General features: G+C 32.7%; 6 protein-coding genes across 7 annotated transcripts; 4 read left to right on the top strand and 2 right to left on the bottom strand.

Moving 5' to 3' along the window:
* Positions 1 to 7,118: 7,118 nt before the first annotated feature.
* On the bottom strand, positions 7,119 to 8,731 carry LOC100259300 (protein TOO MANY MOUTHS). Its single transcript, XM_002265291.4, has one exon. It carries the CDS (start codon positions 8,685 to 8,687, stop codon positions 7,215 to 7,217), a length of 1,473 nt encoding a protein of 490 aa, XP_002265327.1. The 5' UTR covers positions 8,688 to 8,731; the 3' UTR covers positions 7,119 to 7,214.
* Positions 8,732 to 23,236: 14,505 nt separating this feature from the next.
* Positions 23,237 to 40,477, top strand: LOC100247343 (topless-related protein 4). The gene is made up of 26 exons (XM_002265742.5): positions 23,237 to 23,623; positions 23,798 to 23,935; positions 24,775 to 24,954; positions 25,099 to 25,212; positions 27,403 to 27,561; positions 27,665 to 27,842; positions 27,943 to 28,078; positions 29,399 to 29,517; positions 29,837 to 30,005; positions 30,147 to 30,256; positions 30,354 to 30,423; positions 30,644 to 30,717; positions 30,858 to 30,953; positions 31,032 to 31,127; positions 31,961 to 32,088; positions 32,205 to 32,439; positions 32,534 to 32,698; positions 32,771 to 32,863; positions 33,236 to 33,379; positions 37,438 to 37,548; positions 37,639 to 37,818; positions 37,949 to 38,077; positions 38,166 to 38,261; positions 39,108 to 39,296; positions 39,585 to 39,751; positions 39,842 to 40,477. Exons 2-26 carry the CDS (start codon positions 23,856 to 23,858, stop codon positions 40,038 to 40,040), a joined length of 3,417 nt encoding a protein of 1,138 aa, XP_002265778.1. The 5' UTR covers positions 23,237 to 23,623; positions 23,798 to 23,855; the 3' UTR covers positions 40,041 to 40,477.
* A 147-nt stretch (positions 40,478 to 40,624) lies between these two features.
* On the top strand, positions 40,625 to 43,424 carry LOC100254185 (SNF1-related protein kinase regulatory subunit gamma-like PV42a). Its single transcript, XM_002265333.4, has 3 exons — positions 40,625 to 41,571; positions 41,671 to 42,019; positions 42,968 to 43,424. Exons 1-3 carry the CDS (start codon positions 41,177 to 41,179, stop codon positions 43,307 to 43,309), a joined length of 1,086 nt encoding a protein of 361 aa, XP_002265369.1. The 5' UTR covers positions 40,625 to 41,176; the 3' UTR covers positions 43,310 to 43,424.
* Positions 43,425 to 54,799: 11,375 nt separating this feature from the next.
* LOC100242207 (phosphatidylcholine:diacylglycerol cholinephosphotransferase 1) lies at positions 54,800 to 56,886 on the top strand. Its single transcript, XM_002266043.5, has 3 exons — positions 54,800 to 55,550; positions 55,661 to 55,798; positions 56,228 to 56,886. The coding sequence occupies exons 1-3, from the start codon at positions 55,161 to 55,163 to the stop codon at positions 56,543 to 56,545; spliced, it is 846 nt and encodes a 281-aa protein (XP_002266079.2). The 5' UTR covers positions 54,800 to 55,160; the 3' UTR covers positions 56,546 to 56,886.
* A 936-nt stretch (positions 56,887 to 57,822) lies between these two features.
* On the bottom strand, positions 57,823 to 62,518 carry PIFI (chloroplast post-illumination chlorophyll fluorescence increase protein). Of its 2 annotated transcripts, none has more exons than XM_002266171.5 (9): positions 62,320 to 62,518; positions 61,901 to 62,052; positions 60,419 to 60,539; positions 60,175 to 60,259; positions 60,002 to 60,080; positions 59,658 to 59,771; positions 59,464 to 59,576; positions 58,305 to 58,415; positions 57,823 to 58,202 (listed from the first exon to the last, which is right to left on the bottom strand). In XM_002266171.5, the coding sequence occupies exons 2-9, from the start codon at positions 62,004 to 62,006 to the stop codon at positions 58,083 to 58,085; spliced, it is 849 nt and encodes a 282-aa protein (XP_002266207.1). In that variant the 5' UTR covers positions 62,007 to 62,052; positions 62,320 to 62,518; the 3' UTR covers positions 57,823 to 58,082. The 2 variants fall into 2 exon arrangements, with proteins under 2 accessions (XP_002266207.1, XP_059595529.1); XM_059739546.1 differs by having other exon boundaries at positions 62,220 to 62,328.
* Positions 62,519 to 62,648: 130 nt separating this feature from the next.
* LOC100249077 (palmitoyl-monogalactosyldiacylglycerol delta-7 desaturase, chloroplastic) lies at positions 62,649 to 64,917 on the top strand. The gene is made up of 5 exons (XM_002265374.5): positions 62,649 to 63,302; positions 63,403 to 63,543; positions 63,650 to 63,790; positions 64,388 to 64,494; positions 64,586 to 64,917. The coding sequence occupies exons 1-5, from the start codon at positions 62,757 to 62,759 to the stop codon at positions 64,797 to 64,799; spliced, it is 1,149 nt and encodes a 382-aa protein (XP_002265410.1). The 5' UTR covers positions 62,649 to 62,756; the 3' UTR covers positions 64,800 to 64,917.
* The last annotated feature ends 6,773 nt before the right edge of the window (positions 64,918 to 71,690 follow it).

Genomic DNA, 71,690 nt, shown 5'->3' with positions numbered 1-71,690 from the left:
TTTCATTCACATAAATTTCAATCTGCATTATAAAATGGTACCAATTGAATCTCTATACCAAAAATTTGGTACATCTAATCCTTGAGCTACCAGGACCCTTATCTTATTACCCATGGTCCATTAATTCCTTTAAGGATCTTTGGAAAGTGATTGGAGGTTGTTTCCTACTCTGAAACAAACTTTGGAACCCTAGGTACATTCTTAAGAAAATTTGATACATCCAATCCTTAAGCTAATGGCACGCCTAACTTCCTTCCCATGGTTCATTTATTTCTTTGGACAACCTTAGAAAGTGATTGGAGGTCGTTCCCCACTTCGAAACGGATTGGCCCTTTTGGTACATCCTTTACAAAATTTGGTACATTGTTAAAAAAAATTGGTACATCCAATCCTTGAGCTATCAAAACCTCTATCTTATTACCCATGGTTTGTTTATTCTTTTAGGGATCTTTGAGAAGTGATTTGAGATGGTTCCTTACTTCGAAACAGACTTTGGAACCTTTAGTACACCCTTCACAAAATTTGGCACATCCTTCATTAAATTTGGTACATTCGATCATATTACTTCTGGGACCTTCATCTGAACATGGATGATCAATGATTTCATTTTGGAACCCATAAGGAAGTGATTGGGGGCCGATCCCCACCTCGGAACGCAGTTTGGAACCCTTGGCACATCCTTCACAAAATTTGATACATCCTTCATTAAATTTGGTACATCCGATCCTATCACTTTCGGGACCCCCATCTGAACATGGATGGTCCATAATTTCATTTAGAAACCCATAAGGAAGTGATTGGGGGCCGATCCCCACCTTAAAATCACTTTGGAACCCTTGGTACATCCTTCACAAAATTTGGTACATCTTTCATTAAATTTGGTACATCTGATCCTATCCAGGACCCTCATCCAAACATGGATGGTCCACAATTTCATTTAGAAACCCATAAGAAAGTGATTGGGGGTCAAGCCCCATCTCGAAACGCACTTTGGAACCCTTGGTACATCTATCCCAAAATTTGGTACATCCTTTATTAAATTTAGTATATCCGATTTTATCGCTTCCGGGACCCCATCTGAATATGGATGGTCCATAATTTCATTTTGGAACCCATAAGAAAGTGTTTGGGGGCCGATCCCCACCTTGAAACGTACTTTGGAACCTTTGGTACATCATTCACAAAATTTGGTACGTCCTTCGCAAAATTTGGTACATGCTTTATTAAATTTGGTACATTTGATCCTATTACTTCCGGGTCCCCCATCTGGATATGGATGGTCCATGATTTCATTTTAGAACCCATAAGGATGTGATTAGGGGCCGATCCTCACCTTGGAACGCATTTTGGAACCCTTGGTACATTCTTCACAAAATTTGGTACATCATTCATTAAATTTGGTGCATCCTTCATTAAATTTGGTGCATCTGATCCTATTGTTTCCGGGACCCCCATATGAACATGGATGGTCCATGATTTCATTTTGGCACCTAAAAGGAAGTGATTGGGGGCCAATCCCTACCTTAGAACGTACTTTTGAACGCTTGGTACATCCTTCACAAAATTTGGTACATCTTTCATTAAATTTGGTACATCCGATCATATTGTTTCCAGGTCCCCCATCTGAACATGGATGACACATGATTTCATTTTGGAACCCATAATGAAGTGTTAGGGGTTGATCCCTACCTCAAAATGCACTTTGGAACCCTTGGTACATCTTTCATAATGTACCAAATTTTGTGAAGGATGTAAAAAAGTTTGTAAAGGATGTACCAATGTTGCCAAAGTCTATTATAAGGTGGGGAACGACCTTCAATAACTTCCTGAGGGCTTCCAAAGGAAGAAATAGACTATGGAAATGGAGATAAGTGTTCCAAAGTCCATTTCAGAGCAGGAAACGATCTCTAATCACCTCCCAAAGATCCCTAAAGGAATAAACGGACCATAGGTAATACGATAAAGATTTCAATAGCTCAAGTATGTACCAAATATTTTTAAGGATGTACCAAATTTTGTAAAGGATGTCCCAAGAGTGCCAAAGTTCGTTTCGATGTGGGGAATGACCTTCAATCACTATCTAAGGGTCCTCAAAAGATAATATGGACCATGAGAAGATAGATACGGGTCTTGATAGCCCGAGGATTGGATGTACCAAAATTTCTTAACAATGTACCAAATTTCCTTAAGGATGTACCTAGGGTTCCAAAGTTTGTTTCGGAGTAGGGAATGACCTTGAATTACTTCCTAAAGATCCCTGAAGAAATAAACGAACCACGGGTAATAATATAGAGGTCCTAGTAGCTCATGGATTGGATGTACAAAATTGTTTTAAGGATGTGCCAAAATTTATGAAATATGTACCAAATTTTATAAATGATGTACCAAATTGTCTTTAGGATGTACCGTGGGTTCCAATGTCCGCTTTAGGGTGGGGAATAACCTCTAATTCCTTCTCAAGGGTCCCCAAAGGAATATATGAACCATGAAAATGAAAATAGGGATCTTGGTTCCTCTAAGAATGGATATACCTAGGATCCTAAAGTTCTTTTTGGGGTGGGCAAAGACCTTCAATTACTTATAAAGGGTCCTAAAGGAATATATACACCATGATAAGTATGATAGTGTTTCTGGTTCTCCTAAGCATTAATTTACCTTTTTTTTATATTTAAGGATGTACCTTTTTTTTTATGAAATTAATGTAAAAGGTTAAATACAATTTTTTGTGAAAAATATACTTTCTTTTACATTTTATTTTAATTAAAAATTAAAGATTTTAACAAAAAAAAAAAAGGTTAGATCCACAATCAATTTAAAATCATAAGAAAAATGATAAAAGCACCATCACTTATTGTGATTTTGGTATGATAAATTTAAAATGAAAATTAAAAGAAAAATTATGTAAATAATAAAATAGTATTATAATGATATTTTTACTTTTACATGTGATAGAATTTAAAAAATAAATAAATCTTTTGTTTAGTATTAATATAAAAAATCTTATATCATAAACTTCTAAATAATAAAATGGAAATTTTAAATTTAAACCTTAATTTATAAAATTTATTATTATAATTAATATTTAAAATCATTATTATTTGTGGGATGATAATTTCATTTTTGTCCATTATATATATATTTTTTATTTAATTTGTTATATTAATTATTTATTACATGTTATCATTTTTAGTTTAATATGTCAAAAAAATAATTAAAATCAATAAATATAGACAAAAGAGTAAAAATAAATTAAAATTAAAGAAGTTTTATGAGAAAATGCGCGAGCATATTAAAAAATATATAAAGGAAAAAAAAATAAAAACTATAATAGGTGACAATGGATTACGGTGACAGGAGAGGAAAAAAAAAGTGGAAACATGACAAGTGGTAAGGGAGATATATTGATGTAAGAAAAATAATAAAAATAAATGACACATGTACTTGTTAACTAGTGGTATTAAATTGGTGTGTACTTTGTCTTTTACTTTTGAGGGTAATTGTGGAACAAATTTGAAAGCACTATTGGAGTGCATGAATAAACAATATTTTTTTTCCATTTTACACCAAAATTAAAAAGAAAAAAGTAAAGTTCCAAAATCTCATATTTTTTGTAGTTGGTGTATGATTAGATGATTTTCCCTAGAAAAAAATCCACCAACTAGAATTTGGTTTGTGTTGTCGCCTCGCGTATCCGATGGTCCACGTTGCTGCTATATGGATGGACACGTGATTCTCAACACACAAGGGGTTCTTGATTCAGTGATTGCACCTGCAAAAGGCATCCGGACAGGGTGTCCGGACGCACCCTCCGATGGTTTTGTTAGCCATGGTGAGAGAGAGATATATAAATCAGTTGGCCTTTTACTAGGTATCAAGAGGTTACCAGGGGATCATCCCTTTCTTCTTCATGTGAAGGCATATATATCCAGCTTCAGGGGTACTGTTCCTCTCATTTATGGTGAGGAGATATTTTCTGTTGTGATGATGACAATAGGTGTTAGTAGGAGCACTATCATCCTACGAATGGCTGTCAGAGACCATGGTAGGTGATGCGGCTGTCAGAGATCGTGGGAAGTGATTATGTAGAATGATCGTGGGAAGTGACTTGCTGTCACTTCCTCTTGTCTTCTCATTCTGCAGGTGATGGGATGTGGGCCATGGCTGCTTGTTGTGATTGCGTGTAAGACTCGCTTTACTTTAATTGATCATCCAGATGATCTATATCCGGATGGCTCATGCTGATTATCCGGATATGTTGTGGAGACTATCCGGATGTCTACGCTCTGCCAGCGTTTTTTGCTCTTCCCTGGATAGGAGAAGCTGAAACGTCGTTTGCCTTTCCTTGAGGTGATCCGGATAGGATAACTGTACCATGCATATCTTTAGGGGGATCCGGATGATGATGGTCCGGCTGATAACACGTGCCACGCGTCACCATGAGCTGCATGCCACGTGTTTCCCAAGGGGAGGGGTCCCTACAGTTTGCGCTTTCTCATTTTGTACTCAATTATCATTTCATCAATCTTCTAATGCTATAAATGATGCAATGGAAAAGAAAGAAAGGACACAAAACTTGCTACTAAACTTCAAAGAGTAACCTTAGAACCGGAGAACAAAGAAAACAAAGTATTATAATAGTATTTGTATCAAGATTAGCTAACTTGACACCAAAAGATAGGTAATAAAATTGAAAAAGTTTGTTGCCAAAAGATAGGTAACAAAATTGAAAATTTTCTCCAAAGAAAACACAACATCGAAGGACATAGAGAGATTTTCCATGCTCCCCATGTCAATATTGAAAGTTTACCTTGTCCTCAGTCTTAAAGCAATCTAGTTCTCATAACTCTCAATTGCATACTTGCATAAAATCTTAAGGCATTTCCACTACCACAAGTAAACTCATCCAAGCGTCCAAAGCCTTGACCTCACTTCAAACTTGGCCCAACCTATATAAAGAGAATACAACATGGATTAACTTGTAATTTCGGTTACACGCCCACAACACCCACAAGACCTGTTTCACAAAATGGGTATCAATCTCCATTATCTGTGGGAGTTTATCTGAGGTGGTCCAACACCTCTAACCAAGTCTTCCACATTCCCTACAGTCTAGGAACGTGACCCACAATTGTTTTGAAATTGTGGCAATGGCAACAACGTGGTTTTGATGGGAAGCCACGGTTCTAAATATATTATTTTGGTCCCCGAACTTGTTTCTTAATATTTTCTTCAGTACTACACCATCTTCCGTGAGATATTAGAGTTTGAAAGAGCTAAAACTTGCAGTAAAACAATGAGTATAATAAATCAAACACCAATGGTTGGAGGTAATAACTGATCCTAAATTTCTTTAGTTTTCGATTCATATGGTTTGTTTTCATCCACATTGGATTGTGTGTATGTTTTAACGTAACTTGGTTCTGATGTTGTAAACCCAAGACAAAATGTAGTTTAGTGAAAACAAAGAAAACAAAGAAGAATGAGAGACAGATAATGAGAGCAAATATGATGAGCATTGGTCCTTCAAGTTGGACTTTTGTATATTTGTGAATAATAAACATTAAATTTCATGCTTTTTTCAGATATGTTTTTCAGATCTGAAAATACTTTGTGTGGGCTATGTACATGTTTTTCAGATAGGAATACCTAGAGGTATTTCCTTGGCGGTGAGTCTAAGTGCATTTGACGGTCCTTAGCCACCATTTTCAATGGAAGGAGAATGCAAGGGAATGGGATGGTTTGTAAAAAAGTCAGGTAAAAGTCGAAGGAATCCTTCATATCCCTTATGTGAAGCCCAAAACAAAGGTCTATTGCTGTCATATGGCATCCCATTTTTTGTTTGCTTGGAATTGTTACTTTCATATGGAATTTGGATAATCTCTCTTAGAGCCCTTCAAACTTTGACTAGAAGAAACACATTGACATGGATATATGGCTAATTTACTGCAAGCAACACCATCACATGAAATGATCATGATTTGTGTTTCAATTTTATTGTCCACTAATGTCATAAAAAATGAATTACTAGTAATTTTCATGTTTATAAGAACAAGCTAATTCAGACATATATCACAGGAAGGCTATGGTTAGCCAAATGAATATAGTCCCTACAAGTTGGTTGAAATAGCAAACAGTCTCAAGTGGGCTTCCCAAGTTTGTTCTATTTTGAGCAGTAGGCCATGGCCAGTTGTAGCAAATGAATTTTCAATATTATGAAGACCACCAAAGTTTATATGTTTAAATAAATTATAATATATATATATATATATATATATAATAGTTAAAGATAGTTTTTCATAAATATAATTTTTTTATTCTCAACAACAATAATAGTACATTTTTCATATTGTCACGGTTATAAAGAAATCATAATAACTGAGGTAATTAGTACATATTTTGCCTCGCTTTTGTACAAAATAGTTCTCAACCTTCTCCAATTTATTCAAAATAATCTTAAATATTTATACTTATTAAAAAAAATTAAAAGCATTTTATTATTATTATATATGTTAAAAATAAGAAAATAAAAATTAAATTAAATTTATATATAATCAGGATGAGACCTGAAACTACCCAATTCATTTCGAGTTTTATTTTAAAGAAAAAAAATCTCAAATCCATTTGTAACCCGTTTATTTAAATTTTAAGCTCAGGCCATTAAGGGCAAGACCGGGCTGGATGGGAACCAAAAAACCCCACCCATTGCCACTGGTGATAGTAAGTTAGGCATGTGGTATGCGATGATTGATTACATGGACTTTGCAAAACAAGTGGCACCCGATTGTTGGTCCATGTAGACTCTACAGAAGAATCAATCCACGACCACCGACTTAAAATGTTGAAAGCATTGAATGATATACTAATTCGTATGAAGACCTCATTTTTGGATTATTGTCTAATAATAAATTACCCATCAATAACATCTACGTATTGTGCAGGCTTTAAAGCAATTCATTGGATGCTGCAGCACTGCTACCTCTGCCATTAATATGTACATATTACTGCTCCAACGGGCCCAACACTGAATCATAACAAGACAGCACCTCCTGTTCATGCAATTTCAAGTTTCAGTCCATTCTCCTCTGCAAAATTGAAAAATGAAATCAAGTGTCCAGATATTCCGTCCAACCAAACACTCCCAACTTATTTATTAACAGGTAAACATAACAATACTGTTGTTTGATGCTTTGCAGAGAATTTAATGAACTCTCTCTTCATCTCAGTAACGAGAGGATGCACATTGCATGTATGGTTAACTGAAGCAAACCAGCAACGAGTGAAGGCTCAGCGGCTGCAGCAGCAGATGAGACTTTAACCCTTCTTCCTACATCTCCATTGATGGCAGAATAATGCTGCACTGTTCTCGTCAACCCCGGCTTCGGGGTCTCGCAGTATCGGGTACCCGATTCGAGCACTTCATCGCCGAAGCCGTTGCTGGCATCAAAACAAAGGCCAGAGTTGTTGTAAAGCCTGAGCTTCTTCTTCATTCTCCAAACCATCTCCCTCCCAAATGGGACCGGTCCGATGAGCCGGTTATCATTGAGTCTTAGCTCACTTAGATTCTTTAAATCTCGAAAGTGAACCGGAATTGAACCGTTGAGCCAGTTCATGTCGAGGTGGACCACTCGTAGGTTGGGTAACCGGCCTAGTGACTCGGGAATTGGACCGTGGAGGTTCGTGTTTGAGAGAATGAGAATCATTAGATCTTTCATGCCGTCGAATGCATCAGTGGGAATTGGAGTGGAACCCATTGAGTTCCCTTTCAGGATCAATGCTTGGAGGGAATTCAAGCTCCGGAGAGACGTCGGAAGTGGACCGGAGAGGTGGTTGTAGCTCAAGTCCATGAGAATTAGGCTCTTCAGACCGTCGATGGAGTCGGGGATCGGACCGGAGAGATGATTGTGGCTGATGTCCATTTTGACGAGGGAATAGCAGGTACCAAGGCTAGTTGGGATTGAACCCACGAGGAGATTCTGGTTCAGGTCTAGCACATTCAGAACCGGGAAGGTTAAACCGGGGATTGAACCGGTTAATCTGTTCCCACTCAGGTCTAACGACCTCAGGCCGGAGATCCGGCCCAGAGAAACTGGTATTGAACCGCTGAGATTGTTCTTGTGAAGATCAAGGATCGTTAAACGGGTGAGATTGCCTAGCTCGCTGGGAATTGGGCCCACATGGCCGTTTTCCCTAAGGACCAGGGTTTGTAGAGTGGACCCTAACTGGCCCAAAAACGCAGGAATTGGCTGAGGATTGTAACTGAAACAACGGTAAAAGAACAAGGTCCTAATGTGAGGAAGCTTGGTGATGGAAGGTGAAATGGAGGAATGGAGCGGATCACACGTCGGAAAAGCTGTGTCATCGGAGAGCGCTCCAAACGAAAGCGACACGACGTGGTAGACGTTGTCCTTGTCCGGCATGCACTCAATGCCATGCCACCGGTCACGGCACACGTCTTGGATATCCGTGGCCCAAGGATTTCCGGTGCCCTTCATGATGTCGTAGACAGCCTCCTGCTCCCGGGCATCGGTTCGAGCTCCGTTGCCAGTCATGGAGAACCCAGTTTGCGGGCCGTCGACTAGGGCGGAGGGCGCACCGGAGTCCGACATGATCACGGTGAAGGGAGCAGCCAAAGGGAGACACAAGAGAGCGAAGAGTGCCATGGTTTGAAGCGAGAAAGAGAGGCCCATTTTGAGAATGAGAGAGCTGTGGAGGTCTGAAAAAGGCCTGAAGTTAAAGAGAAGAAGAGTGAAGTTTGGTGATGGATTGAAGTACAAGAATTAATGGGCCTCACGGGTTTGTGGAGGAATAGAAATAAATGGGTGGGAATTTGAGCATTTATGCGTTTCACGTGGATTTCCCCTGCTTTATGGCTTCATGGCCCAAGTCGAATTGAATCTTGTGGGCATACCTTAGTTCCTTAGTAATTGCATCAAAATTGAATGCACGGAATGTAATTGGTCCGGTTTTTAAAACATTGATAATTTTAGCTCTAGTACTAAGTAAGACGACCTAATATTTAAACCAACAATAGATTGATCAACATGGTGGGGTCTAGCTCCTAGGCATGACAACCTACTATGTCGATCAACAATGGACCAACATGACGGTTTACTCGTCATTGTTGTATGCCACTAGGGGCAACTTCACAACTTGTTGAAATATCTGCATGTATTTTATACGTACTAATTTTATGTCTCCTAAATCATTTAAAAAATAAATATGAAAAACACTATTTTTATAAATAAATTTATTTTAATTACTTTATTTTTATATTTTAGTTATTTGATTGTGAAAATGTAAAAATCATGATGACAATTTTCCTAATAAAATGAGTATTTTTTTTTTTATATTTTAATAGTAGTAATTAAATACAAGAGAAATCTAAAATCATAAATAAAATTATAAATATTTTTAATTTAAAAATATTTATATTTATTATCATTTCTTTTGTATTCTTAAATGCATCCCGTTATACGAATTATCACCATCGTAAATTTTGCCCTTTCTAAGATAGTATTTTAGTGCAACATGTGAACAATAGCGATCTACCTTCAAGGTACAATAACATATCACTTAAGACGATATTACACTCTAATCATGAACAAAATTTAGCTACTTAAGGGTATTAGTTAAAAACAATTGATTTTAGAACTAATTTTCTATCTTTTCTGCTTTTTCAAATACAATCAAAAGAATCAAGTGTTTCCCACTTATTTAGAAACGAATAGTGAATCAAGTGTTATGTAATATGATATATATATATATATATATATATATATTGAACTTAAATTTTACAAGTTTAAACTTTTAGGAAATTTGGTGGTTTAATATGATATCAGAGATTGACAAGTTTAAAGTTTTAGAAAAATTGTTAATTCAATAATAGGAATTTTTAATTATTATTATTTTTAAAGAAATATTCAATTCTTACATGGGATCAAAAGAATAACTAAAGGTCTGTTTGGTTCATGTTTTTAATAACTGTTTTCTGTTCTTGAAAACATAAAATATAAAAAACTTGTTTGGGAAATGGAGTGTGTTTTTATTTTTTGTGTTTTCCGTGTTCTCACTTTTTTTAGAACAATAAAAAGATGTTTTCAATGTTTTTTCACTATTAAAAAAATAGATTGTTTTTCATGTTTTCTCTTCCTTATTTTTGTGTTTTTTTAGCTGCTTTTTGTGTTTCCACAAAGGTGAGCTCTACCCAATCACCACGTCCCCACCCACAAACCTTTTTTTTTTTCTTAAATTATTGAAATTAATATACTTACACATGGTTACAAAGTTATCATTTGTTTAAGAAAATTAAAACTGGTGTAAAATTTTCAAAACAAAATAATTTTAAAAAAAAAATTAAATGAATTATGCATATGAAAATTAGTTATATTTATAATATCAAATTAATGAAAGAAAATATTTTATTAATTAAAAAATAACTTTCAAACATGTTTTTTGTTTTATTTTTTCTAAAAATTTTTTTATTAACTCAACCAAACATGTTTTTTTTTTTTTTTTGTTTCTAAAAATAAAAACTATTTTCCAGAATTCAATTCTCAAACATTTTTTTTTCTTGAAAACACAAAAAACTATTCTTAAAAATTGTTCTCAAAAACTGTTTTCTAGAATAGTTTTCAAAAACAATAACCAAACAGGCCCTAAGGTTTTGTTTGGGAAATGTTTTTAAAAGTAGTTTTGAAAAACAACTTTTGAAAATAGCTTTTAAAAACAATTTTAGTGTTTTTAGAAACATAATTGTATTTGGATACTAAATTCTAAAAAATAGTTTTTATTCTCAAAAATAGAAAAAAAAAATATTTGGTTGAATTAATAAAAACAATATTATAAAATAAGTAAAACAAAAAACTTGTTTGAAAATGGGTTTTAGAATTGAGTGTTTTTTTCTATTAACTTGATTTTATAAATATAAATAATTTTCAAATTTGCGCTTCAAAAAATTTAAAACAATTGTATCAATTTTTAAAATTATTTGCATCATTTTCAAATTTTTTTTAAATAATTATAAATTATGGAAATACATTCAAAAAGTATATTAGATGTCTTGATAGATATGTGTTGGTGGAGATAATCTTAAAGTGCGACACATTATTCAAAATTGTAGTCTTGATCATTGACTTAAAAGGTTTTGAGGTATATCAATTTCCATGTCTGAAGCCTAATATCAGGTGAAGAGTAAAATATGATAATTAAAAAGTTCAAAAACTTATAAAATTATTATTAAAAATTAAATATAATTAAATAAGTTTAAATCATTAAATTTATATCATATTAGTAAACCTACACCATGATACAATATTATTAAATCCACATTCGCAAGCACCACCAAGGCTTATCCATGAAGACTAGAAGGCTAGATGCAAGGAGGAGATGGTCGCACCCATTACTCATGCTAAAAGTAGAGAAAGAAAAGAGAAGGCAAGATGCATTGATTGTCAATCTCATCATCGATGAGAGGAATCAAATGTCTCTTACCACAATGATACTGTTGGAACTAGGGAATTGTATTCTCAATTAGTTGATCACTTGGATTTCTTTCTTCTTCATCTTTGAGTCTGGAAAGTTTTCCCTTTTGAGAGAATTTGTTATTTTACAAAGATTTTTCTTTGATTTTTCAAAGTTCTGCATTTTCTTTATTTAGATGTTTTGCTCTAATTTGAAGGCAATAAAAATGGCTTGAGACCTGTTGGTAATGTTTGTATTGGTGATGAAGACATCCATAATGTAGACAAAGAAGGGAGGTATTTAAGAACATAAAAAAAACACTCTTAATGAAAACAAGGAGGACAATTCTTTTTTTCTTTATTTTGTAATTATCTAAATAGTGTAAACATTAAATAGGAAAAATAATTTTAAGATGTTATCTGAAAATAAGGATTTTGAATATAAAAACATAAAAAATAGAACAACACTTCTTACAAAACATGTTTTCTAAATTTTTTTTTTTTAAAAAAAATATAAAACAATTTTAAGAAAGACTTACCAAATAGGTCTCAATCTTTCCTCATAATGTTTAAGAGATATTCATTTTTTTTCCTTCCTTTGAAATAAACTTTGACAAGTTATTAAAATTATGTCACAAGAACTTTCATTTCATTGATGTAACTTGTACTTTTCACTATACAAGAAAGCAATGGTGTGATATGAATTACAAATCTTTGATTTTGATTGATATTACGTGATATTAGGACATTTTTTACATTAAATCTCATAATTTTTGTTTTTGAGGTAAAAGACATAAGTGCTCAAGTTTATGAACGAAAATGATAATGGAGTCTAAGTCATAGGGACATAAAGGTTTTATTTTATTTTTATTTTTTTTGGGGCAAAGAAAAAGTTGCTTGGAAGTTTAGTCCAAATTCAAAATGAGTACAAATTATTCCTTCACAAGGCACTTATTTCTATTATGGGAACTTTTCTTTCATCTCCTAAATTATATATAATTTTCCAACTCAATTGAAATTGACATCGTTGATGTTAGTCAAGTTGGTGGTAGATGGTGGAATCCACCTCATGGATATGGGTCATATTCCTCTACAATTTTCAAGACGTGTTTGGTAGAAAATTGAAAAGAGGATGGGTTGTGTCAAAATAAAATAAAATAAATAAATAAATAATGGCTCTAGGAGCCTTGAAATGGTATTTGCGTTTTTATTACTTTGAAAGAAATGGAGAAAATGGGGTATATTGATACAAGGAATAGAAATCATAATCAAGGTGAATCATAAATTGACCATGAAAGTAATTTTTTTATTCTAATTTTTAAATAATTCAAACATTGTTATATATGAAAATTGAATTTATTAGTTTAATTTTTTTTTCTTTCCCTCTTCTACTTTTCTTTTTGAGTTCTCACTAAAATTTTATAAATTATGAATACGAGAGAAAAATAAATGAAACAAAGGTAAGAAGTGGTGGTCTGGTTAGATGATATATATAGTCACACATTTTTTAAAGCTACTATCGTCTTCTACACGTAATATTAATAAACGATCATTACATCAAGATACAATCCCACGCAATAGTATCGCCTCTATGGGCATATTCATACAAAAACTATGAAGAACCCGTCAACGATCTAGTCTTTTAAAAAATATGAAGATTGAAAACAATTTAATGTTTTTTACTAGAATTATGACTTTACCTGCTTAATTTCTCAATCACATATGCTATGTCAAGTGTAGTCTTATTTGTAATATATAATAGAGACCCTATTATTTGAGAGTGCTTGAATTGTGATATTGGTTATTTGATATTTTTCTTTAAATGTGTATTGCAATCCTAAGGTATACATGGATCCTTGTTTTTTTTTTTATCAAAATAGTTAAACTTTCTTATTATCTTTTCAATAAGACTTGATTGATCCAAAGTTATTCTCAATTGTTCTTGAAAATTTCATTCCTAATATTATATTTTTTTTCTCCTAGTATTCCATTTTACAATTCTTTAACAAGTAATCTTTTATATCATTCACTATTTCGAGATTTCTTCTAAAAATTAAAATACCAATACATTATTTTAGGTCCATTTTATAATATACACATTATCATGATCTTTGAACTTAAACCTATAATTTAATATGGTTTTATTAAAATTTTCATGCCACTATATGCTTAAGAGCTTGTTTAAGACCATATAATAATTTTACCAATTTAAATACTTTATGTTCTCATCTTTTATCTTCAAACCTTTAAGTTGTTACATGTATATTTTTTCCACTCAATCATTATTCAAAAGAGTAGTCTTAGCAGACATTTGATATTCTACTAAATTATGAATCAATAATAAGGTTATCAACTATTAGTTTTACTTTCATGAGGTGAAATCAGCTAACACCCATATATTTTTTTGAATAATTGATTTAAATTTACTATTTATAGCTTCTTTCCAAAACTAACCATTTATGAAAGTCATAACCTCTTGATTGGTTATTAAATCTCTTCCTATTAAGAAAGTATTAAAGTCATCTCCGAAGTTCTTTTTCATTCTTTCCTTTTTACTTCTTCTAAGTTCAATTTAACATTCCAATTCTAAGGTTAAAGGAGTCTTATCATTAAAAGAATACTTCAAATCGGATGGTTTATCCACTTGATTAGAAACTTTAGTTTTAAAAGAAGATACATCTTCAAAGTGACAACTCTAGTTTCTATCATTGTGTTAGGAACCTATTTGCATTATTGTCACGAGTATATCCTATGGAAATTATATCTATAGTTTTAGGTCCTATCTTTTTACTTTTGGGTTAAGTATAACTACTTTTGCTACACACCCTTACACTTTTAATATATCTATTCTAGGCACCTTATTTTTCAACGATTCATAATGATTTTTCTTATTATATTTTTCATAACGACTTTATTTAATATGTATAGCATGCTAATAATATTACTTCTTCCTACGAGTTTTCAAGAACATTTGAATATAAAAGTGTAGCATTTACCGGTCATTAAGGTGCATTTGAATACTTCTCCCTATGTAATAATTTTAATAATTTAGTATTTCTCTTTATAGGTTTATTACGTTTCCTCAGTTGTTTTGCTTATATACATATTTCACATTTTGTTTAAAATTTTTATTTGTTTTGTTTATATGATAGTTATTTCCTAGTGTTACACTTCCTCCACATGAATTTTGATATGATTTAAAACATGCACGATCAAAACATACATGGACATTAGCTCTAGAATCTAACCACCAATCTTTATTATGCTAGGTAAAATTAATCAAATGTCGATTAGAATTATACCTAATAGAAGGTTTACTTGAATTCTCACATCCATCAACCTATTTACTTAGGTTATTAGGCCTTATTTGTAATGGTTGTTAGGCTTCTATTCCTCAGGCTTTTATAATAGCAATTATGAGCTACATGATAAATCCTTTCTCACATAAAGCAAACCCTCTTTCCATTGCTTTTGTCCTTTGCATTATTGGGTCTATGGTTTGGTTGGTGACAATTGGTGATAGTTTTGATGATTACTATTTTTCCTACTATTTCGTTTAAAATTCTTTCTTCTAGAACAAAATTGATCCTTAAAGTTTGATTTATTCAAGATCTCCACTAGATTTACCTTACTTCATTTGATTTTCTAGCTTACATTTGACATATTATTTTTTTCAATCCTCAATAAATTAATTACTTGGGTTATTGTTAATTCTCCTTGTTTATGTATCAGAGATTGAGCAACGTTAGACTATGAAGGGGAAAGTTTATTTAATAGGTAATATACTTCGAAGCTCACACTAAAAGTTGTAACTTTTTTCTCTACATCTCTTACAAGCTCTTGAAACCCATAAATTTGATTGATAACAACATTTTCATCTACTATGATGGATTTATAAATTAAAAATTGTAAATCATTGTATACCTGCATTAACTATACTATATTGGGCTTCTAAAGCATTCTAAAGGTCTTTAGCACTAGTGGTAATGTGTCACACATGATAAAGGTAATCTTAGAGTGCACTAAAAACCCTATTATGACAATGATAGTCTATTTGTTTTGCTATAGGGCACGCTAACCTCCAACTAGTAAAGAGTTTTATCTTAACTATTAAATTAAGGTTTTTGGAATTTCTTTTGACCAATCGAGTATCAAGCAAAAATGACTTGTTTTACTAACACTAGCACCCCAACCCCTAAATGAGGCTATTGTACCCCCACCCCAAGTAGAGTTAGTGAGCTGTGAAATAGGTGATTATTGCGCATGATTTAGGGGCAGTTAACAAGTCAATTTAACTTCGAAAAAATAATTAAATAAATTTAAAAAGAATCCAATCAATGTCTCTTTTATAGACACATCCACAAAAAATACTAAAAAAACCTCGTCCATAATATATATATATATATATATTTTAAATAAAAGAGAGCTATTTTATGAAGTAAAAGGATGGCCCATGTCTAAATCTTAATACCTTGGAACAATCAATTCCAGGAAAGCTCATTAAATTCAATCCAGTGCTTGGAGAAGTAAAATTCAATAATTGTATTTCACTTTTACAATGCTAAAAAGATACAATATTATAGAGGTAACTTTTCCATGAAAAAGGAAGTCTGAAAACTTTATGCTTTCATACAAACATGGGCATATTGCTAATCTTGAATTGAATCGTCTTTAAGTCGTTTTCAAACGTGACGCGCAGGGTTGAAGCTTTTCTCATTGTGCATTTATATATATGTTTTAATTTATTTGAGGTGCTCCTACTTCACTTTTTGACTTTTGATGCAGATGCTACCATCCCTTTCCTATGATGAACTAGATGTTCTTTTCAGGATTTTGGAAAATAAAGAAACTAACATAATGAGCGGTTTGAAAGTGATTTCAAAACGAGTTGAGTGCATCAGTGTTTTTATTTATTTTTAATAGAAGTAATTTTTATAAAAACATTTTTAAGATAATGGGATGAGAGAACCATTACTTATGATATGTCTTGCCTAAATTGGTATATTTTTTTTGTTTTACCTCGTATCTTTTCCTCAGTCAAGCTTGAACAGATTAGCAGAATAAATACAAGTATTAACAGTATAATAAAAATGCGTTTCTCATCATTAATATGTTTGCTTTTTAAAAAATGTTTCATAAATTTTATTAAATATATTTTTTTTTAAAAAAACATTTTTTAAATTAAAAACACTTTCTAAAATATTATTAAACGGACTAATAAGTGTTCTTCTATTTAAAAATAAAAATGAAAATTAATAAACTTTTAAAAACTATTTTTTAAATTTTAGAAAATCATTTACAATGATTGATAGGTAAGCCCACAATTAAAAGTGCATTTGACAGATTTTACGAAGTGTTTTTAGTTTTTTTAACACTTGTAATATTTTATTTTTCAATTATTAAAGATGTCAAAAACGTTTTATAGAATCATTGTCAAATATACTCTAAAAATCTATCTGATATTAATCATAGGAAGTGTTTTTAGCTTAAAAAAAATTTTTTGAAAAAAAAAAAGATATTTGATAAAATTTATAAAACAGTTTAAAACTTTTGAAAAATCAATTATAATATTAAAAAATTACTTATGATTTTTCTAAAAACAACCTACAATGAAAATATTTCTACTAAAAACACTTTAAATAAAAACATTATCAAATACACTTTAATAGTCTATTTAACAATAATATGAATAAGCGATTTTAACTTTTTTTTCACTTGAAAATTTTTATTTTCAAATATTAAAAACACTAGAAAGATTTCTTAAAATTATTATCATTGTTAAAAATTTAAAAATCACTTAAAGTGATTTAAAAACAATTACTCAATAATATATTTAATTATTGAGTGAACCACAACATGTCGTTGTTATTCTTATCTTTCTTTGTCATGACAACTGCTTTGATAAATTACCGGACTGAACCTTACGTTAGATGATATAACTCTTGAAATTAAATATTCTTCGTAGGGGCACCTTTCAAATAAATAAATATATATATGAGTGATATCTTTAACAGACTTATGGGACATGCTAACTTCTTGACTGGACCAAAGTCATTGTCTTTCAGTCATGATTTGATGGGCAGTGGGGAAGATTGAATTGTTTTCAACTACTTCAAGGGTAAGCAAACTTAAACAAAGCTAAAGAATTACAACTAAGCCAATAACGACATGTAATTAAAATAAAAAATTAAAAAATTAAAAATAAATTAAAACAACATACATGAATACAATATGAAAAAGGAAGAGACACCCATGTTGCATTCCTTTGAGTTTGGTGATAGCTTTTGAGGTTTGGTAACAGTTTTTAAAAATAATTTTTTTAAAAAAACAGGTTTTTTAATAATAGTTTTTAAAAATTATTTTTAAATATTTATAAAATAAAAGTCTATTTCAAACCTAAAATATTTTTAAATTATTTTAAAATATATTTTAAAAATAATTTTTACATCAAGTGCTTTATTTTTAATTATTCTATATGTTTTTATAATTATTTTTTAAAACAACTCTCCGAAAATAATTGGAAACAACATAAAACAATTAAAAAATGTTATCTGAAAACATCATATGTTTCATTCTTAAGAACAGAAAATAAAAAATAATTTTCGATTGTTAAAAGTATTTTTTTAATTCTTAAGAATATAAAATTGTTCTCGAAAATAGTTGTTAAACATGTCCTAATATTTTTTTTTTTTTAAATAATGTACAATCAATAAAATTAGTAATTTATGAAAAATTATACATAATGAAAATGGATTGGCTAAAATTTTATATTTTTTATATTTATATTTTTAAATGAAAAAAGATAAATAAACAAAAAAAAATATTGATTTTGAAACTTATTTCTTAATTTCATTCCATTTTTATTTCCTTTCATTTTCTCCTTTTATTTTATTTTATATATATTTTATCTCTGAATTTTCATAAAATTAAATGAGCCCTGATTTTGATTGGACCATAAAAGTATTAAGTACGAGATAGAAGTAAGATTAAATATTAAATTTTTTATTTATTTAGTTCATAGTTGAACATAAGAATGACAATCGGGTGGATTGGGGATAAGTTGCTCTCATATCAACCTTACATCATTTATTCAAAATAATTCTCATCCTAGTCCTAGTAAAAAGATTAAACGAAGTAGGATAGGTATGTAAATTTCTCATACTTGTCTCACCTTATCTCATTTACCTTATATATATATATATATATATATAAATTTTAAGTTTTTAAATTTTTTTAATTACATCAAAATAAATATATTTTATAAATAATTAAAATATTATAATTTTTATAACTTATTTTATTAAAAATTATTTTGTTGTTATATATATTAAATATGGAAAAATAAAAATTAAATTAAATCAATTTTTTTTGCATAACAAAGGCATGAGCGGTGCGACAAAACAATATCCGAACCTACCTCGAACCTACCCTAAGTTTTTAAAAATATTCTAAATCCACCCTTAGTTCATTTATTTACATTTCAAATTCATCTATTTAGGGGCGGAGCGAAGTAGGTACCCGAAAAAACCCACATATTGTCATCCCTAGTTGAATATAAAATATAGTGAAAACTATTTGTAAATGTATGAATTTTTAAATTTTTTATTTTTTAAATATAAAAGGAAAAACAATGAAGTTTAAACTCATCTTTTTTACTCTTTTATTTACGTAGTATTTTCACTCTCCCAATCGATGAAAGAAAGGGGAGAAGTCTAAAGCAAGAGAATGAAAAAAAAAACCCTAAAAAATTTAATAAATCAAATTTCATCAATTTGTTTCAATCATTTATCAGATTTTATGCATTTTATACTATTTTTTTTTTTTCACTTTGAAAAATTGAACTTTATTTTATTTTATTATTTAATAAATTTGGAGATGGAACACAAATATGGGCATTTATGTCATAAAAGGGAATATAATTTAAAATCAACATAATCTCCCCTTCCAAATATTATGTACAATAAATATAGAAATTTTTGTTGTTAATCATCATACAAACATGATATTTCTCAATTACAATATATTGCATGATAATTAATATAAGATCACATATTTTAGTAATTATAATAATTGTTTACCTTTTTCTTTAGATCACTCCTCTAACATTATTTTCCAAAGATGTTATATTAAAGAAATTACCTTAAAACTATAGTAATGGTTAATTATGGTATGATATATTCATTGTAGTAATTAATATTTTTTTCATCATTACATTTATGATTTTGTGATAGATGGAAATAGGAAAAGGTTGAGTAATCCATGATATAAATAAATATTAGATATAACATAGAAAAACCACTTAAAAAGTTCTTATAAACAGTATGAATATAAAAAAGTTACGATTGTCAAAAATCTAGCTATTACCTTTTTCGAATACATCTACTCTATAAAGTCTTATGCGAATCATAACTTTTATACAAACTTTTACGTTCTTAATGTAGCACTTGGTATTTTTTTTTTTATAGATACTTCAACTTTATGTAGACACTAATGTTTGAATACCCTCACTTTTTGCTAATGAATTCTTTTAGGATCTTTTTTAAAGGCGGAGAAATAGAATACTAGATTAGAAGAACAATTATGAGCCTCTTTGATAGCTGTTTTCAAAAATGGTTATCTGTTTTCCAAATTAATAATAATAATAATAAATTAAAAAAACACATTTGGTAACCAAAAAAAAAAAAATTATTTTTTGTTTTTTAATTTTAAGAATAGAAAACATAGTATTTTCATATAACATTTTTTAATTGTTTTGCGTTACTTGTTTTCTAATGATTGTTTTAAAAAATAATCATATAAATATTTAAAATGATTAAAAATAAAATATTATACATAAAAATATATTTAAAATATTAAAAATAGGTTAAAAATATTTTAGATTTTCAAATAAACTTTTATTTTACAAAACATCAGAAAATGAAAAACAGTTATCGAACAGGTCCTATGTATTTTTTTTTTCTCTTATAAAACTCAATAAAATTATTTATTAATATAAGAACCTAAAAATACTTTTAGAGAGTAATCCTAAATTTAATTTTACAAAAAACACTATTAAAAATACAAAAATCAGAAATCAGATCGAAATAAGCAGAACATAGGACCAATTTCAAATGTCTCAAGAGAGACATTTGAACTTTGGGGGATGTTCAAATGCACTTTGGCACATTTGCACATTTGTCTCTAATTTTGCACATTTTTTCTTTTTTAATGTATATGTACCTCATACAATGATTAATTCAAAAGTAGCTTGAAGATGAATGATACCCATAAAAGTACCCTTCAAAATGATATTCACCGTTACTTGAGTAGTTTTATCTTGTGTTTTTTTAATTGTTTCATCTCATTGCACCATATATTTTAATTATGTACAAATGCACTCATATATACTTTGGCTGCCACTAGAAGCAATCATTGCATCAATTTACATGTACAACCATGGAGGTAAAGCATATAAATTATGAATAAAATTATAGCCATGGCTTTTTCTAATCTCCTTTGAATTTAACTGCATATTTGAATGGAGTATATCATAAATATTTTTAATAATTATTTATCATATTATTGAGTCAATTAAAAAGTTATCACCATATGTTACCTTCCTAATGGATGGAAATTTACCTTGATCGTTACCTATCTCCACCTAGCTCCCACTCATACATGGCAAGTGGACCTCAAAAACAGTCACCAGGCCCCATGGTTGCCCCATATATGAATGCATGAGAGGGGTTAAGCATGACCTACAATGACCGGTCGTGCTATCGGATGCAGAACTAATTGTCTCAATGTGTTGTTTATGGTTAGCTTTCTAATTAATAGATTAAAATTTGAATTAATTGGTTAAAAAATATGAAATAATCTCCAAAATTTTAAATTCAACCTCTCTCATATTTTCGCTTGAAAAATAACTCATTTTTGAAATAAATATCATCCATTCACTTCGATTATTTACATATAAGTTTTTTTGTTTAATGTTATTTTCATCATAAAAAAGTAAGAATATTTTTGTCAAAAATAGACAAAATAAAAATAAACATGAAGAGCTATATTTTCAAATTTGGGTCTTCAATGACCCTTTTAATAAAATAATCCTTAAAATTTTAGGTCAAACTAGTGGTCTAATATACTTTTTAAAAGAAAATATTATTTTTATAAGAAAATTAATAAAATTTTTGTCAAATAGAGGAGAAAAAAAAATTGAAGTGTTAGATTTTAAAATTTGAGTTTTCAATGATCATTTTAATCAAATAGCACTAAAATTTTTTGGTCAAATAGGTGGTTTAACATATTCATTAAGACTTGTTTTTATTAAAAGTGTTTAAAGAAGGCTACTCATGGGAAGGTATTGGTATTTAAGATTATTAGCACAATATTATCTAATAGTTTATGCATATGATAGGAGAGTCAAAACTTATACCTAGATAGTGTAGAAGGAATAAAATTTTTTAATGCTTATAATAGACAACTCATTTTAATGGCTCTGAAGGAGCCGTAAGTGTTTGATAAAGATATTTAAATTGAACGATATCTATATAAAGACAAACCAATCTCAAATTAAAAATGTTTCACCTATTGATATTCTTTTATACATGATTCTTTTTTCTTTAACCTTATATATGATGTGTAAAAATGCTAAGGTGCCAAAGTAATAACTATCAAACTCTTCATCTCAACTAGTGAATGAGTGTAGTCAAATCTAGGCCCGTGGGTGAAGGTATAATAGAACAAACAAATAAGTCTTAGTTTCAAAACTATGGAATCAAAGATGTTCATATAACACCATCTATAAAAATTATCTTTCGATATTATAGTGGGATCCCAATAATGAAAGATGAATTTCCCATTTGTCACTCAACGACGGAACTTTGCTTATTTCTTTTTTTGAGGATCGACGAATTAAATGATATTTCTGTTCCAATTTTTGTCTCTTCCTCTCCCTCTGAATCAAACTTTTCCTTGCCATAACGGTTCAGTTCCTATTAGTATCAATGATACAAGTCGGATCCTAGATTAAAAATTTGAGATTATAGAAAACTATTTTTAAAAATTTATAACATTGTTTTACCATTTTTATATGAAAACAATTTATAGAAAAAAAAAATAATTTTTAAAAAATAAGTAGAAATTATTTTCACTATTTTTTTTATAAAAAAACCAAAAATATGAGCCTGTTTTATCATATTCTCTAAAACTTGTTTTTAAAAATTATTTTTTATTTTTGATTTAAAAATGGTTTTCAAAAACAAGTTTAAAAAAATATGGTGAAATTGAGCATAAATAACTAAAAAACGAAAAAAAAAAAAACCTGATTTTGGTTTAAATACACTGAATTGTTATGGTAAATTTTTCTTATCAAATCATCTATTGATAGTAAGAAAGTTTGATCTCACATTTAAATATCAATAAATTTTCTATATTATTAAATTAAATACATTTCCAATGAGAAGAATCATGAAAGCAAAAGAATCCATGGGCATTGATTTACCTTATATCATGGCTCAATTATGAATTATGATATAATTCAAGTAGGGTGTACCGTAGAATGATGCAACCTAGGCACAGAGCAGAAAATTTTGCTTCCTCCATAAGTCACTGGTCACATCACCTTTTAATTTTTTTTTTTTTAAATTTTTTATTTTTCTAAATAAAGCCTTAAAAAAGGCAGCCTCTCTTTCGCGGTTGCTTCTTCTCAAAGCATGCTACTCACTGCCGGAGATAGGCACAATGGCTTATCATCGTCCTTATATTTCAGTGACTTATCACTCCACGAGAGACACTCTACGTATCAGATTTCCATCTACTTCTCAGTTTCCTTTTCAATTCGAGACCCATCACTTTCCGGACAGACAGATCCCACTGCGCCTTTGTCCACGCGTCACTCTCCTGTGACCACCACGTACTGAAAAAGAGTGTAAAAATCTGACACGTTCTTTTTCGTGAAGGCACGCGCTAAGAGGCGGGTGGGGAGATGATTGAAATTTGCTTGTGTCTGTGTCTCAGTGCTGCGGTGTCCTCACACCATTCTAATTCTAAGGAGAGAAAAAGGAAAGAGAAAACATTTGGATTTATAAAAGACGACCCGTCTGTTTTCGTCGTTGTTCACGTCTTCTCCAAATCTTCACCGCTCTTTCTCTCTCTCTTTCTCTGTTTTCTCTCTCTAGAAAAAGGTTTATACAGAAATCCGCTTTCTTGGTCATGTTTTTTTCTTGAATTTCATATCAATTTTCCTATACAATTCAGTATGAGGATATGTATGTTGTTGGATGCTTGAGAGACTGTGGGCTGAGATTTTTATTTTTTCTTTTCTAGGATTGAAACCCTAATTTCAAGTGTTTTTGTAGTGGAATTTTGATCGATCTGTGAGGGTTTGATTTTCTGGACGGTTTGGATCGGGCGAAGATGTCTTCGCTGAGCAGAGAACTTGTTTTTCTGATACTTCAGTTCTTGGATGAAGAGAAATTCAAGGACACTGTTCACAGGTAAGGAATTCGTTCTTCATTCGTTTTTCTTCTTTTTCTCCTTTTTCTTCTTCTTCTTCTTCTTTTTGAATTTAATTGCGATTTTTCATTTTATGAATTTTTTGTTAGTTAATTGGTGTTTGGTTGCGAAAAAAACGGTGGAAAATCTTGAAATCTTGAGTATTATGTTTTAAGTTGGAGAACGGAGAAGGTTGTCTCCAGTCGGTTGAGTGCTTGTGTTTGGGTTGATCAGGTGCATTTTATATTTTTTGTTTTTTTTTTTTTTAAATATTAGATTCAAGTGAGAAAAAAATGAGATTCTTATATTTTTCCTGTATTTCCTCAGCAACCAGACGGAGCTAGAAGAGTTGATTTGCATTTTATTTTTTAATTCTCCGTTTGTTTGTTTGTTTGTTTGTTTTTTTTCTTTTTAATTTGAGAAAACTAAGAAAAGAGGATGAAAACGAAAGGACAGATTTTGAATGTTCATATTAGCTTTGGGCAAGTGAAAAAGTTTTATCGTGCTTGGTCTTGACGAAAAATAAGGCATTCTCAGACCAAATAGAGTTAAATATTTGAATTTCTGCTGTATTTGGATTTGGATGGTTGTTTGTCAACTTTGATTATTGAGAAAACCTTAACTAGGGGAAATAGTTGTATTGGTCTCAGATGAATGGATGGTTTATTTTGTCATTTCTTATTTTTGGATTGGGTTTGGGGCGGTTGGTGTTGAGATGTTTGTTGGCTCCATTTATCTGAATATTTTCAGCAACCACATAGAGCTTAAATCTTAAGTATATATATTTTTTCTAGTTGCATTTCAATAATTCTTTGGGCTTTTCTATCTTTGCCAAATGAAGGTTGGAGAAAGAGTCGGGGTTCTTCTTCAATATGAGGTATTTTGAGGATTGTGTCACTAATGGTGAATGGGATGAGGTTGAGAATTATCTATCTGGCTTCACAAAGGTGGACGACAACAGATACTCCATGAAGATTTTCTTTGAAATTAGAAAGCAGAAATACCTTGAAGCACTAGACAAGTGAGAAGATTGATCAAATTGTTGTTGCTTTTTTTTTTTTTTTCATTATTAATTTTCCATTGCACTTTGACGATTAACGTGTGATATTAATTTATAAGGAGAATAATGGCTTTTTTTTTTATTGGGTTCTTTTCCCCCTTTCAGGCATGATCATGCTAAGGCTGTGGACATTCTTGTGAAGGACTTGAAAACTTTTTCTACTTTCAATGAGGAACTTTTTAAGGAAATCACACTTCTCCTAACTCTGGGAAACTTTAGGTAAGATGAAATATCTAGGCAAATTGTTATTCATGCTTATGTTGTTTTTTATATTATTAAGCAAGGACCCCAATTTCTTCATTCTGAATGTTGTCCCACCTTCTTTTCGTTATAAAGTATAACAAGTGATTTTAAATGACATAAAAGAAGAGTAATTTTGCAAAGTAGACCCCCCTGTTGAATCTATGCCATGTATTCCTTTCACGCATGTAGAGCATGTACTCGTCATGTTTGAATAAATTACACGAAATATGTCTCAGTCTAACTAATTTGTTACTAATTAGGACACACTTGGGTACAGGGCATGGATCACTTCTGTTTGCAGAGGGGGAGTATAATTTATTGGAGAATGCCTAAAATTGTTTACTCTGTCACAAGCCCACAATTCTCTCTCCCTCTCCCTCTCTAGCCCTCTCCCTCTCCCTCTCTTCCCCTCACCCCCCTTCTCTCTCTGCTATAGAAGTCAATTTACTGTTAAATAAACGCTGAAGAATGCGACTAAGGGCCCACTTGGTGCAGATATACCTTCTGTTAAAGGAACTCTTTGAGTAGGTCTCTATGGTTCTTATATATAAATATTTTTTGAGTTTAGATGAACTCTTTCTGCATCCTATTTGCAAAAGCATCCTGGCTCTAGCCCTGATTTTCTTCTCTATGGAAGTGCTCTAGTGTGTAATTAATAAGCCTTTAGGTGTTTATGCATCAAAGAATTGCTATTAAACAACTGAGAAGTTGCACTAAGCAGGTTCTAGGTGCTTCCTACTTTCTTCAAGTTTTTGTTCTCAATCAATTATGTTCAGTTCAGTATATTTAATGCTTTTTAGCTCACAAGAGAAGAATTGGACTTATTGTGTCATGACTACAATCTTTTAGAATGAAGCTGGTTGGATCATGGGATTTGCATTGTGAAATAATTGTGCAATGAGTTGTTATTGATAAATTAATGCTGCACTCTGAACCGAGAAAAGGGGGATGGTATTTAGTAAGAGAAAGGAAGGAAATGAAATGAAGCAAGTTTATTATTTTTTTTTTAAAGGAAAAATGATTGATGAAGTACACATAGAGGAAATTTTTGTTCTTGATGTTTAAAATATGGGGTGGACCAGTATACTATTACATGTGGAAAGTGTTGTATAGTTCTTCCTAAATTTTCCACTTAAAAGAGTGTATGATATACATTGTGTGACCAAATCCTGCAAGCTTAAATGTTTAGGAAAATTGGTTGTTTAACATGGTATTAAGGCCTCACTTGATTGGAGACCTTGTGTTCATATTTTGCTGTATGCTTATTTCCTCAATTTTATTAAGCCCAAAAGAGGCTACTTCATTTCCCTACTTTATTAAGCCCACGTGTAAGCCCTAAAAGAGATTACCTATGAGGGAGGGTGTTGGAGTGCATGATATAACATTGTGGGCTCAAATCTTATAAACTTAAACTTTTAGGAAAATTGTTTATTCAACACGACCTTATGGAAGCACTTTGAAAATATATCTTTTTCCTCCTTTTTCATTTCTATTACTTTTTTCCTTAATGCTTCCACCTCTTCTAGACTAGGGAAACTAATATAACTTAAGTTTCCTGTAGGACCTTCTGATTCCTTATCTCTGACACGCAACTAATCAATAATATGAGTAATTTGAGTAAAATTGTATGTAATCCCTACAGCAGAGAAGTAAGCTTGTGAAGAGGGAGGAAGGTTGTATGTATAATGGGAGTTAGGATAAGAAATTTAGATTAATAAATAGAGGTTATTATGATGTGAATGTGGGTTGAGCAGAGTGTGGTACTCTGTCCTTACGACAATTCTTGCCTGGGAAATGGTGATGCAATTCAGGTTTTTTTTTCTTCATTTGATAGAATAATTGATTCTTCTGATGATTCATTCTCTCAAATAAATCTTAGGTGCCAGAGGTTCAAACTATAGGAATGGGCATCAAATCCTTTTTTAGTACACATGGAACGTCTTACATGGAGTTCAGAATATGAAATTACCTGTGTCTAGAAAAAGTTGAAAAAAGACAGCAAAAAAACTGGTTTCTTTGCTCCTGCCATAATTTGGAAAATGAGTGGCATAGGATATCAAAATAAAAAGGGACAAAAACTTATGTTTAAGGTTTTCTTGAGTTACAAAATGTAATGTGTTACATGCCAATGTCTTTGAAGTCTGAGTAAAACGTTTTCTGTTTCAGGGAAAATGAACAGCTATCCAAGTATGGGGACACCAAGACTGCTAGGGGTATAATGCTTCTTGAGCTTAAAAAATTAATCGAGGCAAATCCTCTTTTCCGTGATAAGCTTCAGTTTCCTGGCTTAAAAAATTCAAGGCTGCGGACACTAATCAATCAGAGGTAATTCGAACAGGATATTAAGTATTTATTTACTTTTCTTCAATGAGAAAATTGAGCTATTGCAAACTTAGAAAGTGTTGTTATTCTTCTTGTTGCCTTGCAGTTTAAATTGGCAGCACCAGCTTTGCAAAAATCCCAGGCCAAATCCTGACATAAAAACTCTCTTTACAGACCATACTTGTGGGCAACCAAATGGATCTCGGGCTCCTTCCCCTGCCACTAGTTCTTTAATGGGTTCAATTCCTAAAGTAGGTGGTTTTCCACCTCTGGGTGCTCATGGTGTAAGTCAAAAGTGAAAGGGAGCGCTGCTTTATGTTCTGAGGGATTTGGTAGTGATATCTGCAGGAGAATTTACTTTGGTTTTCATATTTTTCTTTTCAGCCTTTTCAGTCTGCACCAGCACCAGCACCAACACCTCTCACTCCTCCCCTCGCAGGATGGATGACAAATCCGGCCTCTGTGCCTCACCAGACAGTTTCTGCTGGGCCTCTAGGTTTAACTGTTCCTAGTAATGCAGGTAACCGTGATTAAAATCAATTTTGTTTCAAATACTTTACTTTTTTCCATATGGACTTGGATGACTTTTGAAGTGTTTGATGTGACTAGCGGAAATCCCATGACATATGCTAATATACAAAATAAATGAAGTGGAAATGGAGGAATGATTATGAATAAGATATATTTGAAAATTTTTACTCTTTTTAATTTCATTTTATGAGTAAAATTGGTATTCAAGAGACACTTTCTATTCATAAGTGATACAAATAAATGAATCTTTACAAGTCATTGTCTCTTTATTTAAAAATGATACTTAATACTTAGCAGAAAATACTTGGTAGATTAGCTTGGATATTTGAAATTTAGTTTACATCCTTATAACAAGAGCAAGATAGTTTTTTGGGATGTTGACACGGAAGAAACTCCTCATTTCTCTCCATGAATGATAATTTATTTTCAATACATTAAATTCACAAATTTTCCCTTTTTACCTATCAAAAATAAAATAGAAATAAAAAAATAAAAAAATAAATTCACAACTTCTATAGAAGTGCATAGAACTTCGTACTTTTTGCTTTTCAAGTTCACAGTTCAGGGGGTGGTGCAACCATGAGTTAGGTTAATTGTGAAAGTTCTTTGATAGCAGACCATGAGCATGGTGTGATAGTAAAGAGGCTGTTTAAATTTGAAATGAACCTCTTATGAAGATAGGCCTAAACATATTAAGGTGCATTGCCATTAAGTATTAGTATGGAATGCGTAGGATGTTCCTTGATACGTTTTCAGAAAAGAGATTGATTGTTACTGAGGCTTTGAAGTTCACATTTTGTTGCAATAGTAAGTAGTCATCCCTGATTGATTCTTGTGCTTGCACTTGGAGGGTTTGTTAAATATTCTAGCATTTTTGTTAATTTGTTTGAGATATATTATTAGCTTTCAGATTAATAAGTAGTTTAAGGGGTTGACTCCTCCTTTGTTTAAGTTGGTTGATTTTTTATTGTTATTCTCTCCCATCTCTTTCACTCTTTTGTTTTCTCCAATTCTATTGTTCTCTGCAGCGTGGTACTTTTAAGGGTAATTGCATCTTTGCTATAGAAGAGACCTCATTTTTGCCTTTTTCTTCTTGTTCAATGGATATTTCTTTTCTATAAATTGTCGACCCTGGTTTGTCTAATGCCTCATGGTTGCTCTGGTTGCCTGTAGTTGATGTTCATTTGAATGAGGATTTTTTCCCCATAGAATCAACATGACCTGCTACCATCTCACATAAGATATTTTTTGGTTCCAACTTCTTTTTGCAACTTACTCTTACCATCCTCTTTGAATTTGTTTGTTATAGCATCTATGCTAAAGCATCCTAGGACTCCTTCCACCAATAATAATCTGGCCATGGATTATCAAACAGCAGATTCTGAACATATGCTAAAGAGATCAAGGCCCTTTGGAATATCAGATGAGGTACTAGATACTCAATTCAAACTTTTGCTTTTTATTGTTAAAGATTTGACGTTTTGGAAATGTTATCTCCATGCAACTATAAACAATTCTAAGTTCAGTGGTATTTTGGATTTTAGGAACTTTGGTGTCTTGTTAATTAGTCAGGATCAAACTGGTGCTTATAATGATATCAATTATGTTGCTCCTGTATTTCAGATGTTGGTGATAGTCTCAATTCTTTTACTACTTTCTATTGTATTTACATTTCTAAATTCAGATTTCTTCTCTTGTGGACAGATTATTAATTTATTTTAATTTTACATGGGGATATCTTTTGCAGGCCAATAACATGCCTGTTAATATTTTGCCAATTTCATACCCTGGACAGAGCCATACCCATACGTTATACTCTTCCAATGACTTGCCCAAGACTGTTGTTGGGAAATTAGCTCAGGGTTCTGCTGTTAGGAGCATGGATTTTCATCCAATACAGCACACTCTGCTTCTTGGTTAGCTTTTGCTGCCTAATTATCCATATATCTTCTCTTGCTTGAAGTCTTGTTGTTTTGGGTCAAAGTCTAATCCATTAAATACTCCGTTCCAGTCTGCTTTTTGATGTGCAAATAATTGCATATGTTTTCCTGTTTCAGTTGGGACAAATATTGGTGATATCACAATATGGGAAGTAGGTGGAGGGGCCAGGCTTGTTTTGAAAAATTTCAAGGTTTGGGATCTGGGATCATGTTCAGGGACTCTGCAGGTATGAGTTCTGTCCAGGAAAATTTTTTCCTTGGGATATTTATTCATGTGCTACAGGACCAACCATAAGTTTACTCTGTTTCTGTATCATGTAAAAGGCTTCTTTGGCCAATGAATCTGCTGCATCAGTAAACCGTGTGACATGGAGCCCCGATGGCAGCATTTGTGGTATGGATTAGGGAATTTACTTTGCTCATTTTATTGGTCATCTGTGATTTACTTTCTGAACATTTTTTCTTCGTTTTTCTTTTTCTCTTCAACATTCTAAGTTAAGACACTCTTTTTATTTTTCAAAGAAAGAGAAAATGTTTTTATTTTGCGTATCTGTGGACTGTTTTCTTTATGCGCTTCTGGATGTTACTTATGAACATTTCAACCTCTGCTTCAGGTGTTGCCTACTCCAAGCACATCGTTCACATATTTTCTTATTATGGTGGTGATGATTTACGGAACCACTTGGAGGTTTGTGTTATATATGAAACTTTTGGGAATCATCTAAATATTATCTCTTGTTTGTATTTTATATCCCAATATACTCATCTCCCTCGTATGGGTTTCTCTATACAAATGTTGATTGGATTTCTGCCATGGAATTCTTTCAGATTGAAGCTCATATTGGTAATGTTAGCGATCTTGCTTTCTCTCAACCTAACAAACAGTTGTGCATCATCACTTGTGGGGAGGACAAGACAATTAAGGTGTGCTTTGTTTGGCATTTATCATTGTAGGTAAGATGATGCTATGGACTGCAATTATATAATCTTGTGCATGTGCAGGTTTGGGATGTTGTCACCGGTTCCAAGCAGTACACTTTTGATGGTCATGAGGCACCTGTTTACTCTGTGTGCCCACATTACAAAGAAAACATTCAGGTATGAATTTCATGTAATTTCACCATGTTAGCTGAACCCCCAGTTTGCACCCTAAAAAAATGATTTAAGGCTCACCTTAGCAGTTATGCCTTGAAATTTTTTGGTGCAAATGTCACAGACTAAGCCATGGCAATCACCCCGTGGAAGAACCTAAGTAAGGATTTAACAAGGAAAGTTAAAGCAGAAAGTTTCTTTTTTTTTTCCTTACCTCTTTCTCTTACCTTCTATTTCATATTTTAACTAAAACTTTATATTTTTACTAAAACTTCATGTTTCATTTTTACATATCAAGGACTTCACCTTGGTGTATCTGGTACTTAACACTATTTGATTTTTCATGAATACTTTGCAAAATGTTTGTTGGAATGAATTACACTACAATTTGCAGTTCTCTCTACAGACCATTTTGGATTGTTCTATGATTTGTCAGTTTGAAAATATGAGAAATGTAAAATATGTGTAAAATCCTTAGATTATTCCAAATTGAAGTTCTCTTTGATTTTTCACAATTGCTTTGCAAATAATTGTTGGAATAAACTATCCTACAAATTGCACTTTTCTACCGACTTGTGAATTTTTCTGTGGTTTTGTGAAATTGAGAATTTGAGAAGTGTAAAATATTTGAAGTTCTCTTTGATTTTTCATGAATGCTTTGCAAATAATTGTTGGAATAAACTACCCTACAAGTTGCACTTTTCTACTGACTTGTGAATTTTTCTGTGGTTTGTGAAATTGAAAATTTGAGAAGTGTAAAATATGTTTGTGTCCTTAGACATTATCCCAAACTCTCAAATATGGTTTCAAATCACTAAAGATGTTCTTCTCTCGTTCAGTTCATCTTTTCAACAGCTATAGATGGAAAGATTAAGGCATGGTTATATGATAACTTGGGTTCAAGAGTTGACTACGATGCACCAGGTCATTCCTGCACAATGATGGCCTATAGTTCTGATGGGACAAGGTACAATATGATGTACACTGTTCCTCCCATTTTTCTTGTTCCTTTAACACTCCAGAATGATGGGTTGATTTCTTACGTTCTTACCATCTTTCCTTGAATGTGTGGATAACTTGTAGGCTGTTCTCATGTGGAACTAATAAAGAAGGGGAATCATACATAGTTGAATGGAATGAAAGTGAAGGGGCTGTCAAGCGGACATACCATGGCCTTGGGAAGCGGTCTGTAGGAATTGTGCAGTTTGATACGACTAAGAACCGATTCTTGGTTGCTGGTGATGAGTACTTGATAAAATTCTGGGATATGGACAATGTTAGCATGTTGATGAGCACTGATGCAGATGGTGGATTACCGGTAATCGCTTTACAGGGCTATCTTCTTGATCTAATTGCTGTTTCTGGAGCAGCCCTTCTCATAGAGTGATTCTTATGTTGACCTTTTTTTCCAGGCTTCTCCTTGCATTCGGTTTAATAAGGAAGGGACACTGTTGGCTGTCTCCACAAATGAAAATGGGATTAAAATACTTGCTAATGCAGATGGGGTTCAGCTTGTTCGATTGATTGAAAGTCGTGCACATGATGCTTCAAGATCTGCATCTGGAACAGTTGCTAAAGTGAGCTGACTTTTGGATTTTCTTGGGTGACTTTAATTGACTGTGCTTGCTAATGCACCCCTTATAATGCAGGGACCTGTAATGGGCACATATGGTGCTTCCAGCTCGGCTGCTGGAACAAGCATTGGGGATAGAAGTGCAATAGTTCCAGCAATGGTTGGACTGGTGAGAATTGATGCCTGTAATTGGTGGATAGCTAGAATACTCTTTTGCAAGAATGTTTGGCTTTTATTTAATTATTTTATATACCTTATCATTTTAGTTGGTGGAGCCAGTTTATACAATTGTACTGTTTGAATTTTATTTAATCATTTTATATACATTGTCATTTTAGTTGGCGGAGCCAGTTTATACAATTGTACTGTTTGAATTTTATTTAATCATTTTATATACATTGTCATTTTAGTTGGTGGAGCCATTTTATACAATTGTACATGATGTGCCCACTGATGTGTTAAAATTTTGTTCTGAGTCTTCAACTAATATTTACCATAATACTTGTTGATCCGATAATTTACTTGTTGAATTTTTGTGCAGAATGGAGATAGCCGAAGTATGCCTGATGTTAAACCTAGAATCCTTGATGATTCAGATAAGTCTAAGGTTTGGAAGCTGACTGAAATCAATGAACCATCCCAAATTCACTCCCTGAGGCTTCCTGATACCTTATTGGCAGTAAGGGTATGTACCCATTGTTTTACACGCTGTGTTGAAGTTGGTGCATTGAAATGCCTGTCCTTTATATTATCTTCTATGGAATGAGTGTCAATGTCACATTTTGAATTTGATCAATATGTTTGTAGAAACAAACAAAAAGGGTGGGAATGAAAGTTTTATAAGTAAGCAGATATATTTCTAAAAACAAACGAAAGGAATGAAAAACATGCTGTAAAAATCATGGATCAGCTAATCCTTGATGGCTACTTCTTAAGAATAAGAATGAAATGCAAACCAGCTGTTAAGTTTCATTATTGCCAGTCTGACAACTAAATTGGAGAAGGTAAAAGGGGAAGTCATTGTATTTTCTATATGACACACATGAGAAAGGGCTCTAAGTTTGTTGTTAGGGAAGAACTGATACATCTTGGTTATGGTAGTATGTTAATGATGATTTCTTAAATAATTCTGGATGTTCAATGACACTAGAATTAGGTAGAGCATTTATTACATAACTCTGGATGGTAGAATGTGTGATGGGGCCCAAATAATTAGTATAAAATTTGTGAAATTGATTGTAAATCCAAGTAGTTGGAATGGAATGAAGTCAGCAACTATGGTCCTTGTTGCTTTCATTTACAGCATACTACTTTCTTCCAATAAGTGAGACACCTTCTCTTTGATCCTTATACTTCTCAACTTACAAATTTCTTTCTTTAATTTGTGCATTTTATTAGAGAGCAGCAAGGCCTGTAGTCACCTTATATATATATATTTCTTGAAATTTTCCATTGAGTTAAGCATTGTCTTATGTTCTTATGAAAGATTAACTACCACACACCCCACCCCCACCCCCTCTAATTTAGCAAAAAGCCAGCTTTCAAAGTCCGGCTATGGAGACCAAAATTTATATATAGTTTAACTGACTGGATAGGAGTGGAATTCTTAAAGTTACACCCTAGCTTTCAAGCTCTTTAAATTTCAATGGGGCCAAAATGGCTGGGTTGGATGTGGAGTTGCATATCTTTAGCAAAATTTTCAATCTTAGTGAATGGGGTTCCTGCTTGCTTTTTCCCGAGTACTAAGGGGCTTCGCCAAGGAGATCCTCTATCTCCTTACCTCTTTGTCATGGGAATGGAAGTATTGGGGATTCTTATTAGGAGAGCTGTTGAAGGGGGATTCCTATCAGGGTGTAACATTCGGGAGGGCGGAAGGACTGCTTTGAACATCTCTCACTTATTTTTTGCAGATGATACAATTGTTTTCTGTGAGGCTAATAAGGACCATCTAAGTCATTTAAGTTGGATCCTCTTTTGGTTTGAAGTTGCTTCGGGGCTAAAGATTAATCTGGGCAAAAGTGAAATCATCCCGGTGGGTGAGGTGGATGATATTGAGGAGTTGGCAGTGGAGATAGGGTGTCGGGTGGGATCTTTGCCGTCCCAGTATTTGGGCGTACCCTTAGGGGCTCCTAACAAGGCCTCTTCGGTGTGGGATGGAGTGGAAGAAAGAGTGAGGAGAAGACTTGCGCTATGGAAAAGGCAATTTATATCCAAAGGTGGTAGAATCACTCTTATTAAAAGCACCTTGGCCAGCATACCCATTTATCAAATGTCTCTTTTCCGGATGCCGAAGATCGTTGTTAGAAGGCTAGAAAAATTGCAAAGAGACTTCCTATGGGGAGGGGGAAATAGGGAGAGGAAAGTTCACCTAGTGAAATGGGAGATAGTGTGTGGGGACAAAGAGAGGGGTGGGCTTGGTTTGAGGAAGCTTGGCCTCCTAAACAAAGCTTTGCTTGGTAAATGGATATGGAGGTTTGCTTGTGAAAGAGAGAATCTATGGAAGCAGGTGATTGTGGCAAAGTTTGGGCAAGAAGATGATGGATGGAAGTCTAAAAAGCCTAATGGGGCGTTTGGTGTAGGGGTGTGGATGGAGATCATGAAGGAAACTGATTGGTGCTGGGATAATATAGAGTTTATGGTGGGGAAGGGCACTAAAATCAGATTCTGGACTGGCGTGTGGTGTGCGGGTACAACGCTGTCCCAAACTTTCCCGCACCTCTTTGCCTTGGCTGCTAACAGGAATGCTACGGTGGAGGAGATGTGGGATCAAAATTCGGATCAAGGAGGCTGTAATCTAAGATTTTTGAGGAATTTTAATGACTGGGAGGTGGGCATGGTAGGAGATCTGCTCCTTAAGCTGAGAGGGCTTAGGCCGTCTTTGGAGGAAGATTCAGTCTCTTGGAAGGGAGGAAAACACGGTAAATTTAAAGTCAAGGAAGCGTACAGTTGTTTAATCAATCCCATTGACACCGTTTTTCCGGAAAAATGCATTTGGGTGGATAGTGTTCCTACCAAAGTCACTTTCTTTGCGTGGGAGGCTACATGGGGGAAGGTGTTAACGCTTGACAGACTTCAGAGAAGAGGATGACAATTCTCTAATTGCTGTTTTTTGTGTGGCTGTGCAGAAGAATCTGTAAATCATGTCCTTATTCACTGTATAGTGGCTAGAGCCCTTTGGGAGTTAGTCCTTGGGCTTGTAGGTGTTAAGTGGGTCTTTCCAGAAACTGTAAAGGAGGTCTTATTTAGCTGGAGAGGTCATTTTGTGGGAAAAAAAAGGAAAAAAATTTGGAAGTCCATCCCGTTATGTATCTTTTGGACGGTTTAGAAAGAGAGGAATAGATTAGCCTTTAAGGGGGGTGTGCTATATATTCAGAAGCTAAAGAATTTTTTTGTTTGTAATTTGTGGGGTTGGGCTAGATTGGATATTGAAGATGACTCTCTCTCCCTTCTAGGCTTTCTAGAGTGGTTAGCATCCACTTAGGGGGGGTGAGATCTTCTTGGTCTCTTTTGTTTTTGTTGTGAGGCTATAGCTGCCTTGTATATCTCCTATATGCTATGTGGCTATTGGCCTCTCCTTTAATACATATTTGGTTTACATATCAAAAAAAAAAAAAATTCAATGGGGCCATTTCCAAATTGTTTCACATTATCAACAATCCTGTCAAAATTTAACTCTTGGCAATCCAGGGTCCATAAGTAGCAAATCCCAAAAACAACATTAGAAGTTAGAAGGTCACAAAAATAAATTACAGCTTCATAGAATGATGAAGATAATTCCATCAAGTGCGAAATTATCACATTAGTGACCACCATAGTAAAAAGTTTGATTAATGGAGACCAATGGAGAAATAATAACCTTTTTTTTTTCCCCCAAAATTGCACAAACCTGCTTCCAAACACTTGTATTATAATGTGCAGTGAAACAACTACACTTCCCTGAGATTGTGTGGATTTTTACAAGAAGGGGGTGCAATAAGAGGTTGAGGGAGTCCATTGGGACAGAACTTTTGATAAGTGAACAGTTGGCAGAAATTTGAAACCCTCAACTCATCAAGAACTATTCTACTGTGAAGTTTATACTAAAGTAACCTTGGTGTGGTGGCAACTCAGAATGAAAAATTTTACTCAATCTTTCAGTACAATTGCAAAATAAAATCAATCATGCATACATGATTCTAGGTTCTTAATTAAACAATTCAGTTCAAGTGATCTTCTCAATGTCTTAAAATCCTGAAAATTGTACTGGTTTGATAGAAATTAATTGGAAATGATTGCAACATGGTTAAATCTTCACTAGTGACACTTAAATTTCACCAGTTCGATGAGAGTAGAGTGGATTCAACAACAATTGAAATAAATGAGCAGTTAGGATAAATGGTTGTTGTAGCTATAATATCTCGTATTTTTGCCCACGGCCCGTTATGAATAGCCTAAAACTTTTCCTTAGATGTGCTCTTTGAACTTGAATTATGAGCTGGCCATCAGCTGGCTGATTAGCATGGATTTATCTGCTTTTGCAGTAGCCTCATAAAATGCTTACTAGTATGTGTTTTAAGTTCTGTTTTATCTCATAATGCTTTAAATTTTATGTGGATCTTCTTGTTTTATTTCTACTCCTGGTAACACTTTACAAAACCCCTCCCTAGTATTTATCATTTTCTGATTCAACTTGTAGTAGGATTTGCTTACACTTGGTATTTTACTTCATCTTCTAGAGCTCTAACGACTATTTTTTTATCTCAGATTATTAGGTTAATTTATACAAACTCAGGAAGTGCCATATTGGTATTGACTCTTAATGCTGTGCACAAACTCTGGAAATGGCAGAGGAATGAGCGGAACCCAACAGGAAAGGTATTGCTTCTTCTGTTCTGGAGGCAGCGGTTTCTATGGTTTTGCTACTTCCAATGATGTTTCTCTTTACTAATGTTTTGCCTCTTGTAGGCATGTACTAGTGTATCTCCCCAGTTATGGCAACCTTCTAGTGGAATATTAATGACTAATGACATTAGTGAGACAAATCTTGAGGATGCTGTTCCATGCTTTGCACTTTCTAAGAATGATTCTTATGTCATGTCAGCATCTGGAGGAAAAATTTCTTTATTCAATATGATGACTTTCAAGGTAGAGGCATTTCACACACACTTGTACCTTTCTTTGGGTTCAATTGCTTATGATGATGGTGTGCTTGCTGGATGGTTTTGTATTCATTTTTCTGCATGTAAATGTAAATTTTCTATTTTCCATTTTGCAGACGATGACAACATTCATGCCCCCCCCACCAGCAGCGACATTTCTTGCCTTCCATCCGCAAGATAATAACATTATAGCCATAGGCATGGAGGATTCTTCAATTCAAATCTACAATGTCCGGGTTGATGAGGTCTTAGCCTGAACTGAGACCTATAGTTTTTTGATTTAAAGATATTACTAAATTTGAGATTTTAAATTGAAATTACTAAAATGAACAGGTCAAAAGCAAGCTCAAAGGTCATCAGAAGAAAGTAACTGGCCTTGCTTTCTCTAATGTTCTAAATGTTTTAGTATCATCGGGAGCTGATGCTCAGGTATGTTGTATCATTCTCTCCCCCCCGACACACATAATTGCAGATATATGAATTTATGTGACGCAAATACTTTAAATAGATAAATGAAATCTGTCAGATGCATGTGTTTAATTCAGGTGTGTGAAGTTATGTGGCAAAAAAGATAAATGAAATCTGTCCATAGGATTGATTTTTGTATGGAAAGCTCTCCCAATATTTCAAAAACAATTAGCTGCGTGATTTTTGTAGAAAAAGCCAAGCCCATAAAAAATGGAAAGCATCAAATCCTGTAGTTTCAGAGCTTTTGATTTGTCTTGAAAATTCATGCATTTTTCTCAACTGAAATAGCCAAACTGGAGGGAGAAGTGTCTGGTTTGTGAATGTTTTCTTGTACACCTACACCACTGACTCAAGGAGTTGATGGCATATATTATACTTTTCCCCTTTTTCTAATTGCTTGGGCAATAAAACCAGATTAAAATTTCAATATTGTATATTAATCAATGGTAGGAATAAGGGTTTTGGGATCAGAGTTTTGATCAGTTGAAAACTAATTTAATTTAAGCATAGTACTATGGTTCCCCTTATGTTGTCATTGCAGGAATCTCTTTCTTCTTATTTGTTTTCTTTTGGGTGCTTCGCTGCTGCTTGAGAAAGCCATGATAATCTGACTTATGCTATTAAAGATGAATTATTGCTATTTTTACATCTCTTTTTCATGGATAGGCTGGATTTTTAGGTTCTCACCAGAAATGAGAGCTACTGCAATTTTTTGTGTACATTCATGTACCTGAACGTGGGAGTGATATGAAGAAAAAAAAATGGCATATTAGACATGCATAATAATATTTTCTTCTTGTTCTCCAGTTGTGTGTCTGGAGCACAGATGTGTGGGAGAAGCAGACCAGTAAATTCTTGCAGATTCCAAATGGGCGAGTGCCAGCACCAAATACACAGACCCGTGTTCAATTTCACCAAAATCAGACCCATGTGTTGGTTGTCCATGAAACACAGATAGCTATATATGAAGCACCAAGGCTAGAATGCCTTATGCAGGTGTGTCGCTTTATATGTATTTATTACAAACTACTTCTCAAACATTAAAATGTGGAGAACAATGACTAATATTTGGTTTCATATTATTGATGTGATGATGATAGAAGGGCCTGATCCTTGAGTCGCCATGCATTCGAACACTGATCCTATTTGCAATTATGTGCATGCTTGAATATGAACCTTCATTTTGCAGGGCAAAACATAATTCTCCTGTTCTCAGAATCACTTTTTTGTAATCCTTGTATTAAAAGTTCATGTACTTATATTCATTTATCTGGTTTATGGCAGTGGGTTCCCCGAGAACCGAGTAGCTCAATCACAGATGCCACATATTCTTGTGATAGTCAGTCAATCTTTATAAGCTTTGAAGATGGAAGTTTAAGTGTTCTCACTGCTGCAACACTCAGGTTGAGGTGTAAGATTAATCCTTCTGCCTATTTGCCGTCTAATCCCAGGTCTGCTTTATTATCCCTCGCTATGCAAAGGCAAAGTAAGAAATTCATTTGCTCTATTTTCCTATCTGACTTATGAAATTATTTGATCAGCATGAGGGTATATCCACTCGTGGTTGCGGGCCATCCATCTGAGCCTAATCAGTTTGCAGTGGGATTGACTGACGGTGGAGTCCATGTTCTGGAGCCTTTGGAATCAGAGGGTAGATGGGGCATCCCCCCACCACTTGAAAATGGTGCAGGACCCAGTGTGACCTCTGCTCCAGCCAGCTCAGATCAACAGCCAAGGTAATAGTGGTAGGGTAATGGCTTTGACTAACAAGTGCGTGCATACGTATCCTTGAGGGACCCGTTTTATTTTAAAGACGGGTACTCTTTTAAGCTATTTCAGATAGTTGGGGATGGACACGCCCTGCTCAGTTGATAGGGTCGTCGTCAACCTGGGGTTAAGACTTAAGACTTGAGGCAAAGCCCTCCGTACATATAATGAATGACAGCAGATAAGGTAGAAAGTGTTGACATGAATGTAGAAGGGAAGGAAAGGGGTATGGCAGGAGAGTAGGTTTCGGGGAGTTTGCTTATCAAATATATTTGAATAATGAGTCGTGTCACTTATGGGGACTGAATAATGGATTTGCCTTGTTAAGACATCTGCATGTTTTCTCATGTACTGGCAATATCTGTTACGTTGTAGTCTTTTCTATATAAGAATCTCACTCTTTCATGTCCCTCCCATGAATTCAAATTATTGCAACCTGTAATTGTTCCTAGTTAAAGAATGTTGATGATGGCTAAAGGCTATTGAAGGGATGTGTATATAATATACGCGAGGAGTTGCATTGTGCTCTCCTTCGTTAAAAATCTTTTATTTTCCAACGGTTGAATTTTCTTCTTCTGTTCTGAGTTTAAGGAAGATAAAAAATAGATTTAAAGATAATAAAATATTTATTTATTTAGAGATATATAATTTTAATTATTTAATTTTCGTTCATATTTTTAAAAATATGATATGATAAAATAATGTTTTTTAGTATTTTTAATTTTAATTATATGTATATAATCTAACAAAAATGTGTCTGCCTTTGTTCTTGAAATTTGATTATTTTCAAATTCCGAAGAGTGAGGGAAAACGGAGGTTAACGTTCAACTTCAACCGAGTCAGGCAATATGCTGAACGGCTCAAGCCCACGGCTAGAGTCGGATGAATCACAATTTTCAATTATTTTGGAATAAATTTTTCTTTTTAAAAAAATGATAAATATTGAAGGAGGCAGGTGAGTACGAGGATAATGATCCAAACAAAACTGAAGAACTCCACGTGGCAAAATACTGGGTGCGTGCAGACTTAATAGGGACACGTGTAGAGAGGCATGCATGAGAAGCATGTATGTATTGTTGGAGAGAGAAGTGAGATGAAATCCAAGACTAATGCAGATCTCAAATGAGAAACGAGGGCCGAGAGAGAAGAAGGTGGGGGATGTGGCGGTGGAGAAGAGGAGGCTGGTGGAGGTGCCCTACACTGCCACCCTCGCCCACACTTTGAACGCCCTGGTGGCCAATCGGGTGGTGGCGGTGCCCGTGGCTGCTCCTCCTGGTCACTGGATCGGAGCCGGTGGCTCCATGATAATGGAGTCTGACAAGCAGACCGGTGCAGTGAGGAAACACTACATAGGGATGGTTACCATGCTCGATATACTTGGCCACATTGGTGGCGGTGATGGTGATGGGTTCGATTTTGAAGGGATAATGTCTGTTCCTGTGTCCTCCATCATTGGTCATTGCCTTGAGGGCCTCAGTCTCTGGACCCTCAATCCTCATACTAGGTTTGCTCTCATCTCCTCCTGCTTGCATCCACAATGTCTCTTTCGTTGTATTGATATATACCTCCTTATATGCTCAACTGTGTTCATCTTGATATGCAGCATCCTTGACTGTATGGAGATGTTTAGCAAAGGAATCCACCGAGCTTTGGTGCCTTTGGACAGCCACATGGAGAATATATCAGGAGTAGAACTTGCAGAGTCTGCATCAAGTTATCGGATGCTGACACAAATGGATGTCTTGAGGTTTTTAAAGGAACATGCCTCTGAACTGAACAGCGTCCTATCCTGCAGTGTTGGGGAACTGGGAGTGATTCATGAGACGGTTTTTGGAGTTACTGATGGTACTAAAGTCATGGAAGCCATTAAGTGCATGAAGGTTGCTTCGCTTAATGCTGTTCCTATAATTGAAGCTTCAGATGGCACTGAAGATTGCACTAAGCTCATAAATGTAGGTTGATTTGTTTCTATTTCTGTTAAATATATAGCCAGCTTTAGCTTTTCAGAGTTTGCCCTTTTATCAATGTGTGTGATATCTCGCTTTTGGGTAAGGGAAGCTATCCGTCAAAGTTCTTCAAACTGTAGTATATACATATAAATATAGTAGTAATATAGTACTATACGCATATGTATGAGTTCCTGTTAGATAATGTAGTTGTATTTCAAAACAGTGTGGGCTCATTCCATCGGCTAGAGTGGACAATATACATCTACATGAGAAGATCATATCATTACAAATGGTATTAGGGTCGGTCCCTAATCCCAGTCTGGAGTCTCTATTTGTCCAATATCGTAAGGGGTGTGTTTGTTTGATCTTGTAATTCCATGGGATATCGAGAGAACATTATATTTATATTTGCACGAGGGATGATGATGATATTTCACATCGAATAAGAGAAAAAGTTATTGATAATATATCTATATGAGTTTCTCTTAACCATATAAACGTGTTCTGAAGTTGTAATAACTCATTAAGTCTAAAACAAACATAATCTATATGGGAGGGAGAGGTTATGTGCCAACCCTACTTTTGGTATTCTAATTAGTTTTGTTGATGAATACTAAAGTGAGAATTGGAAAGCAGAAGGGAACTGAGATTTTACCAAATAGGACATTTGGAAGGAAAATTTTTGGGAACGGAAATTTGACGTTTAGATTACCATAGAAATTTGACACTTCACAATCCAATGTTGCCACTTGTTTTCAATTCCATTTTCTAAAATAGCATAGAGTTTCCCTGGTTATAAAATGGTTACAACCGAAGGCAATTAATTCTCTTTGAAAATGAGTTTTTGGGTATCATGCTTAGTAATCTTTGTACTGCATTTTTGTATTCAGCATTTGGGTCATGTTTCATTTCTGGATTCCTAGAAAAATCACATTTAATTCATAAATGCAGGGCAAAGGTAGGAAGCTCATAGGGACATTCTCAGCAACAGACCTGAGGGGCTGCCCGGTTACTCAGTTGCAGTCATGGTTGCCTCTGAGTGTCATGGACTTTACAGAGAAGGTCTCAACAAGCCCTTTACATGGATCAACCAACTCCAGAAGCCCCTGGAGGGAACTCGTGACCTGCTTTGCTGAATCATGCCTGGGTGAAGCAATTGACAAGGCTGTCGCTAAGCATGTACACCGAGTTTGGGTTGTGGACCGACAGGGATCACTTGTTGGGCTTGTTTCTCTTACTGACATGATTAGAGCAGTAAGGATCTCACTGCTTTCGGATGCAAGTGTAATCTGATATGGAACAGCTGAGTGCTGTTTGATATTTCTTGAGTTTTTTTTTTTTGGCATGGCTGTCATCAATACAATAGTTTCAAAATTAAGGAGTGAATGGCCTTGCAGGCAGTTTGGTATCTTGGCTTTGTGCCTATCTTTGAGAATAGGGATCCCCTCCTTATGAAGACTAATTTGTAAAATGCAGGAGAATAATGGAGGCCATTTCCTAATGTGTAGAAGGGGATGAGACTTGTGTTCCAGCCCTACTTTTGGGTTTGGGTTTGGGTTTGGGCCAGGATGGGAGAATGTATTCCATTTGGGGCAAGGTCTAGAGATGTGAGGCCAGTGTCATATACATGTCCTATTGTCATCCTTAATTGAAAAGTCGTCCTAAATATCATAGCACTATTTTTCCTTACTAAAAGAGACTTAACATTTGGGTTTGAATCAAGTTTAGGTCCAACCTAAGAGCACTTCAATCCCAACCATCTTAATCCCAACCATCTTGTTTGCATGCAACGAGTCGCATTGAGTACTCAATTGTAAAAGTCGGACCAGTAGATCCAAAACTTAGAAGGTTAAGTATCAGCTACATAGATCACACTTACCAGTTAATTCCTTGTCCGAATCGCCCTTTTTTAATCTTCCCCTCCCACCCTTTACGCTTCCCGAGGATGGAATGTGATTAATAAAATGAACCAAGTTATAAAAGAGGGACTCTTCCGTTGTATTTATCTGGTGAAAGCTCTTGATGAGTAGCCATTATTGGAGATATGTTCTTTGATTACACCACCTCTTTTTTCGGTGCCCTTTAATGAAGTGTTGGAGCTTGCCTTGGATTCAGGGAAGAGGAAAAGAAAAACAGTGATAGAAACCCGAAATTAGGCAGTGAATAGGGAGCAAATCCACATTTTGGATAGGAAAAGGACCAAGAAGGAAGCCATTTGTATGCTAACGACTTTAAGAGTAGGTGTATGTAATAATGTGGGTAGTCTTAAATGTTTTTGGGCATTCTACCTACCTTTGGAGGCCAAGACCAGGCATTGATGAGAACTTATGTTGCAGGTCCTCTTTGTTTCCCTTCTTCTTAACACTACATTTATCATCCCATTTGGAAAAAGGTGAGGAGATTTTATTCCAATCCAAGACAGATGGAGCTATACAGATGTCAGTAAATCTCTGGCAGTTGGTAGTCTTGAGCAAAGATTAAAAAAAAAAAAACAAATTCCACAAAATAAATTTCCTACCAAAATAATTCATAAATTAGTGCTCCTTGTTTAAGTGGGTATGTAAGCCATTAACTATGATTTTAAGTTCTTTTAAAAATAATCAAAATTGTAGTTATTAAATATGATTTTAAATTTAAATTTAAAACCTTAATTGGTGACTATGGTAATGGAAGAAAAATTGTGAATCTTTATTTTTGGTGGATGACACATGGGCTTTGCAACCGCAATATCCAACAAAAGCATGTGCATTTAATCATCACATTTCTTATTATTATTCTTTTTGTCAATTACTTGATCAATTTTGAACCTTTGACTTAGATCACCATGCTTTAGTATGTAGCAATTTATGATATAGCATGTTACCTTATTTTCGGTTATAAATTAATTTTTCAAATTGGGCGTTGTTTGAATTGGATTGATCTTTTCAAGTTAAGGGTTGTTACTATTATTTTTCTTTTTATAAGCGAAATGTGATTTAACAAAAACCTTATAATGAAACAAAAGAAAAAAAACTTATTTAAAAAAATATTAATGTGTCAAATTGATATTAATTGAATTTTAAATTTGAATAAAAAAAGTACTTGAGCCTTAGGCCGCTAGGGAAGCAAAGGGAGTAGGAAGACTAGGAACAAAATCACTGGATCAAAAGTATGCTTCGATGCAGGCCATGGAGTCCATATATTTATGAGGGTGTTTTGAAAATTAATTTTTTTTCCCAAAAAGTAGGTGGGAGAAATAAACAAATGAGTGGGTGGATCGACACTGGCACCATCTTTTGGCTGGCCTTAACCTTGATTAGGGAGTAGGGGACTGACTCTATCCCCTAAATATTCTTCCCGGATAATGAACTCTCCTCAACCTTACCTTTATTGAATCCTACGACTTCACTCCATGGTTGGGCTCACTCTAATTATGACCCGTCCCTATTTTTGAATGGGACGATTCAGTTTGGACGGTGGTTGTAAATGTTGACAGCCGAGTGGCTCTGCAATTCTAGGAATTTGGGTTGCCAGATTCACATGCAACCTGAAAGTCTTCCTAAATTATGGTGTCAAAATGAAGTTATTAATCCAATATCATTAAATATATTATGTGGGCCTCTCTCTCTCTCTCTCTCTCTCTCTATAATGCATTTTTCTTAAACTTTACATCCTCTTAATTATTCTTGAAGTCCCATTATAATTGTATAAGCAATAGTATAATGGGTCCACCTGAAGTGATAGATGGATCATACCCATCAATTGAACGTTGATGTTTGATAGGATGCATTTTTCTTCATCAAGATTTTACTAGGCAAGAGTTTATAATGCTTGTAAGGACATCATAAATGTTCTATGAATGTCATGGTTGTTAGCATTTATGACAATGAAATTTATGATGATAATAATTTCTTAAATGAAATTTGACATGTGTCTTTTATGGATAAGAATATGTTAATTAATCATGATATATGTGGATCAAAGAGACATCATGATATCTCGTGAGCGTGACACTCAAAAATTGAAAAGGTAATCCAAAGAGATTGATAACTGTTACATTGTCGAATTAAAAACATCAAATCATGAGAAACTTGTATGCAACTAATGGTATGTCATAAACCCAAAAGATTAATTAATTGGTAATTAATTAATTTATATCTCAATTTAATGTCATATGATACTGGAGTGTATTTAAGTAAAGAGTTTATTTAACTTCAAAACTTGATTATAAATGAGTTAGTATTCTCTTGTGGGTATTAATGGTCTCAACTCAAGCTCACATTTTTTTATGGTGCATGATTTGAGGAAAATTTTTATTTAATTATAAATGTACATAAGCATAAGTACAAGGTTACACAAATGCTTATAATTAAGTGACTTATGACTTCTACTTAGGTTATTTAATTAATTGGAGCTCATTGAACCAATAAATTAAATAGGACCCATTATGACTAGATTATTTTATCTAAGCCCATAAAATGTATCCTAATTACTCAAACTTAGTTAATGGTTTATATAAACTCTCTCAGGGTTTAGGGTTTGACAATTTTGTTATCTTCTACCTATAAAAATTAAATCTTATCCAGCTTCATCTCTCAAGGAAGAGAAACCTACACTTTCTCTTGTATCTAAATTTGAAGAAAGCCATCGACTTCAAGGTTTCAGGACATCGAGTGAAAGAGAGAAATTTAAATATAGATATGTATTGATTTTAAATTTTATGGAGTAAACTTTTAAATTTTAACTTTTATGATAGTAATTAGGGTTTTAATTCTTATTTTCATTTTTATGAAACAATTAATAAATAAAAAATGAAATGAATTTTCCAATTTAAATATGTTACTTTGCAATCAAGGCTCTCATTCCAATTTAAATACAATTGTGTGTGTATGAGGTTCAACATGCACGAATTTAGCAAATTAGGTGGTACAACTCATTTTTGGGTTCCTACAACTATGCATCTCACTTTCATGAAGGACATTATTACATTACATTTATTAGCTTGGACATCCACCATATTTTCAAACAATGTTTCTTATCAAAACTTATCAATAAGTCCACATGTTTATCTCATTTTAGGGAGAAAAAAAGAAGTGATTGAAGAAGCCAATTTTCTTCATTTTAACCCATTAGACATGGTGGCATGCAAATGTACGACAAGCCCGTGATATAACGCGTGTAAGGATGCCAACCATTGAATAGTGGTGAGTAACATGGGCTCTCTCTCTCTCTCTTTCTCTCCCTCTCACTCCACATGTTTATCTCATTTTAGGAAAAAAAAAGTGATTGAAGAAGCCAATTTTCTTCATTTTGACTCATTAGACATGGTGACATGCAAATGTATGACAAACCCGTGATAAAACACGTGTAAGGATGCCAACCATTGAATAGTGGTGAGTTTACATGGGCTCTCTCTCTCTCTCTCTTTCTCTCCCTCTCCCTCTCACTCTCATGCACTCTGACTGTCGCATGGGCATGGTTTAAAAAATTGAGATATTTAACCAAAATATCAATGAAACATTGGATATCAGAGATGGTCAAAATGAAATTGGTCATCAAATATTGATTGGGAGAAATTTCGTCAAAAAATCGAAAATTTAGACGAAATATTACTGATATATTGATCAAGGTGACGAAAGATTGTGTTTGAGATGCACACTTGTGTGGGTTGGAATTCAATGAAAAAAACACCAAAAAGATTATTTCATTAATCTTATTTAAAAAAATTACTATCACCTCACACATATATATATATATATATATATATATCCTTCTAATTTTATTTAATTTTAAATGTTTTTATTGTAAAATATTAAAAATACAAAATTATTCAAAATTGCTAAAATATAAAAAAATTAATGAATTTTTAATATTTTATAAATTAAAATTAATTTGATAAGATAAACTATTAATATAATTTTTAATATTTTTAATTATTTAAATAATTTAATGTTAATAGCAAAAAATTGTCACAATAAATTTGTAATAATTTTTTATTTAAAATGTAATAAAACATGTTTTAATAAAAGTAATTTTTTATTTTTAAAATAAATGAATATAAATATATTAAAGGAATTTAAGTTAATTTTTTTTAAAAAAAATTGATAACCATTATCCTTAATTATACCTATATTAATTACACTTATAAAATAACTTCAATATGTGTATTATTGCTAATTTTATTATTCTTTTTTAATTTTTTTTAAACATTTTCATGAATTTTTAATAATTTTCGTCTTATCAATATTTTTGTCAAAATATTCATCGATATTTTACCGCTGGAAAAAAAAAATGTAATAATACATATATTTAAAGTTATTTTTTTAAAAATAATATCTATTTGATAAAATTATTATATCCGACAATAATATACAATACTTGAAAACATATTTAATACTATTAATTTGGATATTTTTTAGTATATAAAAGAAATGATGATATATGTATAATTATTTTTAAAAAATAATTATAGTTTTATTTATAAGTTAATATTTCTCTTATATTTAATTATTATACAAATGATATAAAATAAATTTATTAAGAAGTTTATCCATAATTCGAACAATCAATTTATTAATTTTTTTAAAAAAATAATTAAAATTAATTTATTGACTAAAGTTTTGCTTTTAATGATTCATCTTTTATATGGATGTAATATTAATGCTTTAGAATATTTATATGTTATCAAATGCCGCATTGGTCTTGTTGTAATAAGTCATCGATTTGCAACTCCCTCTTCATCGGTCTTAAGACTCTTAAAATATGTTGTGTTGCCCTTCCGAAATTCCAATATATAGACAATAAATTATGAAGAAGAAAACAAATAATTATAGAATGAAAATTTTAATGCTTTCTATTATTTTTTAATATATATATATATATATATATATATATATATATATATATAGAACTAAAATTCCAAATCCTCATAAGAGCTAAACTCAAATATTAATTGAATAATTTTAATACACTAAGGAAACATAGTTTTGGTTTGATTAGAACTCTTGCATTGCCTCCCTCGAACAAAAGTTTTCAAATTTCATATCCATCACATTTTTCAACTTGAGCAATTGTTTCCACCGATGATTGACTATGTAAAAATGTTTGCAATTTGATTTTTAAAAGAAAAAAACTCAAGCATAATTTCTTTAATTTTTTCAAGAACTCATGAATGTAGTGAAACTTGATGTGAATGTATTTGTTCCTTCCATGAAAATCTAGATTGATATTTATGGTAATGTCTTGAGTATGTTTCAAATAAAAAAGCCTTTGATGCAACCATATAAATTGTGTGACTCTAATATATTTGACTTTTGTTATTAACAAAGCACCACATGTTGTTTCTTTGATGACCATGAAAACACTCTCGATCTAAGAAATGCATAGTCGGAAGTGCTTTTTTGTTTCTCTACATCACCTACCCAATTACTATGTGTATATCCAACAAGCTTAATCTTGTTAATATATGCATAAAAAATACCCCCACTTTGCATACCTTTAATGTATTGTAGAATATGCTTTGCCGCTTGCAAGTGAGATTGACATGAAGACTCCATAAGTCTACTTACAAGTTCAACACCAAATACAATATTTGGTCTTATAGAAGTCAAATACCCCAAACTCCTAATCATTCTTCAAAAATTTTTATAATCAACCAACTTATCGAAGTTATCTTTTTTTAATTTCAATCTTTCTTCAATTGGAGTTAGAATAGGATTACATAAGTCCATCTTAAATTTTTTATGAATATTACTTGCATACTTCCTCTAAATAATAAAGATACCATCACATAATTGAATGACTTTAATCCCAACAAAATAGGGCATCAATCCTATATTCATCATTAAAATTGACCAATCATTACTTCTTTGAGTTTTACATTCATCTTTAAATTATTACTAGTGTAATTAAATCATCCACATATAAACATACAATAAAAATGTCATTTTACAAATAAGATTTGACATATAGGGTATGTTCATAAGGACATCTTTGAAATTCATTTTTAATGAAATATATATTCATTTTAATTTCAATCTATATAAGGCCTTGTTTTAGCTTATAAACCTTTTCCTTCTCTTTTTATCATGTATCCTTTGGGTTGTTCAACATAAACCTCTTCTTCTAGTTTGTCAATCAAGAATGCTAATTTTACATCCATTTGAAAATTTTTCCAATTGTTTTGGACAGTAAAAAAGATAATTATATGAAAGAATCAACTTTAGCAACAATTAAGTACAATGCTTCAAAATAATCAATACTTGGTTTTTGCTTGTAATTTTTTGTCACCAATCTTGTTTTGAAGCAACCGACTTCTCCATTTGACTTATACTTGATTTTGTACACCCATTTGATACTAAGTGACTTTTTAGAATTAGAGAGATTACTAAGCTCTAATATATTATTTTTCTGAGTTGTATGAATTTCTTCATCTATAATTTAAGTCAACAATCATTTTGAGTAGCTTCCTCATGACTTAATGGATCACAATTTGGAAATGATGCAAAATGCATTAATTCTTCACCTATTGGATCACTATCATCATCAACCATATAATTTTTCAAGTGTGCAAGTAAGACATATTGATGCTATGGATGCGTTGATGACTTTGCAAGACGCAAAGTCATAATTGGTGCGCTAATAGGCTGCATATTTTGGTCTTCACTTTCCTTTACAAGAAATGCAAACACTTGATGGTCCTTTTTAATTACAAAACCAATCCTATACTAACTTATTCATAAAAAAAAATCATATCATAATTGATAATAACTTTCTTCGTTTGTGGATGGTATAATTTATAGTCTTTTATCACTTGACTATAACAAATTAGATGATCAAATTAGGCTTCCTATCATTCCAAACTTCTTGTGGGGTTTTCCCATAAAAACTTTTAATGAGACAACTATTCAATAAATAAATTAGATAGGAAACTACTTCTATTAAAAAAATTTTAGACAATTGTTTTAAATGCAACATACACTTCACTATATCCATAATTGTTCTATTTTTTATTTCTACAATTTCATTTTATTAAAGAGTATACTTTGCACTCAATTGGTACTCAATACCATATTTTTTCAAAAATTCATCACAAGTAATAAATTCATTACCCTTATTCATTCTCAAATTTTTAATAGTATGCCCACTTTGTTTTTCCACAAAATTAAGCTTTAAAAATTTTGAAATTTTTATATGCATTTATCTTTTGCTTTAAAAAATAAACTCAAGCCTTTCGACTAAAATTATCAATAAAGATGATAAAATACTTATGATCTTCAGTTGAGAGTATCTTTATTGAACATAGATCCGAATGAATGAACTTAGGAGGCTCCCCAACTCTCCATTATTTTCTTGTTGGAAAAAGGTCTTTATACTTCTTTCTTAAAACACATGTTTTACAAACCTCATTTGGAGAATTAATAAAAGATAACCTAAAAACCATCTTCTTAGCAACAAGTAATTTTAGGCTTCCAAAATTTTTGTCTTCAAAATGTGAGTGCTAGAACAAATTCTTATGATCAATTAGAATTAAAGCAAGGTATTTTTTCATAATTAATATTTAATGGAAATAGATGATTTTGTGTCATTTTTACTTTTTTTGGTAGTTGTTTGTGATTATCATTGATGGTATAGATTTCTTTATAGATTTACGTATTATACATTTTTTTCTAAAATTTACCCCATACTTAATAGATTTATCAAGACGTGGAATTTATAACGCATTGGAAAAACTTTTAGGATTCATCTTTCAGCCGATGAAAATCTTACTTCTACCCTTAACTTATACTTTTGTATCATTCCTAAACTTTATCTTTCAAATAAAAGTCTCATCTAACTAGAAAACCTCTTTCCTACCACAAATACGATTACTACAACTTGTAACAAAAAATCGTGTACTTTTGTTTTTATCCTTTACAACATTGCAAGCTAATACTAAGGTCTCCAAAATTTCACCTTTATCTTTTATGACATTAGCTTGAAAATTCCTCCCATTTGATCTTTAGCCCAACTTATAATGATAGTATTTTTGGCAATATAACATTGAATATGACATTTATTATTATTATTTGAGTTGAAGTCTTATCACTTCCTTCTTTTAAATTGATTTGGAATTTTTTTTGTCCTCGGTTCTACCAATTTTGACATTTTTGACTTGATTCCAAATTATTTTAAATCTCTTTATTTTATTTATAAGACTTAAAGTATATTTGGTAGTACTTCTATCATAAAAAAAAAATGTTTATGAAAAAAAAAATCAAGTTTTTGGCAAAATTTAGAAAGTATTTTTGAAAAGTTGGAGAATCACTTATAATACTTTTTGAAGAAATACTTAATAAGTAATTCTTCCAAAAACACCTCTAAAAAAAATATTCCACAAAAACCACTTCGAGTAAAAACACTAGCAAATACACTCTTAGTTGACTTTGTATTGCTTCTTCTACCTTAATTTGAGACTTTTCATCTACACGTATATCATGGGCTTGTAAGGATTCCATCAATTCATCCAATGTTATGGTAATGAGATATTTTGATTCTTCATTATTGTTATCTTGTGCTTGAATTGCATGGTTAAGCTTTGAATAAGTTTTCTCCGTAACCTGGAAATTTGAAATGTTTTTGCTATTAGATTTCATTTGATTGACAAGAGCAGATGTTTGCAAAAATTAATTAAACACTTTTTCTATTTTCTTCATTTGAAGAAGTTTCTCCCCATCTTTTTTAGTGCTTTGTAGGTGTTCATAAGGATAACTCATGTACCTTTGTTTGAAATTACATTTGCAATCTTCTAAAAAATAGGTGGTTTTATCAATTAAGAGATGTGAAAATTGTACTTGTATGAGTTGTGCTTGATTTTCTAGTACCACAAACCCTTAAATTATTACCGCTCAAGTATCTTAATAATACTCAAATAATAATTGTATCTAAATTCTCTAGAATTTAAAATTACTTTTTCCATCAAACTTTAGAAATTGGGGTTAGATATTATTATTGTTGGTTACTTACATTTTCTAATACCAAATGTAAGCAATTAAGGAAAAAAATCTTTCCAACATAATAACAATTTATTCACAAAAAGACAAACTATGAAAAAGAAAGACAAATAATTATAGAAGGAAAACTTCACCACACTTTTTTTTTTTTTTTTGTTTAATCATTGTTGAATAATTCTAAATCCTGAGATGGACCCAATGTCTCCAAATCCTAGAAGAAAAAAATATGTAGGCACAATTATAAAAGACTAATTCTAAAAAATACTAAACCCCAATTATAACTAAGATTCAAATCTTAAGAAGAAACAAATTCAAATGAGTTTTTTTTTTTTGCACGAAGTGAACATAACTTGATCGACTTCACTCGACCTAAGTTCTAATCTGATTAACTCACGTATCCTTTTTAATAAGATCAATCCGAGCTTAGAAATAAAAAATTGGATTGAATTCGGATTACATATCGATTTGATTTGGATATATGTGATTTATTCTTGGATTAAACTTGGTTTTATTGTAACAAGTTGGAGACTCTAGTTTGACTTAGACTTTTAGTTTTGCAATCGTGGATTAACTTGATCCCCATAATTGACACCGTGATAATTGGGCTTTATTGTGGTAGACTTACGTGGTGGGTAGATCATGACCCAAGGCTACCTCAATCACCCTTTTTAGAGGTTGATGCGAGAATTTAATTTTTAGATGAAAGTATAATAATCAGCGGAGGGATGCCCAATCATATAAGCACAGACCAAGAATTTTCAATTTCTTCTTTACCCGTAAGGCATTTAAAAATGATAAAGTAATTCAATATTTATATCTTTCATTGTCAAAATAATGTAAAGTCATCTTTCGTACATGGAAAGCAAATAAAGTGTTGTCAACAACTTTTCACAAGAATACGCATAGCACTAAGATTAGACAAAATTTAATAAAGAAAATATTTTCTTCCTTTTTTATGGTTGGATTAATAAATGACTTATATATTGAAATTATAAAATATTATAAGAATCATAAAAGCCCATCATTATTTCATTATTTTTCATTTTATGTACCATTTTAGTTTGGAAAATAACTTTTAAAAATAGTTATTTGATAAATTTTTAAAAACAAATGATCTGTTTGATAATTGTTTTCGAAAACAATTCTAAAAAATAATTTTTGAGAATAATTTTTAAAAATTGTTTTTAAATTTTTGTAGAATAAAAGTGTGTTCAAAAACCTAAAATATTTTTAACTTGTTTTTAATATTTTTAAATATTTTTTAAAAATAATTTTTATATTTAATGTTTTATTTTTAATTATTTTACTCGTTTGTATAATTATTTCTTAAAACGAATTTTAGAAAACAAATGAAAATAATTAAAAAATATTTTCTAAAAATACCATATTTTCTATTCTTAATAATAGAAAATAAAAAATAATTTTTTATTGTCAAACGTATTTTTTAGGTTTTTTGTTTTGGAGAACAGAAAATTATTTTCAAAAACGGTTTCCAATGCCAAAAATTTGTCTAGAAAAAATAATTTTATCGATAATATTTTGTTTTAAATTATTTTTCATATTTATATAATCATTTTTCAAAATAATCTCTAAAAGAATATAAAAATAATTGAAAATAATTAAAATATGTTTTGAGAAAACATTATATTTTAATAACAAGATTAAAAAACTTGTTCTCTCTCAAAAAACTATAACTGTAATTTTTAAAACATAAATCTATTTTTTAAATCAATTCATTCTTTACAAATAATCTTCTAGATTGTCTCTCCAACCAAATATTCAAAAGCAGGAATATTATTCATTTATGCTAAGAAAATTATTAAAAAAAATTCTTTAATAGATTACAAAGATTAATGTTTGTATTATGGTATTGAGGTTTCAAACAAAAGAAATGATGAGTACATGAAAAAATGCAAGGGGGGAAAATTATGGAAAGCAATGAAGAGAAAGAAACGGTCCCAGTCAGCCACAAAACCAAGAGAAACCGTAGAACACTTTCCTAATACCTGATGAACTACTAGTCAGATCATCTCACAGATTTTACCCCAACCTCGTCTTTGAAATCTCCGCCACCACCCACCATCCCCCTCTACCCTCCGCCACCATTTATTTTTATATATATACGCCACTCTCCCACGCTTTCCAATGCAGATTCCCACGCCCCACCTCCCACCATGAACGGCCACCAACCTCTCCGCTCTTCATGCACCCTCAAGACCAGGTCCAACAAGTCCAAGGCCGCCGCCATTAGTCTTAGAGCCTCCGGCGACGGCGGCCGAATTCCGGCGGAGATGAAGCAGAAGAAGAAGACTGCCAATGGGTTTTGGAGCAAAGCTTCGTTCATGAACTGGTCGATGGACGACGCGGTTGGCCTCTTCCGGTTTCATCCGATGCCGTGCGTTTTCGCTGTGTCGTTGTTGTTTTTCATGGGCGTGGAGTACACTCTCCGGATGGTGCCATCGTCGTCGCCGCCGTTCGATCTGGGGTTCGTCGCCACCGAGTGGCTCCACCGAATTCTCGCTTCGAGCCCCGATCTCAATACTCTTCTGGCCGGACTCAACACGGTGCGGCCTGGTGCATCGTTTCATGCAATATAGTTGGATTTTGGGATTTGGGTTTTGATCTGAATTTAACTTTGAATTGCATTTGATTTGATTTGATTTTGGGTAAATAGGTGTTTGTGGGGATGCAAACCACATATATAATTTGGACGTGGATGGTGGAGGGAAGGCCTCGGGCCACCATTTCTGCGCTTTTCATGTTTACCTGCAGAGGGATTCTTGGCTACTCCACACAGCTTCCTGTTCCTCAGGTCTATACTTTCTCTTTTTGCCTTATACATTTTTTTTATTGATAAATTTGAGAATTTACAGGCTGATGAAAAATGAGGTCTTGTTGGACCTTGAAAATGAAAAATGTGACAAATTTTCTTAGGAATCTGATAATTCTTTTTAGCAAAATTGATAATATTTGTCAAAAAGTTTATTCCGAGTACCATCTCAAAACTTTCACACAGTTCTTTCAATTTAAGGAGTCTGGAATCAATTTCAATCAGTCATTCACCATTCTTGTTTTTTTCCTTTTTCAACGTGCCATTCCTGGAAACAAAGCTTTCAGAGACGCGTTTTTGAACTTTGAAACAACAATGCTTGCTATTCCTTTTTGACATTTATATCAGACAGGCTGTTTCCAAAGAACTTTCCAGTTCAATAATCTATTGTTTTTTGGGGTTCATTAACAGGGATTTTTGGGCTCAGGCGTGGACTTCCCAGTCGGTAATGTGTCCTTCTTCCTCTTCTTCTCGGGCCATGTTGCAGGGTCTGTAATTGCATCCTTAGACATGAGGAGAATGAAGAGGTGGGGAATGGCATGGACATTTGACGTGCTCAATATTCTACAAGGTGTAAGGCTCCTGGGGACTAGGGGCCACTATACCATCGACTTGGCCGTGGGCATAGGCGCCGGAGTTTTATTTGATTCTCTGGCCGGAAAGTATGAGGAGGGCAAGAGAAGAGCAGCTGCCTCTACTGCAAATGGTAACGCTGATGTGTTTACATAATGTCATGGTCATCATAGTGTAAGGTACAAATGTTAAGGCCTGTTTGGGCTGCTAAATGTCAAAAAAAAAAAAGGCACCTTCAATGGTAGAAAAGAAAGAACAAAGAAGTGGGGCTAATGCATTAATTGGGGTTAAGGTCAGTTTCTGCCTTCCTTTTGAGATGCCCCCATGGCCTCATTTTTCAGGGTATTTGGTTGACAAACCTTGTAACTTTGTATAAATCCTCTCCATTTTGAATTGGGTTTGGTCCATTTGTTAATTTTTATGCTGTAGAATTAACTTTGTTACACACATATAGTTCTTTGTCAAGAAGTTGGAATGAAGGTTTGGTTGATTTGAAATTTGGAATGGATTTTGACTTTGTAGTTTTGTTTCTTGTGGGGCATCTGGTTAAGCCGAGTGGTTAGAGAAAATATGTATGGAAGAATGCAACAAACTCAACCCAACTCCTGAAGCTGCTCCCATGACTTTGGCCATTGATACAGTGAAGGTGTTGAGTTTGGTGTAAGCTTACTTACAGAGAATTGGTCATGTTTTTGGTTCAACCATTTGAGCAGACTTAGAGGGTGAAACACACACGGCTCTTCAAATTCCCTATTCTTATTTCTTTTTCCTTTTTCAAGGAACGGTCATTGAATACCAGGTCCACCCAGCAGTTGGAACTCACATCAGCATGCACGAGTTGTTGGATTCATATTTCAGCAATGCTATTGGTTTGGATTGGGCTTGTCTAATAGATATTGTATTTGCAAAGTGCTTTTTATTTGTAAAATCACACCCAAATGTCCTTAGGGCATTCCAAAATTTTGACTTTTTTCTCAATGATTTTTTCTTTTTTCTTTTTTAACTCTTTTAAGGCTATGCCAGGCTAAAAGGAATAAAAAAAAATGACATAAAAAACATGTTTATGACTAAAATATTTAAAACTTATAAATAAAAATATTATATTTAATAATACATATACTAGCATTATTTTATGGCATATATTTTATAAAATTTTTATTTTTATTTTTATTTTTGCATATTTAACTTTTTTTTAATAAAAATTATTTGTGTTACAAAATGAGTAATATAGAAAATTAAAAAAATCAAAGAAAATTGATAAGAAATGCAAATTTACGTTACGATGATATTATCTCGTATCTCAATTTAGGATTATTATATCCTGTGATATGAGGATATATATATATAAATTATTTATTCTATTTCATATTTGATTGAAGATAAATCGAAGTAAATAATATTCATCATTGTCTTTTATTCTATCTCATACTATATTCTGCTAATCAAACACGATCTTATTTGATGGAGCTTTGGATTAATTTCCTTCAATTTTGATCGACCATGGAAGCCTGATTTGTTGAGAAATTGCACAAGCAGGGCCATGCAGAATGGAAGGTACCTGCAGCAATGGCTTTGACACAACAACTAGGAAGCAGCAAACTTCTGTCAACTTAGGCTTTTCTCACCCCTGTCAATGTATATTAGAAACTGTACGAGTCATATATGAGGTGACAAGATTCTGGACCTGGTGCTGCTAATCCTCCGAGTCCGACTCAATTGGGCAGGACCCGTCATCTACATTGGCAAGCGGGTTATACAAGGGTGAACTTGGATCTGTGCATCCTATTACAAAATCGAGATTGCACCGATCACCCTGCATTGATGTTAAGTAATTGTCAAAAATGGTCGTTAACTGCAACTTGTGGGGGAAAATGGTTGAAATGAAGGCATGGGAAAGGGAAAAAGCTCGACTTACTCCTTCCAGTGTCAGGTTACCGATCAGAGCACATCTGTCGATGACAATATTTGTGTCTGGAAATATTGCTTTGTCGCATGCACCCTCTTTACTCAACTCCTCTGCTAGACCCTGCCTTAAGCCAATGAGATAAACTTCTTTCACTGTTTTACATGACAGTGGTAAAGATACAGAAAAGAAAGCTTAAGAAATTTGTTTTATTTCTCCCGTTTATCCAGGAAGGATTCTGGAGAGATATGAAGAAAAGAAAAGGTTGATTATGTGCCTGGCAGAAATCCTTTCTGAAACACTTTTGAGTCTTGTGCAGAAAATGAAGTGTTCTAATGAACTTGTCTTTTATGTTCTCTCTAAATAGCCTCAACCTTTATGGGTTATAGTTCAGTGAGCCTGGACACAGAACTCTTCTGTCCTTTTCTTTATTTTTCCCCCTCTTGTATTCTCTCCTCCCCGGACAAGAAAGGACAAAGGAGAGATTTTCAAAGTTTCCTCCCCTCTCAGGAACACGAATGTTGAAAACATGAATGCAGTCCCCAACCATCTCTTTTCTCTTCCATTCTTTCCTCTATAGACAAGCAAAGGGAAAAGCAAAGATTTTATAAAAGTCATCTTCCAAGGTACATACTACAATTTGTCGAGAAAAGACATGAGGATGTTAAGATGGATGAACCGTGCTGGGAGAAAAAATAGAATTAAAAATGAATGTATTTTGAGAAGGTACTGACTGAGGACAAGATGAGGAAACCAATCTAAGCCAAGTGCAAGAAATACCTATAAAGACCAGTATGAATCGGTGATTTGATTCAAATTAAAGGTGTCAAAAAGGTGAGAGGAGGTCCAAAAAGATACGGTGAAGGCAGTGAGAAACTTCTGATCTTTGAGGATGTGATGTGATATGGATCTAGATAGAGTTGAATGGTGAGGGATTTTTGCGGCCTACTGGAATAGTAGGGATAAAGATTTTGTTGAGTTTAGTTTTTTCACTTCTCTGTTCTGCTATACCTTGTCTTGAGGACAAGAGAATAAATTTCTTCCAATAGCATTTTAGACTCTGACATTTTGTTAATTAATCTTGAGATTGATTGGCAATCTGCAAACAGTCCACAAATATCACAATGTATGGCAAACAATTCTCTGAATTGAAAGAAGAGTATTTTATTACCTGATTAAAGAATTCAATTGGTTTGTTTCGCCAAGCCTTGGGAACTTGAAACTGCAGTTTGTAGGGACCATCCCACTCAGTTCCGTTTGTGAATGAGAAGATTAAGTTTACAGCTGTGAAAAGTGGATGTTTGTCAGGAGAAGGAATTATGTATTTAAGAAAAAAGGCAAGATGAGTTCTGATTTATTATCAACCATGCTTAGGAATGCATATCTGGATAGTATATATGGGACGATCAGCTTTTCCTCGGGCTTTTTTAAGCATTGCCCTTGGTTCACCACCACACATGATGGGCTGATTAAATCCTCCTGCAAGTGTACAGTTCAACAAGTTAATAAACAAACTTTCTATTCTGTTGATTTGGTTTGTTCGAATGTATAGCATTATTTACCAGATTTCATGGTGGGCATTTCTAAAACAATCTAATATTCATAATCATTCTATTTGGAGGATTCATAAATAGTCAAGCCATTTTGCTCTGTAATGGCACCATACTTGTGCCATTCCCAAAGAGTTCATATAGTTTATGAGAAAATACCATTAAAACCAATCCCAAAATCTTCATTTGGAACAAGTTTGCTAGCTACTGGATTGTAGAAAAGCTTTAACTTCTCCCCCTGTAAAAATTTTTCAAGCACATCATTAACGGAATAATAAAACCAAGGGAAAATGCAACCGAGTTCCTAAAATCAACAACCAAGACAAACATACAGAACTAGGAGGAAGGCCATTCATGGTCTTCCAGTAGACAGGAGCCCTCCCAAGTTCAAACATCGCCCATGAAGGAAGCTTAACCCTGAAAAAGTAAAGGATTTAGCAGGTGATGACAAAATTATAATTCAATTTCCAAACAGAAGTCAAAGAAATTTATCAGCAAGAGAAAGAAAATTCTCGCATGCCTCTCAACATTAAAATGACGAAAAGATTGGCTTGGTAGAAAAATGAGGGCACATACTCTTTGGTTTCCTCAACAGGAGTTGTTGCGACAGCAGCAGCACTTACTTTCCCAGTAACCTTAACAACTTTCCCCATCTTAGGTAAACGACTTCTCAAGGAAGCACCCATAAAATTGCTTGCTGGAATTGAAAATACAAATCTGTTAGTCCTTTGAAATCTGAGATATAACATTATCGTTACTTTTCAACAGATTCATTAAGGAATATCTTCTTGGCTGCTTGACACATAACAGCAACATACCAAATATTTTTAGTCCATTATATGGATCAAAATACCAAATACTTGAGTATTTATTTTTATACTAGAACCTATATTTTCATACAAACAAATATTTGATAAAGTGGGAGTTGATCTCTGGTTTCTTTCCATATTGTATTTTAGAATGTCTCTGTCTTCTGCAGCTGCTGTCCTATTATTAGAATTAACCACCCACCCTTCCCTCTCTCTAATTAGGTGTTTTCATTGATTCCCTTCATTGGCATCACCAAAGTTCCTGAAGGCAACTGTTCCAAACATTTCATCACTATCTCATATCACCCATTATTTTCCTTAATTTTCTTCTTAAATAAGGAGTGCATCACAATCATCCACTGACGAAAGATGGGCAAGTGAAACCTGCGACAACACTCACTTTGTTTTTGAGCCTGAATTCAAACTCTAATCATATTGCTAAATTTCCTGCTTACTTTGGGCTGCCCAAATTCCGACTTTTAAAAAAATTTAACAAAATTTATCAGATTTCAACCAAAATATGAATTAAATATCTGAACATTTTGAACTGGCTTCTCTTTCTGAACTATGGCACCATGGTTGCATCTACTCACTTAGAAATCACTATAGAGAAGATTTAAATCACCTACCCACTTTGTAGCCTTGGTAGAAGCTGAATTGAATGGTTCCAATATCAAAGGCTCAAGGTTTCATATGTGAGCTAAAGAGAAGCAAATTAGGCCCTAAAATACCCAACTCTTTATTTCGTACAACAACGATGGATCTTCCCTACTCGTCACTTTCGTAGAATGATTGATGTTCCTCTTCTTGGATAGGGATCAAAATTTACATCCCATTGAGGGTCTAGAATAGACCAAATTAAGTTTTTGGTACACAATTAAACCGACTCAGCGAAAGAAAAATCTTATTACAACCTACAAGAAATTCAACTGTATGAATCCCTTTTCACTGCGCTCTTCTAAGAATTTAACTATACCTTCTTTGAAAACACTCTTCCTAGCCGACGCATGGTATGGAGGATTTATAGAATGTAAAGTCCAATTCAACAGATTCTTATATGAATCTATTGTAGTTTGCACACAAATTTTCAGTGAGAAAGGAAGCTCAAGCGAATTGTTTGCATGGTAATCCTTCAAATTCTTAAGACAAACTCATCCATGCTTCAAATTAATAAAATCTGTTTGATATACAACAAACCCCATCCAAAGCAGCATCTAATCAAATACCAAAACAGCTTAAACGGACTCACCAAGCCTGCCTGCAACGGATGGACTCCCATTTGTACCCGAAACCGAAGTCACTGTAGGAAAACGTTGCGTGGAAGATGCAAAGATTGAACCAGTAGTTGCAGCCATCACTCACACTTCCTGTGCTTGCTCAAAGTTGGAAGCTACCTATTCACTGAGCCAAATGAAATAAGAAGCCCCAGAGAGAAAGTTGAGTGAGAAGGCCCAACCAGAAACACAAATTTGCAGAAATATCTCTTCAAAAAGTAAGATATTTATCTCTACTCGACAACGGGAAAAAAATAGGAAGTCAAAGAGATAAGAGTAGAGAGAGAAGCATACTCAACCACACACATAGATTTGCAGAAACATAACCACAGAAAAAAAAATTGAAATTTGGGGAAATATCAAGAGAAATAGGAAGTTTGAGAGAAGGGCCTACCCCAACCACAGACACAAATTTGCGACTATCTCTGTACAAAACCAGTTTGATGTCAATTTACAGAGCAATAAAGAGAACTAAAAAAATGGGGAAGTCGGTAGAAGTGGAGAGAGAGTCATAGACGCAACTGTCAACCACAAACACCAGTCTTGCAGAAATATCTCTTAAAAGGGAGACGACAAAATTGAGAATTTAGGGCGAAAAAATTCAAAGGAATCCTCACCTTACTTCACCTCCTAATATCCCAAAGTGACCCAAACTGCACCACCGCCTAATATCCCAAAGTGCCTTATCAATTCCTTCCACGTTGGCCCCTCTCTCTCTTTACTCTCATTCTATACAAATAGATACACCATCAATGAACCCTACTACAAGTCACCCATCACCACTACACCCCAACGCCTTCCGCTACCACCACAAATCCAGACTTTTCTTTCATGGCTTTGGTTATATCGCCCCCCAACCACCGTTCCCACACCTTCTCTGCTCTCACCCCCACCACCCCACGAACCCTGGTCGGTCCAATTCTGAGACGCTGCATTCTGAAAAGGATCAAACTTTCCGTCACCTACACAACCTCTCTCCAATCTAGAATTAGATATGTGATCAAATGCCAGAGTTCTGAGGATTCTCAAGCCCTGGTGCAGCGGTTAGACAATGTAGCGAATGCAAACTTGGGGTCAGCGGAGCAGGAGGGGGGTTTGGGGAATATCGTGGTGTCGAATGAGGCGGTGCGGCGGCGAAGGAAGTGGAATTCTTTGGATGTGGGCACAGCCGGAGTTATTTTGGCAATGCATTTTCTGAGTGTATTCGCCCCTTTTGTGTTCAACTGGAGTGCCTTTTGGCTTGCCATGGCCCTCTATGCGGTGACTGGTCTATTGGGTATTACGCTGTCCTATCATAGGAACCTTTCCCACAAGAGTTTTAAGCTTCCCAAATGGCTTGAGTACTCTTTCGCCTACTGTGGGGTTCAAGCACTTCAGGTGGGTATAATGTGATTGTTATCATATATAAACTTCATGTATTTCTCCAAAATTCACATGCTTTTTTGTTGATTTCACAATACTTTCAATTCTATTGCAGGGGAATCCCACTGACTGGGTTAGTACACACAGGTACCACCACCAGTTCTGTGATTCTGAGAGAGATCCACACACCCCCATGAGAGGATTTTGGCATAGTCACATGAATTGGCTCTTTGACCACAATTCTGTAACTGAGAAGGTCTTTTTTTTCTTTTCTTTTTTCCTTTTATGGGTTGAATATTAACATTCTCAATCATATATGGTGTCTGAGGTTTTGGCTGATTATTATAATGGAAACTTGGCAGTGTGGAAAACCAAATAATGTTGGGGACTTGGAGAAGCAACCCTTTTACCGGTTCATTTCAAAGACTTACATTCTTCATCCAGTGGCTCTTGGAGCTTTGTTATACGCATTGGGTGGCTTTCCCTTCCTTGTGTGGGGAATGGTACGGACTCCTGGACTCAAGCTTTCTCTTTTGTTAGTTCATTTAACATGACAGTCTACTGGTGCCTACCTTCTACTCCATTCATGGGGCCTTTATCTATTGAGTTTAGGCCATTCATTGATTTGATTAGTGGGGCCATGTTTAGGATTGAGTTTTTGGCTTCACCAACTGGTGGTGGCTTCCCAATTCCCCACAACCTTTTCCCTTTGATCACTTCAGACCATTCAATTAGTATGCACCTCTTGCATCACATTGTCCACTTGTACAACCATAGGGTGGAATATGTGGTCACTGTGGTGAGACTTGGGACATTGACGTTTTGTCCCCAATGGACCATGGTTGGGTTTTGATTTGGGAAATCAGTTGTCTCTGTTGCTTTACGGTTTTCAAAGGATTAGGTGCATATAAAAATCAACTGTTTTCAATAACATTGGAAGTTGCATATTAGTTTCTCAGCCACAGAATTGCTGGAAGAAGTACGACTGGGTAGGCTGGGTCGGTGCTCAGCTACATTTACCCGAAATCAAACGCAACCCCATTTGTAATTTGATTTATCCAACCCAAATTTTTTACTAAGTTTTGAGAGTAAATGTGCAGGGGGTGAGGATTGTATGGGTTTACCACATAACATGGCTTGTGAACTCAGCTTGCCACGTCTGGGGAAACCAAGCATGGAACACAGGCGATCTCTCCAGGAACAACTGGTAAGGCTCCCCTGCTTCTAAAATTCTAAGTCTACCCTCTACCCTGGTCTGAAACTGGTCGTAATTGTTTGATTTGAACTTGGGTGTTCAGGTGGGTGGGATTGCTTGCATTCGGAGAGGGGTGGCACAATAATCACCATGCTTTTGAATACTCCGCTCGTCATGGCCTGGAATGGTGGCAAATTGATATGACTTGGTACGTGGTTAGGTTCCTTCAAGCTCTTGGATTGGCAACCGATGTCAAATTACCAACTGAGCTTCATAAGCAACGGATGGCTTTCAACAACTCAACTCTGCTCACATGAAGATTGCCTCTGAAACTGTCGCTGCTACACCTTTTACTCTTTACTGAAATTCATGTCCATATGGTTTATTAGACTTCATACTAACTAATAAATATGAGCCCTTTTTGCCCTATTTTTAGAAGATGTTTTAGTATAAGAAATGTTTTTGTTTCCTTTGTTTTTTTGTTTTCTGTTTTTGTTTTTTTGTTTTTTTGTTTTTTTGTTTTTTTTGCAAAAAATCAGGTGTATAATCAAATTTTAAAAATATAAAACATGGAAACTCTTCCATTAAAAAAATACGAAATTATCTTATATTATCATTTGAAATTTAACTCCACCTTTAACTTTATATATGTACCTATCAGAGTCGATTAGTGTACTCAAAGCAATCAGTATATCATGCATCTTAATTAGAATTACATTTATCCTAGTTAATCCTAAAGGCTATTTTGTTTCTAATAAAAAACTTTCAGACCATCTATTTATAAGTTGGTAGACACTAAAATAATTCATTACAAGATATATGATAGAAGCACCTTCAATCACAAATGCATTTTTTTATCAACAATATCTTTGTCATTTGTTCTCGACGTCTTTTGTTGGATAGGAACAAATTTGATAAATACTGAGTTCCTTTAGTGATCTTAGAATGAATAGGAGTTTTTTCATTGTAAATTTGTATGAGCAATCTTCCAAATGGACAAAGACCTAATAACAATTAGATTCATTGCAAAGCTTGATTATCACCCAAGTTACTAAAATATAGTATCTTAATTTTGCCCTATAACTACCCACATCAATAGCATAGTACCCCTCTTTATTTGTTGTTGTTCTCGACTTTGATATGGAGATATAGATTAACTCTCTTGCCATGATTCTTCTTTCTTGTTCTTTATTTAGCAACTAAATCTTCACCTTAATTTTCTTCCTTTTTTCTTCTATTTCTTTGAATTTAGAGCGTTAAGATCCTTTACTGGAGAGTATCTCTACCATATACCATGACACCTACAACGTACTCATAAAAACTTAAAGAACATATCATAATTATGACTTGATTTTTATGATCAATTATGACATCAATATTTTTCAAATTCATAATAGTTTTATTGAACTCGTTAATTAACATGATCTTTGATAGATATACTTTTCATTATTAGAGAGTGGACAATCTCTTCTTCAAATACAATCAATCAATTTGTAGGAGACTTTGTCATAAATAAAATTTCTAATTTTAACCATAACTTGGAAGTTATGTATCTTCTATGACCTTATGGAATATTTCATTATCCAAATACGCAAATCCTAGAGTTCCAATTGCACATAATTTTTTTTCTTTTAAATAATTTTTTTTATATATTTTTCTATTCCATATAAGAAATTAATTATTTAATTATAAAAGAAAATTATAATTTCTTTGTAATAAGAAAAAAAATCTTAAAAAAATATGACATGATAGAAAAATATCAATTTCTTATGAATTAACTTTAAAAAATAGGTTAAATACATTTTACCTCTATAAACTTCGACATGTTTTATACTTTATCTACTTACATTCAAAATTGAACACTTCACCTCTTAAAATTGTTAAGGAATAATAATTTGTCTTTAAACTTGTTAAAAAGTCTGAACATTTGGTTAAGTGAAGAAATAAGACTAAAATGCAAAGAAAAATAAATATTATCCAAATTTGAAGCTATTACACTTTACAATTGCATGCAAAAATTACAAATAATCATGCAAATATCTCTCTAAAATAATATATATATATATATATATATATATATATATATATAAATCAAAACTAATGACTGACATATTTCAAAAGTTTTTAGGAAATGTCAATCCAAAGTAATCAATTAAAAATTAGTTCTATCTAAATTCAAACAAATGTTTGAATTAGACTCGAAAGAAGAATAATACCTTTTATAATTTTACAAAGGGTTTATAATTAAGAGCAAAATATTACTCTTTAACAAGTTTTGAGGTAAAGTGTTGAATTTTGAATGGTAAGGTCTTTATAGAACATGTCAAAAGTTGAAAGAAAATTTGAAATACTTTTCAACATTATCTTTTCTAGGTTAAGTTAAAGGTTGAGACACTCTCTAACATTGTTCTCTATAAAAATAGCTATTGCTGAGTTAAAATTACCATACCACCGCATAAGCTTGTGCTTCATTTCAACCGACTCAACTTGAGTGTGTTGAGAAGCAGCGATTAAGCAAAAGCAAAAAAAAAAAAAAACAAAAAAATTGATTTGTGCTCACAGTAAGAAATAGTATGACAATCCACTATTGAATATTATTAAACATTTTTATTTCAGTTTAACCTTCGAGACATCCATAGTTTTCAAAGTTCTATGAGCTATTTAACAATTGTTTTTAAGAATAGTTTTTTAATCTTTAGAATAAAAAAAAAACAAGAAAACATGTTTAATAATTATAAACTATTTAATATTTTTTTGTTCTTAATAATAGAAAATTGAGTGTTTTCACAAAACATTTTTTAGTTGTTTTTTTATTATTTTTACTTTTTTTTTCTTAAGGTTGTTTTATCAATCATGTAGAAGGATTAAAAATAAAATATTAGATATAAAAATTATTTTTAAAACATATTTAAAAATATTAAAAACAAGTTAAAAACATTTTGTGTTTTCAAAAAGAATTTCGTTCTACAAAATATTAGAGAATAATTTTCAAAAATTATTCCAAAAACCATTTTCAAAATTGTTTTCTAAAACAATTAACATACATACTCTAGTTTCTCTCTTTCTCAATCTCTCTCTCCTTGTTATAATTTTCCTCCTAAAAGATCTAGATATAAAATGTTTTAATATATAGTTAATGCAAAACAAAAATTTCATTTCATAAATAATTAAGATTAGATATCCCCTTCTTTCAAGGGGATAATATTTTGTACAATAAAAATATCATAACCTTCTACTTTTAATTATATTTAACATTTTTTTTCAAATTAAGACTTTCCCTTTGAAATCTAGGGGTGCTATTTATCTAAACTTAACATTTAATTTTTAATAATTTAATATGACTTTAAATTAAATTATATTTATATTATTTTATTAAAACTTATTACTTAATTCTTACTTCAATATAAAATTGATTTAAATGGTTTTATAAAGTATTATTTATACTTATTGAAATTAAACAATATTGTTACGAGGGAAAAATAAGAGAAAAGAGACCTAGTTAGATGTGACAAGAAAATTGAAATTTATAAAAATTTATTTATCTTCACATATTAAGTTAAATTTTTTCTATCCTTAAATTATAATATTAAATTATTTTATTAAATACACCTAATATAATCAATATATTTAATTATTTAAATTAGTTAATTAAATTTAATATTTGATCAACTTGTCATTATTATTTTTACTGTTATTAATAGATATATACGGTAGAGTCATACCTTCCGAAAAAGTTTAGATGTGAATCGATGATGCATATTTTATGAAAATAGCCTCATCGGCCAGGCACAATTAGGGCTGCAACTTGGGCAATTTGGGTGACTTGATCAAGCTAATGGCTAACTCAAACTTAGCCCAAATTAATAAAAAAAAATCAACTCAAATCTAATCTAACTTGACCTCTAACTTGAGGTACTTAACTCAAACTCATCCTAACCTCATTTCTCTAAGTTCGGGTTGAGTTCGGGTTAGACTCGAGTTGGTTGGGTTTATTAGGTTGTATAATTCAAAATCCTTCTATAATTTTTACAAATTTTTTATATAGTTATATAAAAATTTAAATAGTAAATATGACAATTTCATGATAGCAAAATAATAATAATAATAAATTTATATTTTTTTAAGATAATGAAAAAGTATATGATATAATATAATTTGATATTTTTTTCTTAAAATTTTCAAAAGAAAATGAATATTATTGTATAGGATAATAAACATTATAAATATTACAAAAAAGTTAAATCGGATTTGAGTTAGGCTTGAACTATCCGAACTTTAGCTCAACCCAAATTATCAATATGATCCTTATATCCATAGAATGTGCCAACACTCAAGAATCCATTGATCAAAATGAAAAAAAAAAAAGTACAATGGTGAAACTCTCTCTTTTCTTAATTGTGGCCATATGCTCTAAAAAAACATAAAACCTTAAATTATAAAAGGGTTAAATGTACATGGGGTCAAATTTGTCAATTATCAAATAAATAAAAGGAAAATTTTCTAGGAGACGCTGCCCCTTTCAACTCTTGATCAAGCAACTCGATCCTTGCGAGTTAAGCGAGGAGTTCAACCCCTGACACCCCCTATAAAACACAACAAAATTGATTCAGTCTTTATAATCCAATAGTTGCACCCCTAGACGCAATTACAATAAAATTAATCAAAATGATGAATTCTATGTAACACCATTTTTAGGTCAACAATTAAAATCATATTCCTTAAATTAAATTTTTATAAAAAGGATGATAAAACAATTTTCCATACTTACTCAAACTGAATACCAAAATAGCGCAAGAAAATCTTTCTATGCTTGGAAGAAAAAAATATAAGAAAACCTCTAAAACCCTTCTGATCATGATCTTAATAATTCTTCAAAAAAAAAAAAAAATACAAGATGATCTCATAATACATTTCATTATAATAAATATAAAAGAAGCTATTTATTAACCTAGCTAATTAAGAATTTAAATGTCGATAAACACTCAATACTTCGAATAAGAGACAAAAAGAGTATCTCGAGCTATGAGTCGTCCTCTATTATAGTTAATAAAACAACCATGCCCTAATCAACTTATAGCTTTTCCAACTGAATTAAAAACACTAGAAAATTTAGACTAGGAAAGAGGGGTGGAAAACTCTTCCCAACATTTGGAATTCCAAAGCTAAAAACAAAAGAAAGGAAAAAAGTTGATTTTGAAAGGATACATATATATAATGCCTATGGCAAGTAAGCACGGGAGAACAAAGCATGATTATGAAGTCTATGTTGAAATATTATTATTTTTTGTTTAATTACATGGGTATGATGCCTTCAAAAGTGTTGTTGGGTTAGTCTCCCAACACCATGCTTACGTCAATCCAAAGCATGCTTTCAATTGGGCTCCATGTTTTGCCTTTTTTATTGGGGTTTTTCCCATGCTTTGCACTTTGGCCTTTTACTATAAAAGTTTTATATAAGCTTCTTGTTTGATGTAATCGAGCTATTTAAATTTAAGTGAAATTTGAGTAGAAATTGATGGCAAAAGCGTTCTTCAAGAATTATATTTCAAATAAAAAATAATTTTTTTATTATTTTAGATTAGATCAAATATTTAAAATTTGAGACTATTGGAATTGGATTTGGGTGCTCAAGTGAATTGACCCCGATCCGACTCAATAAATGAGAGAAATAAAGAGACCAATTTTTAGGAGTTTTAAAACTATCCAAAGACTATTACTATTAAAAAAAAAAAGGTTTTTTTATCTCTTTGTGAGAACTCTCTCTCTTTTGCAAATTAGAGTGAGAAAAAATACGTTTTGTCATCTTTGTCCATTTTAAAATAAAAAAAATACATTCTTCTTTATGGAAAAACAAAATATAATTTCTCGAACTTTTTTTTGTCTTTCTCAATAAAAACGAAGGTCAAAACTCTTGTATTATGAAAAAACAAAATAATTCTGTAGTTTTATTTATAACTTAAAGTGAAAAAATTGGTTAATAAAACAATTAATCGATTCTTGGATATTTTAAAAAGTAATCCAAAATCCTTAAATGAAGCTAAATTATTTTTAAAACTAATAAAAGGAAAATGTTACACATTACTCAAGAGGGAGAGATGTCGTAGATGAAGACAAAAGGAAAACAACTTGATGGCCCATTTGATTAAACTAAGTGATGAATAGAATTATGATATGAAAATGAGAGGGTGGTGTTGCTTACGTCAATACAAAGCATGCTTTTCAAGTGGGGAAGTCGAGGTTTCTTAAATAAATAACATGCTTCTCAAACAAAACTAAAACTATAGCTTTACCCATCCCCCAACTATAGATTAGGGTTGTGTGCAGACTTTGCACGGTTCATATTAGAATACAAGCATATGGTACAAAGATTATGTTTTAATAATTGGTTTATGCTTCCTCGATTCTTTCACACATTCATTTTGCTTTGAATTTCATGAAAAGATAAAGAAGACACCATTCTCTATGTTCAAAAGGTTTCGATGAGTAACATTGTCTTAATCAAAAGATGTTTTAGCTCTTATCATGTGGAAATAAGTGAAGCATGAATTTTAGGACGCATTCTCCGCGCCGGGTTGAGGACAGAACACCCCATCCTAACCTTACCCTACTTATTAAAATTGATTCTCATTTCTGTTTCATTAAAAAAATTTAAATGGAGTGAGATAAAGTGAGTATGTAATTTTATATATAATCAAAAGGGATAAAGTAAGACAAGACAATATCTAAACTTACTCCATATTCATATCAATTTTTTTTTAAAAAAAAAGAAAAATCAAACTCACTAATAACTTATTTATTTAAATTTCAAATCTGTTCCATTAAGATATGAGGTTAGTACTCGAAAACATCTATCCTATTGTCATTCATAATTCTAATTGATGAGTTTTTAGTTCCTTTTCATTTTCATATTAGATTATAGATGAAAATCGATAGAAAATTAGGAGATTATTTGAGAAAATGTTGAAATTTATATATAATTTTACGGAAGATGTTGAATTTAATAATGTTCAACATGTGGAGTTCCCCATTTGTTTTTTCGCTAATATGATTATAAATAGTCTCAACTTGATGGATTTTTTGAGGCTTAAATGTTCTTGTCGAAATATGTATATAAATGATTTCATTAAAGGTTACACATGACATATGTGGGCAATAAGACTTGTCCAAGATTAAAATTATAAAATATTATAAATGTTAAAAAAAATTAA

Source organism: Vitis vinifera, chromosome 9 (genome assembly GCF_030704535.1).
Source record: "Vitis vinifera cultivar Pinot Noir 40024 chromosome 9, ASM3070453v1".
Taxonomy (NCBI): Eukaryota; Viridiplantae; Streptophyta; class Magnoliopsida; order Vitales; family Vitaceae; genus Vitis; species Vitis vinifera.
Note: the sequence above shows the minus strand (reverse complement) of the source record. Positions and strands in the feature narration are given on the sequence as shown.

Coding starts and splice junctions, on each gene's coding strand:
- LOC100259300 (XM_002265291.4), bottom strand. CDS start 8,687: ATGGGCCTCTCTTTCTCGCTTCAAACCATGGCACTCTTCGCTCTCTTG.
- LOC100247343 (XM_002265742.5), top strand. CDS start 23,856: ATGTCTTCGCTGAGCAGAGAACTTGTTTTTCTGATACTTCAGTTCTTG. Junction 30,954..31,031: donor GGGAGGACAAGACAATTAAG/GTGTGCTTTGTT, acceptor GTGCATGTGCAG/GTTTGGGATGTTGTCACCGG. Junction 32,864..33,235: donor TTCCAGCAATGGTTGGACTG/GTGAGAATTGAT, acceptor ATTTTTGTGCAG/AATGGAGATAGCCGAAGTAT.
- LOC100254185 (XM_002265333.4), top strand. CDS start 41,177: ATGCAGATCTCAAATGAGAAACGAGGGCCGAGAGAGAAGAAGGTGGGG. Junction 41,572..41,670: donor ACCCTCAATCCTCATACTAG/GTTTGCTCTCAT, acceptor CTTGATATGCAG/CATCCTTGACTGTATGGAGA. Junction 42,020..42,967: donor ATTGCACTAAGCTCATAAAT/GTAGGTTGATTT, acceptor TCATAAATGCAG/GGCAAAGGTAGGAAGCTCAT.
- LOC100242207 (XM_002266043.5), top strand. CDS start 55,161: ATGAACGGCCACCAACCTCTCCGCTCTTCATGCACCCTCAAGACCAGG. Junction 55,551..55,660: donor TTCTGGCCGGACTCAACACG/GTGCGGCCTGGT, acceptor TTGGGTAAATAG/GTGTTTGTGGGGATGCAAAC. Junction 55,799..56,227: donor CACAGCTTCCTGTTCCTCAG/GTCTATACTTTC, acceptor GTTCATTAACAG/GGATTTTTGGGCTCAGGCGT.
- PIFI (XM_002266171.5), bottom strand. CDS start 62,006: ATGGCTGCAACTACTGGTTCAATCTTTGCATCTTCCACGCAACGTTTT. Junction 59,577..59,657: donor GATATGCATTCCTAAGCATG/GTTGATAATAAA, acceptor CACTTTTCACAG/CTGTAAACTTAATCTTCTCA. Junction 58,203..58,304: donor GTAACCTGACACTGGAAGGA/GTAAGTCGAGCT, acceptor ACATCAATGCAG/GGTGATCGGTGCAATCTCGA.
- LOC100249077 (XM_002265374.5), top strand. CDS start 62,757: ATGGCTTTGGTTATATCGCCCCCCAACCACCGTTCCCACACCTTCTCT. Junction 63,544..63,649: donor ACAATTCTGTAACTGAGAAG/GTCTTTTTTTTC, acceptor GAAACTTGGCAG/TGTGGAAAACCAAATAATGT. Junction 64,495..64,585: donor GATCTCTCCAGGAACAACTG/GTAAGGCTCCCC, acceptor TTGGGTGTTCAG/GTGGGTGGGATTGCTTGCAT.